The sequence below is a fragment of the Amblyomma maculatum genome, chromosome 6 (genome assembly GCF_055883805.1).
Source record: "Amblyomma maculatum isolate TAMU_Amacu chromosome 6, ASM5588380v1, whole genome shotgun sequence".
Classification (NCBI taxonomy): domain Eukaryota; kingdom Metazoa; phylum Arthropoda; class Arachnida; order Ixodida; family Ixodidae; genus Amblyomma; species Amblyomma maculatum.
In genome coordinates, this window is record NC_139349.1 from 149,039,858 (window position 1) to 149,106,276 (window position 66,419).

The 66,419-nt window shown below is 49.2% G+C and overlaps 1 protein-coding gene across 1 annotated transcript; it reads right to left on the reverse strand.

Annotated features, from left to right (window-relative positions):
* Nucleotides 1–7,320: 7,320 nt before the first annotated feature.
* LOC146186999 (uncharacterized) lies at nucleotides 7,321–33,930 on the reverse strand. The gene is made up of 3 exons (XM_084608159.1): nucleotides 33,834–33,930; nucleotides 22,017–22,450; nucleotides 7,321–7,431 (listed from the first exon to the last, which is right to left on the reverse strand). The coding sequence occupies exons 1-3, from the start codon at nucleotides 33,928–33,930 to the stop codon at nucleotides 7,321–7,323; spliced, it is 642 nt and encodes a 213-aa protein (XP_084464285.1).
* Between the last annotated feature and the right edge of the window lie 32,489 nt (nucleotides 33,931–66,419).

The window sequence follows — 66,419 nt, forward strand, 5'->3', positions numbered from 1 at the left end:
TTCGGTACAGGCATTAGACTCTTTGCTGATGAGTGTGTATTATATCACTAAATTCACTGTTTTCAAGACCATTTAACACTGAATAGCTCCTTGTAGATCGTGTCAATATGGTTGACTGACTGGCATATGATATTTAAAGTTTAAAAAAAATCAGCTGTGCTAATAATGACAAGAAAACGAGAACATTCACAATTACAATATAGCATCAATAACACACTACTGACTAGAGTTAACGAATACAAATATCTCGGTGTGATTCTATCCGAAGACTTCAAGTGGGACTCTCATATAGATAGCATCAAATCTAACGCCCTAAAACGACTATTATTCATTAAACGACGCCTTCGACAGGCACCGTCTGATGCAAAATTACCAGTCTACAAAACGTTCGTCAGATACACACTAGAATATGCTAACATAACTTGGGTCTCGTTTACTAAATAACACATTCACAAACTAGGGCGAGTGCAAAGGAAGGCAGTAAGAATCATCTTCAATAAATACAAATGAACAGATTCTTCGACTGAACTACTCAAGAACGCTAACAATTTGACTCTCGAAAGCAGAGCCAAATTAGCTCGTTCAAAGTTCATGCATCAACTAATTCACAAACAATAAACATAGATACTTCGAGGTACCTTAGCTATGATACAGCAAGGACCACAAAGCATAAGCATTCACAGACACTCACCGAACAGCCATTTCGTGCTGATTGCTTCATATTTTCATAAGGGATTGGAATAGCCTACATCCATCAGTTCTTAACAGTTCATCACTTGATAGCTTTGTTTAAGTGCTTGTGAATCATTTAAAAGAAGCATAATTACAAAATCCAATACCATTGATATTTTTATTTCGTCAGAGTTCTGTCTCTGATCTAGTTAACTTTTTCTGTTTTTCTCAAATCGTATAACTAATACAAATATATGCATCTGTACACTCATTCTCCCTTTTCGCGCTTTATTATACCATTTTTCAAACCGCTGCAAGTTGCTGATATTAGCATGTTGCCAAATCTGGCCCACTACAATGTGCTACATGTTCTTTACAATCTTATATGTGCCCTTCCTGCAATAATCCCGGATGGGATTGGCAGTAACTAAAATAATTTAGGAGAAGTTGTTGCATGGTAAAGAACCAGCCTGAGGCCAAGAAGCCGCCCATTTCATTCCCCATATCTGCATGTTGAGTAGCCTCCTCGATCTTGTAAAATGTTTACAATGGACAGCGAGGCCTCGCTCCTGGAGGCTAAAATTTTCACCATGTTCCCAAACACTGCAGCCGAGCATTTGAACGCCCCAAGGCTTTTCAAGCAAGCGGGGTGAGGAAACTCTGCCTTTTCGCACTGTTCCGTCCTTTGCGCCAATGACTGTTGGCACGAATGGCTTTACGGTGCATTTCACGACGATAGAAGTTTAGAGATTTATTTGGCCAACTCGCTGTCAGATTCAGCATCACCAATTATTAAGTGCTGAAAGCAATGAGGTTCATCTGCCAACCCCTTGAAGCGGGAGCACATATCGGAGGCTTGTTAATTGTGTACCTTACACCACCTAGTACTGGCGGAATCGAGCGTGGTAGAATGATTGATTTTTTTATAGAAGAACAGTCTCGTATTTGATCTTGACACCATTAAGAAAAGTTAGATAAGAAAAAAAGCAAATCAGCTTACGTGGAAGGAAAACCTTGCTCAGCCGCCATGGCTTCTTCTTCTCTTTCTTCTCGCGCGAAACGTTCTTCGCACTGAGCGCGATCACGTGGACGACCAACAGATCTGCTGCCAAATCAAGAAACGCTTTTTTACTGAAGTGATCTGCCTCTTTCCCGGCGGTAAAAATTGCGCATAAAACTAAAGTAGTGGCAGTGTGCTCTACTCGGCCACTGATTTCCAGTGCTACTGTTTAGAAACATTTGAACAAATTTTTTCTATTCACGTTTTAACCAATCCATGCAGCTTGTGGCGGTGAACGCAGATGTCCAACTAACAGAAGCCGTTCGCCAGGTTTAGGGAAAACCATCATAATGACGTTCATGGTATAAACCGTTAGCGTAACGCGAGAGAAATAAATTCTAAAGCATTACGCAGTCGCAGTGCGTGGCAGCACAATGAAACATGGTTTCACGATTTTGTTTCGTGCTAAAACGATTGGCACTGAAGATGTTTTGCATTGCCAATCTCCGCGAATTGTCAGAGAGGGGCACCCTGACGATCTTAGCTGGCGTCGAGGCAGCGACGGCGATGGCTGTCGGCAAAATCTGCGAGCGTGATAACAGGCACAGCAATCAGTTGAGGGGCGCCTGGACGCAGCTTGAAGTCGACGCAATACTAAGTGAGGACTACACGTGCACGTCAGTCTTCCTCCTACAGCCAGGCAGTCACACTACTTACCTGCTAGCCCGAAAGCAAACCCAGGGGAGAGTCCAGGCCAAGCAAGCCAAGAGTGCGAAGATCAACACGCGTTCGACGACCTATCGTGCGTTATAGCATCGATGACTAGCCAAGCAGTTTTGGATTGCGCAACTAATCTTAGGAAAATGCATTGGTGTGTACTGATGGCCCATGTTTTGCTGACACTGCATTTTTCATGTATCGCTTATCAGATGTGCAAGTAGCAGTCAGCAGAGCACATGTTCGTCGGCCTATTAAAAAGGCACTCCATCAATGAACGTCGTTCTGTACCGGCCTGGCAGCCGACTGATATACACTGATGACTTCCGTCAGTTCTGTCTTTTATGTCCGCTACTGTGCAAACCACGATCTGCACGCGTGGATCAGCAGCCCGCAAGACCTCAACTAGCCGCACTAACTACTTAAGTGTGAAAGCACTGCACACGTATGTAATTATCACACTTTTAGGTGGACACCTGAATTGCGCCGTGAGAGCGGAGGAAGATGACGGTGGAAGTAGAAAGAGATAAAGAGGTGACGCAATAAAGGGCTCCGAAATAATTTCTACCACTTGGGGATCTTTAACGTTCGCTGACATCGCACAGCATCGAACGTCTCTTGGTTTCGCCTCCATCGAAACTCAGCCTCCGTGGTCAGGTTCGAATGTGGGAAGCCCGGTTCGGAAGCCGGACCTCTTAACCACCGAGCCACCGTGGCGGATCCTCTTGCTCGTTTTAACCAGGTTTAAGTAGGGTTCAACCTGCACCATTCTTCATTCCAGGAGGAAGGGCTGTTCTCAAGTTTTCCCTTTACATAGCTTAAAATTTAGCTGTTTATTCTAGGACATCTGCAAATGCATCTGTAGGGTGGCGTTCTCCAGTTCTACCCTATCTAGCCATGCACTTACTGCGCAACATCTTCACATTAATTCTGCTGTTTTCCCCTGCTCAACAGAGTTGAACGTTGTTTGCTCCAAGTTCACTACTAACTCGTATTCTTTATATCCAGAGCGTTTTTTCTTTGCAATTTCAGCTCCGCTTGATTATTGGTACGAGAAAAATAATCACAAAGCTCGAAAACTGGCGCAAGCCTACTTACACGTACGCCTTTGAATAAATTATGTCTACAACATATGCAAGTTCCTACCTTGGTAGAAACTGACTTTCAATAACGAAATTTTCTTTGCTGTTCTTCTCAATCCTTCCAGAAGAGTAAATTACAATTTAGAGCCAAGAATAAGAGCTAAATGTTTAGTGTAACGGCTGTACTAACATGGCCGCTAGAGCAATAATTAATTTTTTTTCCTCCGAAGCTGCACCTAACTCTGCCTAGCTATTAAAATTAGACATAGCTGAGCTATTTTAAGCTGAGATGCGGCTCCTACTCAGTCCCCAGAAATGTTGGTTGGTTAGTTGGTTTGTGGGGTTTAACGTCCCAAAGCGACTTAGGCTATGAGAGACGCCGTAGTGGAGGACTCCGGAAATTTCGACCACCTGGGGTTCTTTAACGTGCACTGACATCGCACAGTACACAGACGCCACTCCGTTTCGCCTCCATCGAAACGCAGCCGCCGAGGCCGGGATTCGATCCCGCTTCCTTGGGCACAGTAGTCGAGCGCCGTAACCACTGCGCCACCCCGTGGCGCAACAAACACAATCACATGAGTAGAAAACACTACACAGGCGCTCCCTACCAACTGTAATATGGAACTGAACACACACTTCCTCCTCATCACTGAGCTACGACATCTTCTTCTACACCCAAGTACATCTTCTTCACACACCTTTTCTTTGCCAAGCCAAGTAGCACATCCATCCCAGTAGAACACAAACATCGTCCAAGCATGACAATCACAAATCCCTCCACATAGACACACACTAGCAGGAAACCCCCACGCTTGGACGATGGTTGCATCGTTCTGGGACGATTGTGCTACTAACCGATTGTGCTACTAACTGCTTGGCAAAAAAAAGAGATGTGTGCAGATGTACTTGAGTGTAGAATTTGTAACTGTCATGGTTGGACGATGTTTGTGTTCTACTGAGAGGAGGATAAAACATCTTCATTTATATAGTCAGTGGAGTGGACCTTTAGTCTAGGGTCCCGTTGGCCGTGGCTGCAGTAACAGTGCGGCGAGCCAGCTCCGGGCAAGGGTCCTGCAGGGCGGCATCCCAATCTTCCATGCAGGGGTGGGTGAGTAGGCTTAGAGAAGTTTTGCTACTGTCTGCTTGGCAAATAGTAGGTGTGTGAAGATGTACTTGGGCGTAGAATAGGATGTTTCAGCTGAGTGGTAAAGAGGAAGTGTGTGTTCAGTTCCATATTACAGTTGGTAGTGTGCGCCTGTGTTGTGTTTTCTACTCGTGTGATTGCGTTTGTTGCGCCTACTATGCAGCTCCAACTCGCCCCTCAAGATGTTATTTTGTGGCTCCTACTGTCGTCAGTCCGCGTAGTGCTCGTGTAATGCCCAAAGATGCTAACCGTTTGTGTGCCGAAGAATGCGCCGCGATTGGCGAGTTAGTGCTTTTCGACGACCGCAATATTGCCGCGAACGATTAAAATAATCTGTTTTTTTTTTTTCTCGACAACCGCCGATATACGACCTCATCACTGTGATTCTAAAGCACGGATCAATTCTGTATACTTTGTTTGCTAATGCTGGTTGTCGCGAGACGCAGCTTTGTGAGTTTCTTCGTCGCGCAAGATGCGCCGAAATATGTGTCGAAGATTGCAGCCAGTTGCGCATGTTTTTGCAGTGTTCTAGTTTGTGCTATTCACTTCTTGTGGCGCTATCTACAGGGTTTTGAATATTTGGGGGCTGGGATTTAAAAAATTCCTATGCAAAATCTACTACCCCATTCCAGCTGAAATGACGTTCACAAAGTATCAAAATATCGTCTACGTTATCTAATAAGTGATTCAACATCGTTACTTGCCTAGATTTTCCGAAATCGAGGAAAAACTGCTCTCGGTGGCGTGCACAATTTTCGCAGGAGAGAGTCGAAACGCTGCTTTGACATGGTGCGTCATCTGTCGAGCAGCGAGGCAAGCTCCATCCCGGCCGTTGGCGCGCTTGCCTCGCTGCCCGACAGATGACGCACCATGTCAAAGCAGCGTTTCGATTCTCTTCTGCGAAAATTGTGCACGCCACCGAGAGCAGTTTTTCCTCGATTTGGGAAAATCTAGGCAAGTAACGATGTTAAATCACTTATCAGATAATGTAGACGATATTTTGATACTTTGTGAACGTTATTTCAGCTCGAATGGGGTAGTAGATTTTCCATAGGAATTTTTTAAATCCCAGCCCCCAAATATTCAAGTCCCTGTATCGGGTCTTGAATATTTGGGGGCTGGGATTTAAAGAATTCCTATGCAAAATCTACTACCCCATTCGGGCTGAAATAACGTTCACAAAGTAGCAAAAGATGGTCTACGTTATCTGATAAGTGATTAAACATCGGTACTTGCCTAGATTTCTCGAAATCGAGAAAAAACTGCTCTCGGTGGCGTGCACAATTTTCGCAGAAGACAGTCGAAAAGCTATTTTAACATGATGCGCCATCTGTCGAGCAGTGAGACAAGCTCCATCCCGACCGTTGGCGCGCTTGCCTCGCTGCCCGACAGATGACGCACCATGTTAAAATAGCTTTTCGACTGTCTTCTGCGAAAATTGTGCACGCCACCGAGAGCAGTTTTTTCTCGATTTCGAGAAATCTAGGCAAGTACCGATGTTTAATCACTTATCAGATAACGTAGACCATCTTTTGCTACTTTGTGAACGTTATTTCAGCCCGAATGGGGTAGTAGATTTTGCATAGGAATTCTTTAAATCCCAGCCCCCAAATATTCAAGACCCGATAGATGTTTCCTCGCCGCCTTTAAATTGACATTTGTCGGTGTCACGGCATTTCTGATTCGACAACCAGCGAGCACGTTTGCTGCAGTCGCCGCCGCCGAATCGGTCAGTTATTTTGAGGGCGCAAGTCAGCCCAATAAAGCGTTGATCTCAGTTACGCCTGTCTTCGCTTTTGCTGCATACGGCCTTGTCATCACCACGTGACAATATACATATTCCGTGCGCAGTTTTGCGCAATCGAGCAAGGTGTTGATGGCGGGAGATTTTTAATGAGCAATTTTGTATAGACGCATGCTACTGCGCACACTGGCTGAAATCGCGCCAACAAAGACCATCTTTTACGAAAATTTGCTCGATGAACAGACGGTGCCTTTAAGATTGGCAGTGATTTCTAAGTTTGTTCAAAACTATCTATGTGGTGTCCTGTGACAGACACTAGCAGAACACGAAAGCCGACTTTAAAGTTTTCCACCTCTGCAGGAATATGGCAAAGGTGAGACGGCATATGTGCATGTGTGAGGATGCAGCGCTTCATTTGCCAAATCTTTACACCGGTTGAGGAGGAATGATTTGATTTTGTTTAACGTCCAATAGAGACTTTATCAGGGACGTCCTAGTGAAGGTCTCCGGAAATTTCGACCACAAGCAGGTCTTCAACGTTAAGTAGTGCTTGAGATAGAGCTAGTTAGAATATGCCCTTATGCAAGACGTGCTGCTTAGATTGACGGTGACAAAGGGTTAAAAAGAAAAGTTCGCGTTTGGCCGTTTGGCCATTTGTTCCGTCTTCCAAACTCTGTCTTCGTCAATATAAGCAACACACCTCTTGGATAAAAATTATTTCTGTGCAATTACATCGCACAGCTTTTCGCCTCAATCGAAAAGTGGTCGCCCAGGTCCGGATCGAACCGCCTTCCTTGGCATCCGGGCTGAACGGAGTGGGGGGCTTTCAGCTTTCAGAAGGGGTCGTCTCTCAAATATTGCTCCACGGCTTCCTAGGACAAAAACGAGAGGGGTAGACAGGTTTTGAGAAGCTTTTCGTTCAGCCGGCTCCGTCTAGGCCCTGTCGGCGAGTGATCCTTCAGGCAGATTGGTAGCAGAGCACCGAGTTCTTGCGGTAGATGCACTTGACCCCTTGGCGCGATGCGTCGTCCTTCTTGGGTGCCGCCCCCGCTGGCAGTACCAGCGCCGCCTGCGGCAAAACACAGCAACCCAAGTTTATTTAAATCCGGTTAGAAACCATCGAGACATTACTGAGATCCGGTTATAAACCATCCAAACATGTTAAACCCCACAAAGAAACCATTAGTGAGCGCCAGCATGAGCTGGACATCGCACCCTTGGCAGATAAATGTATTCCTGGCCTCGGTGGGACCCCTGCAAGGGTCGCGTTGTTGACGCGTTCTCAGCGCAGTGCTAACACTCTGCATGTAAATAGTAATCCTGTAGTCGAATGTCTGCCAATGCATCGCTCCAGCTAACAGCCTGCCTACACCGCTAGTCGCAAAAAAAAAAGAACTCATTGCGAAAGTACCCATAGATCGTCGCAGCCGAGCATCGCTCTTCCTTGCGGCTGACTCCTGCTGGGCGTGCTTATCGTGACGTCACATTGCACATGACCTGGCGCGGGTAATGCAAGCACAGCTTTCACTCGGTACCATCGGTATAACCATGGCACAAACGGGAGACATAGCACACATCCTATGCTCATGTAATCGAGAGATGTCACCGGAGAGTCTACTCCTAATCCTATCCTAATCTACCCCTAACCTAATCACAGTGAGAGACCGCGCTGCTCAGCTGAGACCCAGAAGTTTTATTCCAGATAACAGAGCGGGAAGAAGAGGTCGCCGAGCGGCATCTTCGGTCGGCCACCTGGCGTCCGGCTTAGAAGAGGAACCTCCCCAACCCCCGCCTGAAACCACTTTCTCGATAAAGTTTTCCTTCTCCTCTTCGGTCTGAAGTGATTAAACCCTGCACAGAGACCAGCAAATCGCCCAACGTTCTAACTACACTTTCATTGGTTTCACATTATATAAAAAGAACCTTTGGGAGCAGATTTGACCCCAGGAATTTGTCGCGGGAAGCAGATACGGAACTCTGTAGCTATCGCCGCAACCGATCACTCGCCGCCTGGCTGCTTCAACAAACTCTCGCGCCTGCATTGAATTTCGTCCTCTCCATCAGCTTCCATCGGTGGGCAAAGCTTTTTGAACGTCCCTTGGTTCAACTATGCTGGAAATCGGTAAAAATCTAGTGCGGAGAGAGGATAACCGATGGTCGCTTGCTTAGGGTAACTGACGGGAACACCAAGGGAAGGAAAGCGTAGCAGGGGGCGGCAGAAAGTTAGCTGGGCGGATGAGGTTAGGAAGTTCGCAGTGGTCAAGTGGATTCAGTTAGCACAGGACCGGGTTAATGGGAAGAATATGGGAGAGGCATTCGCCCTGCAGTGGGTATAGTCAGGCTGATGATGATGACTGGTTCAGCCAGGTTGCAACGCTACCATATTTTTCTGCTAATCAACAGGGCGCCTTAACACTTTGCCGAGCCAGACGCGACCCTGATCTCTTCAAGGCTAATGAGACCTCGCGCAGCATTTTCTGCCGAATTTTTAGTTGTTGTCAGTATACTTTTCTTATAATATAGGCAAAGCAAACGAGAGCATGCTTATTTGTTTCTGTTAATCGGCATAAGATCACCCAATAAATGTGCATTCGAGTGAGCGATCACGTCGTCGACGAATTGGCGACGTCAAGTGAAATCAAGGGGAACCATTTGCGCTTCGAAATCCGTCACAAAAAAAATAACAGGATGGAAGCCGCCGATGAACGAATGAACGAACGAACGAACGAACGAACGAACGAACGAACGAACGAACGAACGAACGAACGAACGAACGGACGAACGGACGGACGGACGGACGGACGGACGGACGGACGGACGGACGGACGGACGGACGGACGGACGGACGGACAGACGGATGGATGGATGGATGGATGGATGGATGGATGGATGGATGGATGGATGGATGGATGGATGGATGGATGGATGGATGGATGGATGGATGGATGGATGGATGGATGGATGGATGGATGGACGGATGGACGGATGGATGGATGGATGGATGGATGGATGGATGGATGGATGGATGGATGGATGGATGGATGGATGGATGGATGGATGGATGGATGGATGGATGGATGGATGGATGGATGGATGGATGGATGGAATATAGGAGCGTCCCCTTTGAAACGGGGTGGTAGCAGTTGCTATCATGGTCATTGTTCCCCTTATATCTTAATTATTGTTTTAGATTGGTTAACTATACCATCATTCTATTTATCGAATTTTTCTTTCTGCCTTACTACATTATGTCCCTTTTCTTTTAAGCCACCAATCTTCCAATCATTTTTTGCTAGCTTCCACCGCCGGTTTATTCACCCGGCCTCTGGTAACTCTAAACCCCAAAGCTTCCAGAAGAGTGACTGCATGCACCTGCATCAACTTCCGGATGGATGCCATTACATTTGAGTATAATATGATCAATTGCTTCTGTGCATTTACCACATATTGCACATGTATCATCTTTCTTGTTAAATTTATTTTTGTAGCTGCGTGTTCTAAGACATCCTGATCTAGCTTCCAAAAGTATAGGCACTGCCACTTGAGTTATCAAAGAAACCTCCCTTCCTGATTTACTTTTTCCACTTTCGGTATAGTTCCACACTCTGTTTCTTTTCCATCGAATTTATCCAATTTTTACCTTCTGTCTTTTTCACCTGTTGCTTAACGCTCTTTATTTCTCCGTCCTTGTAACTACCATACTTACTAGTTAGTTTCCTAGTTCTTTTCCTCCATTGTAAGTCAACGCTTTTTAAGTACAGGTATTTAAATACTTTAGCTGCCCATCTGTAACTGTCCAATTTCCTCAAGCGTTCCTCATATAATATTTTACTCTGAGCTTCCCGTATTTAGAATGGTGACCAGCCCATATCTCCCTGTACCGCCTCATTTGTGGTTTTGCCGTGAACACCTAGTGCTAATCGTCCAACAGATCTCTAATTTATTTCTAATGTCCACTGTACCTCTGATTTTAGCCACAAAACCACATTTCCGAAAGTAAGTCCGGGCACCATAATTCCTTTCCAAATACCCCTCAACACCTCATACCTGTTGTATCCCCACAATGCCCTATGCTTCATTATCCCGGCATTTCTTCGCCATTTTGCCTTAAGTGATTGCTCATGCTTTTCAATGTATGCCAATCCTTCGTTTACCCACACCCCGAGATATTTATATTCTGCCACTCTGGGTATTCATCGCCTCGTATTTTATGACCCTGATCAGTTGAGCCCTTTAACATGATCAGACCCGACTCGACTGCGCTAAAACTGAAGCCTAGAGCGTCCCCTTCGTCTCCGCAATACTTAACCGGAGTTTGCAATTCTTCCAGACTCTCAGCTAGCAGTACAATATCGTCTACATACATCAAACCGGGGAGGCGCTGCTCTACCGCCGTTCCGCCTAATCTATATGACAGGGTAAAACCTAGGTTACTGTCTTGTATCCTCCGTTCCATATTTATCATATAAAGCATGAACAGCAGCGCTGATAGAGGACAACTTTGTCTTAATCCTTTGCATACTTTGACATCTTCCGTAATTCTTATCCCTTCCCATGCAATTTCTATGTTACCCCAGTATATTTCCTGTAGGAACTCTATTATCTCATAACCGATACCTTCTTCTTTTAATATGTTCCACAGGATTTCCCTGCTTACGTTGTTGTACGTTTATGTCCAGGAAGGCCAAAAACAAAGGTCTATTTTCCACTCTAGATATTTCGATGCATTGGGTAAGCACGAACAGGCTATCATCTAAGCGCCTACCATTTCTAAAGCCGTTGTGAAGTTCTCCGAGTATCTTGTTACTTTCAACCCATGCTTGCACCTTTAATTTCACCGCCTGCATGGCTAACCTGTATAAACAGATTTTATGCTAATCGGCCTGTAGGATTTCATGCGCATTCTTTCACCTTTCCCTTTGTAAATTGAATTCATTTTACTCTGCCGCCAGCTGTCCAGAATTTGCTTATTCGTTGTGACTGTTTCCAAAGCTTTTAACAACGTTTCCTTACTTCTTGGACCAAGTTCATTAATCAACTTGATCGGAATTCCATCTATTCCAGTAGATGTGTTTTTAGGATTTTTTTTTCTGCCTTTTTCCAGTTTAGATTCGTCAGTTCTAAGCTGCTTTGTATTCTGCTACCTTGTGTTGCTTATTGATTTGCGGAGATTACCCTATCGTCGATCTTAAATGTCTCGGCTACAACTGATGCAATGTAGTTCACTGCGTTGTCTCCCTTTAAACAATTTCCCTCGTTATCTTGAACCTGATCCTTCCTTCTTTGATTCTTTTTACCTAGCCAGCTTATATGGTTCCAGAATTTTCTTGCTCCGCCTCTAGTGACATCGCGCATGTCAGCCATCCAGCGATCGGTAGACTGCTTTATTTTACTTTGGACGAGGGCCTGTACATCAAGTTTCTTTTGTCGATATGATTTCCATTTTTTGTCTATCTCCTCCTGAAATACCTGTGCTTTCTTTGCCTCTCGGTGTTCTCTTGAAGCTGCCCGTCGTTGTTCAATAGCCTCTCTGATATCCTTATTCCACCAGCTCCATGGCTTTCTCTTTACATTCCAGCGGATTGCTACTTTAACCTCCTTAATTTTTCTCCTTATGAGTAGTTCTACCTGTTCATAATCCCAGTCTTCCATGGGGCTTTTCTCTATTGCTTTCAATATGTCTGCTCCTATCTGCGCTATTTGATCATCGTTTAGTTTTGCGTTTACTTTTTGTCTAAGTTCCATTTCTCTTTTCATCAAGGGCCCCATCTGCAGACTAATACGTTTATGATCACTTCCCAGACTACACTCCCCTTCTTCGTCTATTTCTATGTATGTGACCTTGCTATAAATTCCCCGCGACATTAGACAGTAGTCAATGGTCGTCTGCCTGTTGCGGAATTCCCGCGTAATTTGTCCGTCACATTTTGTTTCTCTATTTACAATAACTAGGTCGTGTCGCTCACAGAAATCTAGCATTAGCTTCCCGTTACCCATCCAGATCGTCGATATGGCCGTTCATGTCCCCCAGAAGAATAATATTGTCCCCGTCTCCAAACTGGCTTATATTGTCACTGAGACATTCCAAGAGATCGTTGTTTTCTTGCCTGCATTGGTGTCCTGCTCCTAAATAAACTACCCCTAGCCATGTCCTTATGCCGGCAATTGTTCTCGATACCCAGGTATGTTCTTTGCAAGATGATATTATCCTTTGCCAATTTGTTCCTTGGTGTATCAACGTACCTACCCCTCCCCAATTTTTTTTCTCGTTCTCGTTCTGTTGCACCCTTCCCAGACGTAGCCTTATCCCTGAGATGAGTCTCGCATACAGCGTACACACCTATTTTGTCATCCTTCAACTGCTGTTCTATCTCTAGCCATTTCGATCTTTTTCTACCTCCTTGCAGCTGATCTTAGCGTTTAATTTCTTTTTTGTACTTTTCTTTCTCGACCTCTTCCTTGCCACTTTTTTGGGGCACAGCCTCTGTTATTACGCTTTTTTCTGCTTCACTTCACACGGAGCCCTCGCGGACCCCCAAAAAGCTGCAGCCCTGTCTGCCAGGCGCCAGCCGATCTGTGCTCCCATCGTTCTGTTAAAATTAATGCCATCTCGCTAAAAAGCCCTGCCAAAACCTGCTTTATGCACCTCCCTGTTTACCTCAACCACTTCGAAACGCTTCTCCAGGCTTAACTTTCTTAGGTCCTGATTAACTGTCACCACGTCCTTCTCAAGCTTTTCGTTTGTTCCCAGCACCTCCGGTACTGTGCATACAACTATCTGCGCTTACTGTGTTATCGCCTTGATATCGTCAGCTCCCTCAGCTAAACGTTCCACCACTCCTGCAGCGTCACCATTTAGGACATCGTTCTGCCCCGCGGCTGCTATCACCATATTGCGCTCTGCGGAATATTTCAACAGCCGATATTTACTCTCTTTCATCACTGCGCTCATTGTCATTCCTGGGAAGGTTCCAACTAAAACTCGCTTATCACCTTTTACACGTTCCATGATCAGCAGAATAGAAAGTTGGGCTAGTTGAAAGCTGTCCATGATAGATAAGAGGGCGCAGACGGAACGTGGATGCAGAGAAGAATACAAGACAAGCTCCGTTTTCACAACGGGTTTATTGGGAAAAAAATACGAAATCTTAATTATGAACAAGTATCTAATCGACAAAGGATACAGTCAGTAACAAATTCAGGAGAAGAAGAAAACAATGTCAAAATCTTCGCACATATCCTATTTCCCTCTTAGATAGTGAAACCGAAGGCTTTCTACTAGTCAATGTGTGAGTACCTTCCAAATTCGCTCCATCTCAATCTTATTCTCCTAGTTATTTCCCTTTCCTAGTCCAGATCTGCGGCTACTAATTGTCCTAAGTAAAAATATTTGCCTATCACTTCCAGCGCTTCGCTACCTATATTAAATTGCTATTCCTTTCCTAGGCTGTACAACATTACCTTGAGCTTCTGTATATTAATCTTCAGGCCTACCTTTCTGCTTGTCCTGTCTAGATCATTATTCATTAATTGCAATTAGTAGTCTGTGTTACTTAACAAAGAATTGTCATCAGCAAATCGTACATTACTTAGATATTCCCCATCGACTCTGATGCCTAACAGCTCCCATTCCATATCTTTGAATACACCCTCTAAGCAAGCTGTAAATAGCACTGGGGAGATCATGTCTCCTTGCCTAGCACCTTTCTTAATTGGAATTTTAACACTTTCTTTATGCAGAACTATGGTTGCTGTGCAGCCGCTATAGATATCTTCCAGCACTTTCACGTACGGCTCGTCTACCCCCTGATTTCGCAATGCCTGCATCACCGCCGACTTTTCAACTGAGTCAAATGCTTTTTCGTAATCAATGAATGCTATGTATAAGGGCTGGTTATATTCCGAGCATTTTTCTATCACCTGGTTGATAGTATGGACATGATCGATAGTAGAGTACCGTTACCGAAAACCTGCTTGATCCTTTGATTGATTGCAGTCTAAGGTTGTCTTGATTCTATTAGCGATTACCTTAGTAAATACCTTATACGTAACTGACAGTAAGCTGATTGGTCTGTAATTGTTAAGTTCCTTAGAGTCCCCTTTCTTATGAATGAGGATAATGTTTGCATTCTTCCATGGTTCCGGTAGCGTCGATGACACCATGGCACTGCGTATACAGGATGCCCAGTTTTTTTTAGCACGATATCCTCTCCAACCTTCAACAAATCTGTAGATAGCTGACCCTCCCCAGCTGCTTTCCCTGTTTTCGTAGCTTAAGGCTTTTTTATCCTCGTCCTTCGCTACTGGCGGAACGTCTGATTGCTCTTCATTACAGCCAATCTCATTTTTGTCCTGACTGCTTTGGTTCCGTATAGAACTCCTCGACTACCCCAATGATGACGTTGCCCGCCTTATCCCTTATTGCATGCATCTGATTTTAGCCTATGCCTAATTTTTCCTTTACCATTTTCAGGCTTAGACCATTCTTTAGAACATGCTCAATTTTCCCTATTTATACTTCCTTATATCTGCCACCTTGCCCTTATTGATTAGCCTTGATATCTCTGCCAGTTCTATCCGGTCTGTAGGGTTGGAGGCTTTCATATTTTGACGTTTCTTAACCAAATCTTTCGTCTCCTTAGACAGTTTACCGGTGTTTTCTCTAACAATTCTCCTCTACCGCGCACTCAGCAATAATATCTCTGAGATTATTGTTCATTGCTTTTAGGCTAAGGTCGGCTTCCTCGGTCAGCACTGAATATCTATTCAGCAGCGAGAGCCGAAATTCTATTTTTTTCTCTCACCGCTCACTGAAGGTACTCAAGTTTCGTAAGTTATTGCATTCGGAAAACCCAACTAATACCTACCCCTGTTATTCCCTAATCCAATGCCATAGCTGCCCGCTGCCTTTCTCCAGCTTGCTTTCTGCATACCTTAACATTGAAGTCGCCTATCAGTATAGTATAATGTGTTTTTACTTCCCCATTGCCGATTCCACATCTTCGTAGAAGTTTTCGACTGCCTGGTCAATATGACATGTAGGCGCGATGTAAACGTATAAACTTATTATTTGTTAAATATGGCAGTTATAGCAATGATGCGCAGTTCGTTCTGGAGGAATGCTGTTTTGGTCCGCCTGGTGAATACAACTTAAACAGCTTGAGTTTAAATACTAGTATTTTGTCTGCTCTTCATGGGGTCTGCCTCCGTGATGTCAACCGAGCAATTAGACATGGGGCAGAAGATCTGATGTTAAGTTGAAATGCTCCGCAATTCGGAACCGGCCACTCAGTCTTCGCCTCTGGGTTTTCTGAAGCACATAGAGCCCACTTCATTTCAATGACCGTCTAAATCTGGTGCGTAACAATGGCCAGACGTACTCGACCACTTCATGTTCAATGCTTTTCAGGCTTCTTTTAGTGGTCCGTAGCATTTGCGATGTTGTCAACAAATAGAATTATGGCGTATTTTGGCAAAAATGGGGCTTGACGTGACATCTGCAAGCAAAGATGACTGCCAGAATGTTTGACTGCGGATGAATCATGGTCATCTTCAGCAGCCGCTGCTGCTGCCTGACTACGGCCACTCACTCCAATGACCTCTTCCATACATCTCCGCTTAGCCGCTCGTGCGCTGGGTGCAATTATTTAACCCCCGCCAAATCCCTAATCACCTCCACTCACGTTAAGGTATACACAGGGGGGATTCCAGCGAGGATGAAGGTGAAAAGGAGGTGCACAACGCCACCGGCCAGGCAAACTCGCCCCCTCCCCCCCCCCTAACTCATGTTCACACTGGTGGCTGAATGTCGCCGAAAGCGATGTCGCTGTTTCCAGCCTCACGCAGCACGATCAGAAAGGCGCAGTACACAGGACAGCCATTCATCAAAAAGAAGCGCGCAAAATAAGATAAACACTTCCAAAAGAGACGGAACACGCAGATTAAAAGCTGAATACAAAATGCCGGGATGAAAAGGATTTTATTTGCTCGGACCCTGCCATGCGTTTCCTTCTTCCTCTCGGGGACATTGGAATCATCCATGCAGGTCGCCCGAGATGTCTCCGGCCCCGAGACGAATTTCCACCGGCACAAAAGCGGAAGCTGCGAAGCCGCGCGGCCTCTTGAATGCGTGACGGGAACACAGCTGTCCTCGATTAAAGAGGGATTCAATCGCCCGTGTGGATATATCTGACTCCCCAGGAGCCCTCCTGTACTACATTGGGGAGTTCTGCAATATCAGGGTTCTAATGCAGCTAAAATGATTCCGGCATCCGAAAGCTTTTCCGCCCAGCTGGAAGTTGATAGCGACCACAACATGCAGTGTACCCATGGAATCCTTGACCAATGCGGGGACAAGCCAAACACCGGCAATGGCGAACACTCCTCCATGGGAGTTCACGACTATTACGACGAACAAAACGACTAAGCTACGTCTTAAAGATAAGCCGGCGTCTTGCCCTCTGGTTGATGTACTCCCAGGAACCTGTATAGCATATACAGATGCGTCGATTACAGAAAATGGCAGCAGAATAGTAGCTACCAGCCCGACTGACGAAGAGTTAAACGTACATAATCAATACGACACAAAGCATCTGGACCCGCTAGTGATGGAACTTTATACAATCCACAATGCAATGACAGCCATAAATAAAATAGAGACCACATCAGAAACCCAAATCTATACCGACTTCTTAGCTTCCAGAAAACTTAAAAGATTGACAAAGGCACTTCCATGCACTTAATAAAGAAACAAAGATACGCTTCCAGATACAATGGACACAAGATAATGCTGAGAGCGCTAAGCACAGAAAAGTTGACAACCTCACACATCAAATTCCAAACACTAATACACTATCCATAAAGATAACTTTTGATGCCCGTTCTGTAGTCCCCATCCTAGCATCTTCTCTGCGGAAAAGTACACGCACCCTCATCCCGCCGTGCACTTACCCTCTCTAATAACTTCACTAGAAAGGAGGAGGTATTCCTTAGAAGGCTACCTCCTCCGGGACGTACACAATAAATACGAAGCAGAACATCCGGACCAGCTTGTGATAGAACTTTGTGCAATCCACGATGCAATGAAGGCCATAGATAACATAAGAGTCCATAACAGAAGCCCACATCTATACAGACTACTTTGTTGCCACAAAACAACTCAAAAGAGTGACAAAGACACTTCGTGTAACCCAGGAGATCCATGCACCTAATAAGGAAACAAAGGTGCGCTGGACACAAGATAATGCTGAGAACGCTGAGCAGAGAAATGTTGACAACCTCACACAGAAAATTCCAAGCACTAATGGACCCCCCACCAAGCTACCTTTTGATGCCCGCTCTGTTTTCCCCATACTAGCATCCTCTTTGCGGAAAAGCACACGTGGCCTCAACCCGTCGGGGGGCCCCTCATAACTAGACTGCAGGAGATATCCCTACAAGGATAAGAGCTGGGGCGGCCCTTATCCCGCCGGTCACGAGCCGGTGGGACTCTCAAGACATATAGAACCGACCACCTGCCCGAAACCTTCTACACCGTCTGCAGAGGAGGGTGTTCGCCACCTGCTGTGGACTTGTGCAGGGTCGAGGGCGTCAAGTATACAGATTCTCAGGAAGTGGGACTGTCGGGAACGAGGGAGGAGGATTTCTTCAAGTGGCAAACAAGAACACTAAAAGCAAAAGCCTGCTACAGTTTCTGACAGAAAATGAGTTACATCACTTTCTATAGTATGCCTTGTGGCAAGTTAGCGAAATAAAAAAATTGACAGCAATAAAGTTGCAGTCCGCACGTGGGCCGATCCGCTGCGGCTGCAACGACAACTATGCGACGCTCCGCACTCGCTTCCTACGAGAAATTCCTGCCTCCGGATTCACACCACTTCTACGGTTCCTTTTTTTTTTTTTCTGAGCTCGGCATGCGCAAGCCACAACATTCTTGTTCGGCCTTACTGAATGAAACAGCCTTTTCGCTTTATAATTAGCCGAGCAATCACCTGCTGAGACCGATGACACGGTTTGAAAGTAGTTTGAATTACCCGCTTACCCGCAGCAGTACGCGTAAACTGTGATATCATGATCTGACGAGCCAATCAGCAGTCAAACACTATTATGACAACACTCCTTCTCGGCCCTGGTGTCACTATGAGCGCTTTAGTTTTAATAGTAGTCTCGCCGAAAGGTTTAAACAGACAGCAAATCACACGTACCGCCTGAGGCCCTCGAATTTAGGTTCTCTTCTGCCCTGCTCCTCCTAAGCCTTCACTGCCGATGCCCTTTCGGAAATCATCTGTACCTTAGTTGCAGTATTTGTTACTGCGTTGCTCCTCACTTTGTATCAAAATTGGGCCCTTTTTATGAAAAGCGCTGGCCAGGTGCGAAAGTCCCTTCCGCTGTGGCCTAAATGTGAAACACGTGAGCGGCTCGCTACATTGTGGGCGGCGTATAAGGTTGCAGGGAGGCATGTCACTACAGTGAACACACCTGATCCTCTGTCTTCCCAAGCAGCTAGTCTTATCATTCCTTGCGTGAACGCCTCGTACACACCAGGAGCCGACCACAGCTGATGCTTTACTGCGCAGTCGCTAAGAGTGTGATAACGGTCTTAGGAAAAGTCTGAACTAAGCAGCGGGCGCACCACTTGCCTGCCGCAGATAGTTACCGCCGTTCATTCTCCCTGGGACGCGAGAATAAATTTACCGATGAGCGAAATGGATTCGTTATTTGCCGACTTCAACCTCTTCCCGATTATCGTTTTTCATGTTGCTGAATACGCTTTTACACAAACGTCCACGGTATACAGTTGCTCCAATGATCGTTAAATGGAGATCCGAAAAGTAAATATTGCCGAAATGAGTCAGGCAATGTTCTCGTGTTAAATTTCAGTTCCATTGACACCTTAATAAAGATATAGTGGTGGAGCCTCCTCAAACTTTTTTTTCTATCTGACGGGTCATGAACCACGGAATTAGCGAAGTTCTGAGCCCACTTTCAAAATTATATATCCATCCACGCCCCTGCAGAGAATGAAGCCAGAACGAAGTTGGCATGACATTACTATGACTGATTTTATGTTTAAATACAACAGGCAACCACTTGCAAGCACCGAATTGTGGTCAAATAGTAGATATGGCTATATGCACCAGCTCTTACCGATTGCCGATGTAGGAACATGAGGTAATGCGAATAAATTGCAACGACCTCCCGTAATCATCAAAAGCAACTCAGGGCGCGACATGTTTTCCTTTCAGCGAATACCTTTAAGACACACTTTTTTGTGTCGCCAGTTAAGGTTACACTGGTAGCAAAGTAACGCACGTCATCGTCTCGTCTCAGCGGTGCTAGGTCGCCATGATAATAGGAGCGCGTTCCGAAGCGCCCTCGCAGTTTTGAGCGGTATATGAGAGGGACAGACTAGTGCAGTGATTCAACGATGCAGAAATGAGGATCGCTGGACAAGGCGTCCTCGAAGATTGAGTGAAACGCCGCGTAGTCACGTGTTTCACATGTTACACTACCGCAGTATCGATTTGTAGATTAGTAGCTAGCGAGACAGAATGCCCGCGGTGTCCTTGTGTCATAACAAGGACATTTCGAGAGAGCTTGAAACAATGATGACAAAGGAATATGTATACAAGGACCAGCGCCCCTCCCACCTGATTTTTAATGGTGATATTGATATAAAAAATCAGTAAATCATCAGTAGTGTGTGTTTTGTCCTCGCCCGTTCAGAGTGACTTTGTGCTCCTGGTCCACGGTCATAGTCTCTTTAATTTCTATGGCAATACATGCAGCGAAACGTTTAGAAAAGGAAATATGTCCGAATGTTTTTCATTGATGAGTACGTTGTTCTCTACACTGTAATAGAACTGCGATTTTGAATACATTTTCTTCGGCGCTCTGTGAATAGGAGCATGAATTGTGGATATTTCCGTCCTTTTCTGTGAGTATGTTTTTGTTTTATTGCGTTAGCAATACTGCGCCAGATTTCGAGACGTCGCGTAGCTCACGGCCGGTCGCCACGGTTTATCTTGAACAGCCGCGAAGAAAGGAAGAGGTAGAAGAAGAAGACGAAGAAGAAGAATAAAAAGAAGAAGAACGCTCGGTCACCGGAAGCTAATGCTTTCGCTCCACATTCGGTTCAGCAGCATTGAACCCTTCTCATTTAAATGTGGGCTGGTAGTTTACGCTCTCGCGTCATACTCTTAAAGGATGAGCTTAAGTGTCCCCAATATTGTAGCATCTTAGAATGATAGGGCGTGATAGGGGAATAATGTAGTAGGCAAAATAAACACCCGCCGTTACCATCGCAATTCAACTAGGGTTAACCAGACTTAAACCTGGATTAAAGCTGGACTTTTGCAATTCAGTGTATTCGAGGCATATATATAATGTTCAGCCTCGTAGAAAGATTTTCGGTGGCTCCATTTGTTTTTTTTTGTTGTTGTTGTTTTTTTTTTGCGTTTGACGGTGCCCCTGCACTCGCGACTTCCACTATTAGGATTGACAAGACTAATTTGAGCCAAACGCGGAAACTTCCCCTGTCGCCGGCGTCGCTGTCGCTTGTGCCACCGTCGCGCCTCCGTTTCGCTCGCTTCCGGGCGAGACCTGTTTTTTTGGCGGCGAGCACGACAGAGGTAAAACGCGCTACGATGTCCTTGGCTCTAACGCCAGCGGCGTAGTCGACAACCTTCAACTATCTGGAGTGCTTTCTCGGACGAAGTTCGTGGTCGGAGGTGCGCGCTACGGCGAGATCTAGTATAGGAAGCGTCAGCGATAAGTGATTGCCGCCAGGCCATCGACCCATGCCATTGCAACTGTTCAACTAGGCCGTTGCCGAGCTTAGCCTTTAGAGCTTAAGGTCTACTTCTCGGGGTGCAACTTCGGATTTCGCCTCGTTGCGTTCGAATGACCTTATGCGAAGGCAGATTCCGGGCGTTCCTTTCCCAAAAAGCATAATTAAACAAAATGTGTAAAAATACACGGAATGAAAAGGTGGTGTGCTCCTTAGCTAACGAGGTTTAGGTATACATTGAAAAATGTGATAGCTACTACACCTTTCTTTCTCCAGCAACCAACACAAACAATTTTATAACGTTGCCTGGGGTTTAACCCTGCTAAACCAAGTTAGCTAAAGCGAAAACGTTTGCCCAGACTATGGAGTCGAGGACGCGGTCAACTACAAGAGAGAACACGTGATGCTGCATCTGCCGTCAAAGATCAAGGTCAAGGTTTAAGTGGTGGGACACCGTATGTAGTTCCATGGTTAAGCCATATGGCAACACCGGGACATCTGGCTCGTTGTTGAAGATCATACGGCCTGCAGGTTGACCTCAGTGGATATATGGCGTAGTGAAGTTTTCGCTTCAAACCTTACGCAGTAAAATGGCGATGTTAAAGATATCGCGTCTACTTAAGACGAGGCTTGAGCGTGAATCGTGTACAACCTTACTAAACCATGCAAAACCACGCTTAACATCTTTTATAGCTAGGTTCAAGCTACGCTTAACCCACCACCAGTTTCTTTCGTTACCACCTTTAACAACGTTTTAATTTTGACCAAGCTTAATACCAGGAAATTCACAAAATATAACCAAGCAGCAAGCTCTTGTTTCCCGAAGGTGCAGCCGACTGCCCAGTGTGTGCAGGAGGCGTTCTTACCTGCGCCAGCGGCAGTGGCGGCTTCGGGTTTTTGGCGGTCGCGTTGGCCACGTAGTTGAACAGCTGCCCCGAGTATTGGCCGGACGGCTCATGGCGGTGGCGCTCTGGCGGCGGGGGCCGCCGACCCATCAGGTCCTGCAGTACGGCTTCCGAGACCCGGGCGAAAACAGTGTAGTAGTCCGATGCGTTCGCCGGACGCGGGTTGATGGCGAACGCATTGAGCGCGTAGCGACCCGGCGCGCTGCTGTGTTTCGCCCGCCGCTTAACTCTGCGTAGCGGCTGTGCGAAGCCGCCTTTGGCAGTATCGTGCAGGTACTGGTCCAGGATGCGCAGGCTGTCGCGAATAACGGGCTCCAGCTCTTCACGCGAACGACCGCGCGGCAGCAGCAGCCCGTGGCGCACGTCCACGATGATGGCGCCCGGAACCACGCCCGCTGCGCCAAATGGACAATGCGTGGAGAGTGGTTTGAGCGAATGCTCTACATGTTATTAGAGTAATGTTGGGGATGCTTACGCAAAACATTCACGGGGACACCTCTATTGACAGTGCGGTAGTGTAGTGTTTTTCGTTGTTCCATTTGCGGACCCCATAGACGCACATCTCCCCACCGCCAGACAAACCTTTGGATCAACTAGGACTGATTGGACTGACTGGGGAAACTTTATTGATCGGGAAGACGAATTCGGTGGAATTAGTGGCCCCTCACAGAGGACGACCTCCCACCTAGTCCGCAAGCTTGGCCTGTGTTCTTATCCGCGGCTCCCACAGGAGCCAAGACAGGTGCCCTGTGAGGGTGCTGGTAGGAACATTTTTGGCCACGCATTTTCCTTACAGTCCGATCACCTAGCTTGCTAGTGGTTGCGAGACGGTTGCGACAAAGATATATCTGCGAATTCTTAGCTAAACACGTTAAGGAGTTACTTGCTACCGGTTAATAGGGAAAATGCACAGCAAAGTATTTATATAGGCTGCATTGCGGCGGCACCGACTGACATGCGTGCATGCTAGCGGGAATGGAAGGAATCACGTTCTCTGTCGGAGAGATAGTGTACTCACGCAAGCCCCTCCTAATCCGGCTACTGTAAAGAGACGCATCTGAGGAGTTTTATTACAACCTGAAGCCCGTGAGAAAATGCGCCAATAGAACATGGTGAGTATTTACACAAATAAGGCGCATATGACCACGCGGTCATATGCGACCTGCCTGGCCGCGATTCGTTCGTGCGATGGGCCGAACCAAGTGCTCCAGGCTGGAATGGTTGACCCTTTCAATCTCACGATAACATCGGATCGCAAGAGGATGAACACGAGTGGCATGGTAGTTCACCCCGGCATTTTTCTGCCATGTACCAAAATATAAAGCCGCTGGAACTTGTCGCGGAGACCATGAGAGTATAAAGATGCCCAAAGTAACACTTTCTCGCCGAGGTAGAACGAGACAACGCGGTTGCAAGTCTAGCTTGTTTGAGAGTTGTAACCAGCAAGGCGAAGTCATGTGGCGTCTAGGCCGACCAAATGATCCGGAACAGAGGAGCTGAGAATGCAGAGGAAGCGTCGAGAAGAATGGTACGAGAAAGTGTGGCTGTAAACGGGAAAAACGAGGCGTAACCGGTTGTTTACCACTGTATTAAAGGCAGAATAGGCAAACGGAAGGTCTGCGTACCAATGAATGGTAAAAATTGACGTTCAGTCGTGGAAAGATAATATAGACGACGGTTTCGCGTCCAGTTCCTTCTGTATCGTTAAGTAAAAAGAAATAATACGTTTGCTGCCTTTTAATGGAAATGTAAAACTAAAAAGAACTTGCATAATGTTGCGGTATACGCAGTCTCAGAGACGACGAAGATGTACAACGGTAGTGTAGAACGACGACGCTGAAGTTAGGCTCTGTTTGTCCTCCGAGTGTGTCGCTGACGGCGAACTGTGTCGACTACGTCGGAGTGCACCTCGTAACAATATCCTTCAAATGTTTTTTCTAGGTCACGCGCCAGAAGACTAACTCGAGAAGCGCTTTCTACATTCACCTGTATGCGAATGTATATACCTGGTAATATGGTCAATGGAAACACCCAGTCAGGCCTCTGGTCTCGGGGGCTAATAACAGGCGATTATCTTCTGATTGTAGAGAAGGTCAGCAAAATCTGAGGACAAGAACATCTGGCAGCAGTCACTCAGCAGCGCTCCAGGAACGCCATTACGGGATAGGATGGATGTCGAAATGAATGTTGCATTTCAGGCACCAAGCTGTCAAAGAGGTAAGGCCAGTAAGGCTAGCACCAAAAGTCAGCTGTCTATGGTAGCGGATATCCAAAGATCAACGAGTGTATACGAACTGTATACGTCGATTCCGACGGCCACCAATGGCGTAGCAGAAATGAAAAACAATTCCAACGTGAGCTCAAGTCACCCGTTTACGACGCTGTCAAAGCACCAGCCGTAAACAGCACCAGCCGCTGTCCGCCGCGCTCGCGGGCAGCACCGTTGCGGTAAGCTTATGGCAAACGGTGCTGTACGCTTTGTGAGGTTATCTTCTGCTTTCATCTTGCGGCCAGAAAGGGATCGAGCAGCGCAAACGATGCTCCTAAGGTGCATCGATGTGGCGCGCCGCACGTGTCGTCGGGTGGTACTAGCTGCTTGTATGAAATAGCCTTAGAACGACAGTTCATGGAATGCATTTTTGTGTGTTGCTTTTCATTGCTTCCGAGATGTGTTTCAGTGTACAATGTGTACGTTGCTGGAGCGGGCCAGCGCGTGCGCCTTTCGTACTCTGGCCCCAAAATGCATTTGAATCCCACCCACAGACGCCGCTACTTCCTAGAGATCGAAAAGCTCAGTTCGCGATAAACGCAGTTAGCGGCATGACTGCTGTTTCGTCCACCACATCGGCTTACCGCGGCTTCGCGTAACGCCCGCGTCGCGGTTGACGGTACTTGTGCACAGAGCATGCGGCAGACGGCGCGCGGCGTCGGTCTATGTCGTCGCCGACTACGCCAGTTGTCAAATCAGCAAGCTGTTCACGAAGAAACGAACAAAATATATTAAAAAATATCTGCGGCGTTGATGGAACTGAAACTTTGAGGTTTAGTTGCTTGACACATTAGGAATCAGATGCAGTAAATAATTTATATTCCAAAATTCATGTCATGACCCCCTGACGTAGTTTCACTCCAGGGGTGTCACGTGCGACCGCAGAACGCACTTCCTCGCTAGCATCACGGTGCAGACTGCCGTCTGTTAGCATCGGTACGTCGAATGATGGGAGCGGCACCATCGATGACCGGGTGCCAAACCGTGTGTGCGCTTGAGGTTTCAGGTGGAACTATTACATTAACAGGACCAAATGAAGGCACTGCCAGTGCTATGAGCGCTTGTGCCGTGGGGACGTAAGAAAAGCACTATTTCTAACAAGACAAAGAAAGCACGAGGACAGCACTACAAAACTGCGCCTTACTTTAGACCGCTGGGGAACAAAAAAATTTAGAATTGCGACAGTCTAGCCATCGTGTCTATCAAGGTTGCCCGGGATCATAGTATAGTTTATGGAGTTTAGCGTCCCAAGGTGGCTCAGGCTGAGAGAGATGCCGCAACGGAGGGCTCCGGGGTAATTTCGACCACCTGGGGTTCTTTAACGTACACTGGAACCGTACAACACACGGGTGCCTTGCTTTTTGCCGCCATCGAATAGCCACCACCACGGTCTGAATTTACTTAGGATCTTCATTCACGTCTCGGAAAAATAACTTTTTGGATTGAATTGGAGGCCGCAGTAGGCGAGGCAGGTGAGTCATGCATCGAGGCAGCACAAAGGGCCAAAAAAGGCTGGAACAATATAGCCAAGTAGCGTAAGCAGATTTTCCATTTCGGTCCGCGAAGGACTGTATTAATCATGAGTTCAAAGCCATCAGGAGCGACACAGAATCCAGAAGCTATAAAACTGAACTCGCAACGCACTTCAGGTTGCGCAAGTGCTCTTATGTCTGCTCCGCACTTGAGAATCCCCCAGTAACCTGGATGCAAATGTAGCTGTGTCTAGCTCCCCAGAGAGTCCTCAATCTACGCCTAGCATGGGGAAAACGTCGCTGCGACTGATTTTGTTGAGTGCATGGTAATCAACACAAACATACTTTGCCAAGCAGAGTGGGGAACGGCAGAGATGGCTGAGGGGCGGATTTATACGTATAATGTATCGGCGAAGCATATCGCTGACACTGTCCAATATAAATTTTCTCTCAGGAAAAAACACGGTAAGGGTGGCAACAAACTATGGAGCTGTAAGAAAAAAAAAAAAAAGGTCTTTTCTAGGGTCGGTGAAGTCTCATCGAAAGAAGCTTGGTCGTTGTTTAGAAACCCCAGCAGTAGTTAGCATTGCGAAGGAGCCAGGTTCAAAGTAACGATGGTGGAAACGACGCAAACGTCCGTAGAATATGTAGTTCGGAGTACATGCAATATGCTCAACGAGGCAGACCGGTTGAATGTAACCAACGCACCAGAAAAAGAGATGCCTTCAGTCAGCACAACGGCCTCACGAGAAGTGTTAAAGGCAGCGACGACAGCTAACACTTCGAACCAAACAGGACTTAGCTTGCAGTGGTTCTCAGCCATGGATGTGTCAGGACCCCTTCTGAACCAGTTGAACCAGTGGAAGTGGTGGGGGACTTCTTGAGCCCGGGGGGCGGGGGGGGGGGAAGGAGGAGGAGGACGACTTCTTGCGATGATCTTGTGCACACTACTACCGCAACTCCAGGAGCTGGTCGCGGAATTAAGGCTAAACTAGCCTTTAAAAATGCGCACTTGATAAGCCAGCGTGCAACGGCCTACAGAGGACAGGGATAAGAGACGAAGCTTCGGCGTTGCTATGCAGAGGAAATTCGACTCCTCCAAACACCACACGCCCGTCGGACACCTGAGAAGCTTTTTATTGCAGTCCCGTCCAGCAGTGCAGCCAAAGATCGAGTTTAACCAATGCCGAAATCAACAGACGCTGAAGCCACTCTCTCCTTCTTGCGCGCTCTCTACATTTCCGCATTCCTCCCGTGTTTCTTTCCCTTAGCGAAACTAAAGTAGGCTTTGAACCTCCATGTTTTAAACCCTACAAAATAGTGTCTAGACAGGCAAGATCTATCGCTCGACCTTTCCTTTTTTGTGAGCGTGGGTTTCGTGGACTCTTTGGGATCGGCGGACCTTTATTTCAGGAACACCAAGTCTATAAGGCAATATCCTTAGTTACGTGCTGATCGAAAGAGGCGGTGACCATACTTCTAATAACAATTGCATAAGAAGTAAGCGTGACAACGGTCGACTTTCGGAGAGCAGCAATGAGTCAATGGGGTGACTTGAGAACGCCAGAGAAAGCGTCATTCTCGTTCATGGGAATGTATACTGTCACAGCAGGAAAAACAAAGTAGATGCGAACAAAAACTTCCTGCGAGAAATGTGGAAGCGTAAGCAAGCAGACAGCGCCGGATATTGCGGATAATATAGTGGAGGACACTGGTAATAGCAACACAGATGGGATTCATCATACAGTGTTTCCACTTTGCGTAGATGGGAGCACAAGTCGGATGAATTGCAGAGCGGCCGCCCTGTCAAACCGCTGAAATCGTAAGCCGTCAACCAACACTATAAGCATGGCTGCATGACTGGGCGTTTCGACGAATTTTGCGCTTGTTCAAAGAATGTGGCTTTCCCTCCTTAAACTACATTATATAGTTTTCCCAACACAAGTTAGACGCTTTAGGAGCCGGCCGGAGTGGATATGAAGATCGGTGGTAAGGCAAAGGGGATCAACATCTGACGGGCTGGTAGTCACCCGACAGAGCCAAACTCCTGGAAGGTGGAGAACTTCACCAAGAAAGACGGAAGGATCAGCGTTGATAGATGGAGGAACTAGAATGATAGTGACTGTAGCAGGCTTCATAGTCGCAACGTCCATCTTGGAGATGCCGACAAGAGGATGGAGAAATATAGACCCGGAAACAGCCCTAATAACACAAACCGGCTAGCTAGGCGCCGGAGCGTCTTGCACGTTGGTGTAGCGGCAGGTGAAATAAGGTTATATAGTCGCGAGAAAGCAACTGCATTGGAGGCGATGCAATAGCAAGTAGCAAGCCAGACATAGGTGTACGTGAGTATGGGGCGAGGGGCGAGGAGTAGGAAGGCCCAATGTCACGGAGAGTGTCACCGACCAGCCCTTCTTTGATGACGATGCGCACGTGACCGGTACAAGACGATGTAGAAGTGTCAGTCCCATGTTGACCAAGGACTCGTGAGCGGGAAGCTCCTCACGTATGACTGAATGGGTCGACGCGCCCTGGTCAGAGTCGGAAGGGAAAGGATAGGCGGCCGGGTGAGGTTACAAAAGGATTTATTACTATCATAAATTTGTGTTTTTGGCATCGACAGCGGCAGAATTCTGGGCGAGAAGGAAGGGCGTCGAAAGCGAGAAAGCCAGTGGTCTTGAGAACGTAACGAATACAGTCGACTTCTATTCATTTTGGCAAATACAGCACATGTGGGGCGCCCGATAGCCGTTGATGTATGGTGGAGGGGGAGGGGGGGGGGGTATGGGGTAAGGACGCAGCAATTTATTACCAAAAAAGCTTATTTGCGGTCTGAACTACGTAGTTGAAAGAAAAAATGTAAACAATTATAAACAAGGCCAGCTTCGGAGAAACATTGATTTTATTGTTCGACAAAGAAGCAAAATGCGAGAAGTTACTACCACTTCAGCAGTCAGACTCGCACGTGCGATTTCTTGACTCACGTGAGCTGACGACCGGCACATTACTACATATGCTCACCACTATGTGAATGCAGTCAGTCAGCCATCCGAATAGCAGCAGCAGGAGTTTGGAGCTTTTATGAGCAAATTGTGTGGTGACTCGGGTGATATAGTCAGTCGTGCTTTTTATGGCACGTTCTCTGTGTACACTCATACTAAGACAGTCCAGCCTGTCGTTTGTCATTGTTGAGTGTAGCCAGGTTTTACTCTCCTCGTGTGCTGATGAAGCGTTCTGCAGTGGTAAATGGCAAGGCCAGAGCCACCTCAATGGTTTTCGCCGCCGCGCGGAAGAAAGTCTTGTCCTGAAGAAGAAATTCAGTGCAAGTTGTAAGTCCCTAGTTTTGTTACGCAACACCTCGTGCCGTAATATACCATCTTCCTTGAAGTTTTTCATGCCGTAAGCCTTGGAGTTCTTCAAAGAAGGCAACAAACTGACGAAAGCGCGCAAAATAACACTACCTTAAGTACCCCGGAGAACGTTCGGTGAAAAAGAAACGCAGACACGACAAAGGGCGTATTTCGCTTTAGCTGAGTACGCAAGCCAAGGGGCGTCATCCCCCAGCCATTGGCAGCGATAAGTCACCTTATCAGATGTTACATCATTCTTAAAGTCGTATGCAACATTTGGCGACCACGGGCTAGTAAGAAGGCGTAACTTCAGAGAGTCCGGGATGCCAGTGTGCTTAGCTTTACGTAGTAACTCTCTGAAGTCATCTTCAGGAGACAAGCTTCCTTCTGTCTTAGTGTTGTCACGGCAGTCTAATCCCATGCAAGGATAATTATCGTGGCTTACTACATCACGAAAGCTCACTGCTGGTTGAGTCACTTCCATGGAGTTGATTACCTCAGCTACTGTCTGCTGATGACAGCTTGCATCATTCCGGTCAAATGCTTCATCGTTGTCACGTGTCACACTATAATAATCGGCCAGGCAGCTGGCTGCCCCCCATCAGACACCTGCTGACGCTTGAAGAAGCGTCGCACATCATCTGGGACCGCGCAAGGCAAAGCTGCAGAGGAGGTCCTCAGGGTTGATAGGATATAAAATATCCACGCTTGGATTGGAAGAAAAATTAAACGCTCACGTAAAACACAAAGAGGCTACATCTGTAAGAGAAGCTTATTTACAAAGCTAAAATATGAGCTCATCTCGCTCGACCCCGGTCGCGCAGTCACGCAGTCGAGTAACAGCACATACATTGCTTACCGCCAGCACCAAATCCTCAGTTACATTCCAAGCACACGGCAGCGGAGCTAATGAGAGATTCATGCAGCCGAGAAGGAGGATGTCCGTATTGTCGCGCAACCAGTTTTGGAGACTTCGCTCGCGCCAACTTTTCTAACGACGCCAGATGCGCGGGTAGGTTTCGTGTCTAGCCCTCTGCCTTTCACTGTCCCCTCCAAAATTTGTTTCTGTGCCGTTTGACTACACTGAAAGTGGTCGGAGGGCTCATAAACCGATGCTGTGGACAGGGATGTTTTTCACTAGTCTTGTAAGGTATCTTCGACAATTCGCCCCAGGCAATTGGAGAGAGAGCTAACAGAGCAAATGACACTTGCAGGCGGCAGCAGGCGCCTTAAGTTAAAAAATTACAAGGGTTCAACGCTGCTCAACCAAATATTGAGCGAAAGCGTTAGCTGCGGGTTACCGAGCGTTCTTCTTCTTCTCTTTTTCTTCTTCCTCAGCCCAAGCCGTATGAACGTGCCTGACCGCTTAAGTTGTGAGCCCATCTCTCGCTTCTGTGCCACGTGGGGTCTGACGTCACGCGTTACGCCGACCGCTTGATTTGGTAGCCCAGCACTCACATAGTATCACGTGGGGTGTGACGTTACAGCGTCACGTGGGTGAGACGTGGCTACCGGCCGCGCTACGCTGAAGGCTCGAAACCTATAGTAGTATTGCTTTCGCAATGAAAGCCGAATTAAGCGCCGAACCAGCAGCGAAGGGCGCCGCCGACAGACTCCTCTTTCCGAACAGAGACCGCGCACCGTGCGTTCTTGCCCACTTTAAAGCGTTGCAGGCCTTAATCGAAACCGTGGGGGCTGGTTTAGCTAAAGCGCTCCTCGGCCGAGAACACGTGAAAACGGCCGCGTTTATAGGATTCGGTCAGCGAGCTTTCTAGGCATATGTGGGACTTGAATGTGCTAATCAAGCAGCGTAGTATTTTATACCAGTGCATATCATATCTCAAATTCGAGAGGGCTTGCATCCCCTTCCTCTTGCCCCCCTTCCGGACACCAATGCATATGTGTCAAACTTGGATATTTAAATTATTGCTTTTATCGAACACCAAGATAATCTCTTCATCATCATCATCATCAGCCTGACTATACCCACTGCAGGGCAAAGGCCTCTCCCATATTTCTCCAGTTAACCCGGTTCTGTGCTAGCTGCATCCACTTGACCCCTGCGAACTTCTTAACCTCATCCGCCCACCTAACTTTCTGCTTCCCCCTGCTACACTTTCCTTCCCTTGGAATCTAGTTTGTTACCCTAAGCGACCATCGGTTATCCTCTCTTCGCACTACATGTCCTGCCCATGTCCATTTCTTGGGCAGGACATGTAGTGCGAAGAGAGGATAGCCGAGAGAGGATAATCTCTTAAATTCTATTAAATGTCTAGGAAAGTTGCACAATGTGTCGAACTTCCCTTCCACCTGTGCTTCAAGATATCTAACTGTCCGACGCGCCCTTGTATTTCACCATTCTCGTGACGACAATCAGCTTTCGCGCGGAGATAATTTTATGTGGCAAGAGCTGCCAACCCGAGCTTCGCTATTGAGAAGGGTGGCTGAGGTATGCAAGTCGAACCTTTCGGTACCCTTGGGGGGTGCTACTCTGTAGGCCACGCAGACGCTGGGGGGTGCTACTCTGTAGGCCACGCAGACGCGTCCGTGCGGCTTGGTTATACAGAGAAACATTAGTTGAATGAACTTTGAGGAACCTTCAGAGAAACTGTGCTGAAGTGGCAGTTCGCTTAACAAATATAAGTGCATGCAAGCTTGTTTCCATTAGCTCCAAGAAGCATCAGTTCAATTCATATCTTAACCCATTCATTTGTCACTGTGCTAATTTCCAAGTGAAGATTGTAGTAGCCTTATTGCAGCACTTTGGAACTTAGGACTGCAGTGGTATTTAACTTGGTTACTGTGTGCAAGCTACCGTAACCTTGTCCGGTACAAGTTTGCTGGACAGCTAACCCTTTATATTCCCTAGGCAGATCATCGCTTCAGAATATCACGGTCAACCAGTACGCCTTTCTTGAAGCTAAAAGGTCTATAGTAAGGCTGAGGCTCGCTACGCATGGCTACGACTGTAGAACCAATTAAGCGCTCAAAGACAGCTATGGATTCGGCTGGCCACAAGTTTCTTTATATAGCCAATTCAGCTTAAAGTAAAATTACGGCCACTTTTCGTCACGCGGTAATGAAATATGGTTCTGAACGTAAAAACATGCAACAAAAAGTGGAAGGTTATTGTGCTTGTTGAAGTGCTCTCTATGACGTAGTAGACACAGGATGACGGCCCGGAAGAAGTTCGTAGAACTGAAATGGGGAATGACTGCATTTCGTCAAAAGCACGGGCGTTTGCATAGTATTCAATCGATCTTCGGCGGGGAGATTTAAGGAACTTCGTACAACTGTCACGAAATCGGCGCACATTTTTATTAAGTCAGCGCGGCACGAAGGAAGCCCGCGCTGCGCCGCATAGAAAGTTCCAGCACATTGGAGAAACGCCTCCTTCTTCGCGCAAGGAAAGCGCGTGTCCTTGCACGCATCCGCGTCACCCTCCTCATCACCCGGCAGCGACGGTGACTCAACCGAACGGAATGTGCTCGTCTTATCTCGATTTCTCGGCCACGCCTAACCAGTAACAATGCGCGGCTCGGTCGGAGGAAAAGGGAACGCTTCAAGGAGCGAAGCTGCGCCTCAGCTTTGGCGCGCTGAAACAGACAAGGGAGCCTACATTTTGCGGCGCCGGGCGCCGACCCGCAACATGTAGGCCTCCTGGAACAGACAGACCCGGCGCGCCCTATTTCTTGAGGTCACGTCGCTTTTGCGAGTCAGTCAGTGTGTGAGCTAGTATTGCGGCGCGTTCGCAAGTGCTACGGCTCGACTCCCGGGGATCACCCGCTGCTGCCAAGCCCACAAATCTGCGAGGGAGCCGGGCTCGTCTTAAATGGCGGCCATATCGTGACTCTCTAGGCGTCGGTCTGCAACAGTGCCCGGTGAACAAATTGGTGTTTGTTTTTGTGACTCTCTCGTGTATTGTTCAGTCATATAAAGCCTCTGTGTTATTGAACGCCTCTTTAGTTGCATGCTTAGTTTCTGTGACCATTTTTAGTGTTCGTGTGTATTCCTCTGTATAATCTCTTGCTGTATATAAAGTTTTTTGTTTGTCACTTCTGACTCCGACCCTTGGCTTGAACCGGCGAAGCTAGGCACCAAACGGCCACCCCTTTCTGTCACTGCAAGATAGTTGAATTCCGGCTGAGCTCGCCACGCAAGTCGAGGGCATCTACTTTGCGACCGGAACAGCTACCCCCACTAACTCTAAGGGTGCCTGGGAGTGTGCGCACCGTTAGTGGCGCATCGTAATAACTCATAATTATTAACGCGTAACAACTGACTACTTCGTTCAAATGACGTTCGTTTAAGTAGTATTCTACTGTAGCGAGGCTTTATAGATAACCACGTCGGCTGCTCTTTCACATAATTGGGTAGCTGAGTATTGTGCTGTGATGAGTACACGCGAATTAATAGGGGCACAAATTAAGGGATTAGTAAGTATAAGCGAGTGCAAAAGCTGATTTACGCGAACTTGAAGTTTAATTATCCCACAAAATGTTCTTTTTTTTAGCAGCGGTTCGTGGATTAGTGCACACCGCATTCCTTGAACAAAGAAACGGCTGACATTCGGGAGGCGTTACCAAATGCTGCTACCTGAGCTGGCAACAATGCATAGTATGGCATGCATGGCAGTTTCGTTTTTTCTCTGACGTCAGTGTGTTTAAGAATAGTGCGATGCTCTTACCTGCATTTTGGCGCCCATCGGCGCCCTCCGCCAGCATCGACCCGGGTGCGAGCAGCATCAACGCCAGGGGCGCCAACGCCAGCAGGAGGCGCGGCATCCTGCACTACGAAAAGGGCGCCACACATGAGGCCGGGGGGCAGTAGGGAAAGCAAGACCCGTCTGCCGCCATCATTGGCTGGGACTGGTAATGATGCTTTGTAAATACAGGGTGTCCAAGATAGTTTCAGCCAAGGGCTAAAAATAAAACATTCGAGCACAATCGTGGCGCGCGAATGCGCCAGTAAAGTGATATTTTACTTTTTTGAATTTGCGGGCTCTCTTTAAAGGTTGCAAAATTAATACTCATGAGGCTTTCTTTATCGGAAATAGTTAGAATGGGGGTTTCGGGAGGTGCTGTCCAACTTTGCAAATCCCATTTGTTGTCTAAAGGCAATAGTTTCTAAATTATAAAAATATCATGATTACTTATTAGTCAATTGCAAAATAAAATTTACCTGTGGTGTGACAGATGGTTTGCAGCAGTATACAAGTGGTTTCTCTAGCCTACCTCAATATTTTTAACCCTTGGCTAAACTTAACTTTGTAGGGCTCGTGGCGCGCCGCGCATTCGAAGGCCGCGCCACTTCCCAATGCTCCCTGCGCGGTGCCCGTTTCCCTCTCCCCGCTCGCCCGGGGATAACCGGTCCCGCGCGGGGGGGCTATAAAAGAAGGCACGCGCCGCCGTCTCGCCCTCTCTTGGTCCACCAACCAACCCTGCCTCCTCGTTCCTGCTTCGCTCCTGGCGCTCTCCACGGAAACGACCCGCAGCCACCCGGACGACGACCTAGCACCGACTTCGACGATCCCTGTGAGATTAAAGATGTTTGTCATACGGCTCACTGTGTGTTTGTCGTGCGCATCCCTCGGGCAGAGAAATCGCCCACAACTGGCGCCCAACGTGCGGCTGAATTAGCACCCATGTGGACGATTTTTCTGCCAACGTGGCAGCGCACGGCAACACGACGGGCCGGTCCTTTGTATGTTAGGCGCGACGCCATTTTGAGTTAGGGCTATCGTGTGTGCAGATGACACGGAGTGTAGTATAGTAGTGTCTGTACAGTGTTTTATTTTGTTTTGGGTTATGTGTGTGTTTGTTAGTGTCGGGTGGTTTGTGTTTTAATTTTTTTGTGCATATGTTAGTTTTATGAAGTGTTTAGCTTTTGTGACTAGCCTCTTGATGCGGGCTAGGTGGTAGTCGTGCGCGTTTAGGCTCCCGGCCGGCCTTAGTTGTTGAGTGCAATGCCTCCGAGAAAAGACGTGCCAGATAGAGCCGCCGCTTCGGACGCCAGTGCGTCCGGAAGTGAGGTAAAGGACGCGGTAGAGTCTGCGCAGGTTACCAATGCGGCCGCCCTGATGAGGCAGATGAACGAAGTGTTGTCGGTGTTCACCCTTCAGCTCGGTTCGGTGGCTAGCGCCAACCAAGCCACAGCTGCGGCGGCAGTCTCGCGTCCGCGGATAAATGTAGAGGTTCTCTCCTTTTCCGGTTACACGGACGTGAAGTCAGTCCACGAGTTCTTGCAAGAACTCGAGGATTATCAGACGGCACTGGGTTCCCCAGACGACGTGGTGCTAGCGCAGGTAATCCCCGTGGCACTTGTTGAGAGCACGGCGCGGTGGAGACGCTGCCAGCCGGCCTTCCAGTCGATGGTAAACTTCACAGATCGCTTCCGCGCCGAGTTCTTGCCGGCCGATTACGAACGACGGATGCTTGAGGAGCTAGCGTTGCGCACACAGCACCCAGAGGAGAGCCTCCTCGAGTATGTACGCGCAATGCAGGAGCTCTACAAGAGGGCAGATCCCACGGCAACCGATCTAGAACAGGTCACGCGCGTGATGAGGCAATGCCATCCGCGCTTCAAGCCGTATTTGCGGGGACGTGGTTTTGCAAACCTCGAGGCCCTAGCACAGGAAGCGAAGGTAGTACAGGCGGATTTACTCGCTGAATTGCGCTACCAGCCACCCCCCAGGCCAGCCGAATCGCTAGAGCCGCAATGCGCCTGGGCCGGAGGCCAAGACTCCGTGCCGCGCGCCAGAGGCGCAGAGGTAATGACGGTAGGGCAGGAAAGGCCAGCGGAAGGCTCCGCGATTCCTCGCGCTCTTGACCCGTACGCGTTCGAGCAGCGGCGTCGAGCTGGGCTCGCCAGCGACGTCCGCACAGGCGCGGAGAGAGGGGAAAGACGTCCCCAGCCGCTTCGTGGAACGCGGCATCCCCCGACCGCGCGGCAGGTGAACGATCGGCTTTGCTGGAATTGCAACCAGCCGGGCCACGTGGCACGAGAGTGTCAAGCAAGGCGTATGCAGGGAAACGCGGACCGCCGGCGGCCATAATTGGTAACACCAGCCTGTCGCCGTCGGCGGGAGAATTTCGTGGTAGCCACGGCGGAAAATGGGAAATGTACTACCACGCCGCGTCACCGGGCGACCGCCCCGGAGGCGCAGAGGCTTTTGTCCCCCTAGCCTGTAGAGCGCAAGGAATGTTGTCGCGCTCGAGCCCTTTTATGCTAGTGCGGTTAGTTGGTCAAAGCTACTCGGCACTCGTTGACACGGGCTCAACTCTGTCACTGGTCGGTGATGATGTTTTCGAGGCCTGCCGTGGATGTAACATCCGTGTCAGGCCAGCCGAAACCCCTTTGAGCTTAGCAGCAGGGAAGACAAAAGCGGCGGGAGCGGTACGTCTGGTCCTGCGTTTTGACGGCAGGAAGCGAAGGCATCGCTTCGTCTATCTGCCCGACTTAGCCATACCAGTTATTCTGGGAAGAGATTTTCTTTCGAGCGAAGGCATTGTGCTTGACATGGGGGAGAACGGCTATCGCTACAGCCCCTTCACCACCCTCATTCCCTTTGTAAGCGCACCCCAACAGGAATGCGTCGCTGAGCGAGTGAGCGTCCACGCTTTTGTGGCAGACAGCTCCCCCGCGACACTGAATGGTAGCCCATTAGAAGCAATTATCGCGTCCTTCTCGGGAACCGGTAGTCAGCGCCGAAGGCTCGTAGAAACTTTACTCCCGTTTTCGGATTGTTTCACAGAGAAACCAGGCAGGACCGACTTGCTTCAGCGCGAGATCGAAACGGGTGATGCGCGCCCTTTCAGATGTAACCAGCGGCCGTTAAGCGCGCATAAGAGACAGCTTCTCGACAGCGCCCTTGACGAGATGATAGATACCGGCGCGGTGAGACCCTCACAAAGTCCCTGGGCGTCCCCAGTGGTTCTAGCGCCAAAGAAAGATGGTTCGGTCAGGCTGTGTGTTGATTATCGCAAGCTCAACTCACTGACGTCTACGGTTGCGTACCCTTTCCAGTCGATCGAGGCTGTAATGTACGCGTTGGGGAACGCAAGGTTCTTAACAGTCCTGGATGTAAGCAGAGGGTACCTGCAGATTGAGGTGGCGGAAGGTGACATTCAGAAAACCGCATTCACCTGTCACCGCGGGCTCTTCGAATTTACTCGACTCCCGTTTGGTTTGTCTAATGCACCGAGCACGTTCATGTGATTGATGGACATCGTGCTGGGCGATGCAAGGTTCAACTACGCGATGGCGTACCTCGACGACGTCGTGATATTCTCACAGTCGTTCGAAGAGCATCTCATTCACCTGAATTCCGTTCTTGAAAGAATGAGACGTGCGGGTATAACGATCAACCCAAAGAAAGTGCAGTTGGCATCAAAGAGAGTGAACCTCTTGGGATTTGTGGTTGATGATGGCACTTTGAGACCGAACGATGACAAACTGCAGGCAATTCTGAACTACCCCTGCCCGACGGACGTGAAAAGCTTGCAGAGGTTTTTGGGAATGGTTGCCTTCTACAGACAATTCATCCCTAGTTGTTCAGAGCTCGCTAGGCCGTTGAACCAGCTGTTGCGGAAAGGCTCGAAGTGGGTCTGGGGCAAGGAACAGAACGATGCTTTTGTTGCCTTGGCTCGCGCGATAGCGAACACCGCTAGCTTTCGCCTCCCCGACCTGAACAAGCCGTTTGTCTTGCAGACAGATGCTAGTGATGCCGGTGTAGGAGCTGTTTTGTTGCAAGAACACGAGGGCAAGCTGCGCCCTGTCGCGTTCGCTAGCCGCACGCTCACATCGGCGGAGCGGAATTACTCCGTGACCGAAAAGGAATGCCTGGCGATAATGTTCGAATTGTCAAAGTTCGACATGTACCTAGACGGAGCGGTTTTCACCGTGCAGACAGATCACCAGGCACTTTCGTGGTTAAAGAGGCTGAAAAACCCCGCAGGCAGACTCGCGAGCTGGCGCTGACGTTGCAACGTTACGCGTACGCCATTGAGTACCGCCGGGGCAGCATGAATAAGGTGACCGATGCTTTATCGCGCGCACCGTTGAAGGCTGGCAGAAGCGCAGAAGAGGCGCAGACCAGCATTGCTGAAAGCGGCGTCGCCGCAAGTGGAGGGGAGGAGAGGGCGGACGCGAGTGTCGCGCCCTGCGTAGTTAAAAAGAGAAAGGAGGCGGACAGAGTTGCCGCGTGGTGCTGCGAGAGAGAGAAGGCGCAGCAGCTAGTGGCGGCGACTACTCGCCGTCCAAGAAGCGAGGCAGAGAGAAATCTGTCCTGGGGAGTAAAGGTCAGTAGGGAAGAGCTAATTGAGGCCCAGAAAGCAGACGGTCTATGCCAGCGGGTGCTGACAGAGCTTGCGAATAGTGCAGCTTGCACCGGGAACGCTGAGGGCAAGTACGACGCGTATCTGCTGGGCGATGACGGCTTACTGCTCCGCTACATCCCCCAACTTGACGAGGAAGAGGCGATTGCATCCCCCTTCCGAGTCGTGGTTCCGAGGAAGTTGCGGAAACGATTCCTCCAGTACTTCCATGACTCAGCGCTGGCAGGCCATGGCAGCGGCAGTAAGACTTACGACAAGTTATGCCGTGTCGGGACCTGGCCAGGTATGAGAAAGGATGTGCTGGGTTACGCCCGTACATGTCCTGTTTGCCAGGTAGCCAAGCCTCGGGCGGGGAAACCCGCTGGCATGATGAATCCGGTAGTTAGCAACTATCCGTGGCAAGTGGTCGCGTGCGATATCATGGGACCCCTCCCTCGCTCCGCGCGCGGACACCAATATATCCTGGTAATAACGGACCACTATTCCAAGTGGGTTGAGGTTTTCCCCATTAGGAAGCTTGTGTCAGAACGGATTTGGGAGAAACTGTTGGAGACATTCCCTCGTTTCGGTTTCCCTTCCGACCTGATTACAGACAATGCCTCGTATTTCACAAGCAAAGTCTTTGTTGATTCCTGTCGGGCGCTTCAAATCCGCCACAGGAAAACGAGTCTCTACCACGTTCAGAGCAACATAACCGAGAGAGTGAATCGGAATGTTAAGAGTATGCCGGTCGCGACGACCGAGCAGCACAGAGATTGGGACGCACGGCTGTCCGAACTGGCTTTCGCCACTAGAACAACCGTGAACAGGTCGGTGGGTATGACACCTGCTTACTTGAATTTTGGGAAAGAGATCGCTTTTCCGCTAGAGAACGCCCTACTTGACGCGGCAGGACCCGCGCCCCCTCCGCTTACACAGTACGCGGCAAAGTTCCGCGAGCGCCTTGAGGCAGCGCAGCGCGCGGCTCGTGAAAACCTCGATGTCGCGCGCATGGAGCAAGCGGATCAGTACAACAAAGGTCGTCGTCACGTCGTTTTCAACACGGGTGACTTGGTACTGAAAAGAACGCACCCGCTTAGTAACGCAGCGCGTGGTTTCGCCGCGTCGCTAGCGCACAAGTGGGTTGGACCGTTCGAAGTTACGGCACGGACTACGCCACTCACCTACCAGCTGCTGTTATTGGCGAGCGGTGAAACCGCTGGTCCGGTGCACGTCGCAGACTTGAAAGCTTACCACCTTCGCAAGGACGATAACTGCGAAGCGGGGGAAGCTCAAAGCGATGCAGCGATCTCCCTTAAAGTAAGGCGTACAGGTAGCAACCCGGTTCGCAACCGACGCTATAACCTAAGGCCAAGGTAGTGCACTACTTTGTCTAACGTCTTTGCTTCTTTCAGAATGCATTCTGATAAGATTTTGCAGCAGCCAGATGAACCACCGTCGCTGGGGCGGGAAACCGCACCCAGCGCATGGTTCAAGGAGGGGCCACTTAAACAGGGGGTACCCCCTAGTTTGTAGTGGCTTGTGGCCCATCATCGTGACCAGCGCGGCCATGCTGGCCGTCTTCAACGAATCTGGATTGGAGCCCGCTGCCCAGGCCGGGAGTACGGGCCTCAGGAAGCCAGGTGTGCCCGGGGCGGAAACGCCTGCTGCAATGTGCATCCAGCACGGCGCCACGTGGAAAGGGGTCACCGATGTAGAGCACCAGCTCAGGGCCGCTGCCAGGCGTATCCGTGGCCGAGCCCAGCTGCGCTGTGACCCCGAGGATGTGGCCGCTGCCGGAGAAGGACCAGCCGGAACAGTCCCGCCATGCCTGCTGCTTCTCCCGTCCCACGGACCAGCTGAGATGGCATCCCGCCAGAGCCAGGCGACAAGCCTTCATATTTTACGCCGACCCGGGCTCGGACATGGACATGGTCCGGCTGTTGGCGGAGCCCGGGTCGGACGCTGAGGGGGGGGGGGGAGATGTAGGGCTCGTGGCGCGCCGCGCATTCGAAGGCCGCGCCACTTCCCAATGCTCCCTGCGCGGTGCCCGTTTCCCTCTCCCCGCTCGCCCGGGGATAACCGGTCCCGCGCGGGGGGGCTATAAAAGAAGGCACGCGCCGCCGTCTCGCCCTCTCTTGGTCCACCAACCAACCCTGCCTCCTCGTTCCTGCTTCGCTCCTGGCGCTCTCCACGGAAACGCCCGCAGCTACCCGGACGACGACCTAGCACCGACTTCGACGATCCCTGTGAGATAAAAGATGTTTGTCATACGGCTCACTGTGTGATTTGTCGTGCGCATCCCTCGGGCAGAGAAATCGCCCACAACTTGGACACCATGTATAACAATGTACCTAGTTGCATATTGATCATCTACTGCCGTCTGCGCTATTCAGTGTGCGGACGACACGGGATGAAAAAAGCTTCCAGAATATGTGTGTGTGCGTGCGTGCGTGCGTGCGTGCGTGCGTGTGTGTGTGTGTGTGTGTGTGTGTGTGTGTGTGTGTGTGTGTGTGTGTGTGTATGTGTGTGTGTGTGTGTGTGTGTGTGTGTGTGTGTGTGTGTGTGTGTGTGTGTGTGTGTGTGTGTGTGTGTGTGTGTGTGTGTGTGTGTGTGTGTGTGTGTGTGTGTGTGTGTGTGTGTGTGTGTGTGTGTGTGTGTGTGTGTGTGTGTGTGTGTGTGTGTGTGTGTGTGTGTGTGTGTGTGTGTGTGTGTGTGTGTGTGTGTGTGTGTGTGTGTGTGTGTGTGTGTGTGTGTGTGTGTGTGTGTGTGTGTGTAAACACACCCAAATACTCATTATACCCTCAAGAACATTTGATGCCTTTGGCATGCTCGGCACAGTCAAATATCGAAAACTAATTTATTTCGCTTGCTGTTCAGCGGTGTAATAATCTTATCGTGACCCGATTTACCAAATGCTATTCTTTGAAGTTGTATCCTTCCATGGAATTTGAAGGTGATGGAATGGTGTGTATGGTATGCGGAGTTTAACGCTCCACAGCAGCGCAGACCACGAAAGATGCTATTGCGGAAGACTCTGGAATGTATCCAACCCATATTAGGTTTTCCGTTACCTCTGCGTAATAACGCTGCTGCTGCGTCCGGGTGTGAACGCTGGTACTCTGGATAGCTGAGCGCCCCATTCTTTCAACCAACGCAGCGGCGAGAATGGTAATGAGGGAGCCAAGATGACGAACAGCCTTGGGGTCAGAATGACTTCTCCGGCCACACAGCGCCAAGCCCATGGTTAATACTTGACATGGGTCCATGATATACTTTCAGGGGCCAGTCTTCAATATATGTTATAAAAACAATGGATCTGCACAGGGCTTAAACTGTAATGTCATTGTGTTTATACGCCATGAATTGTGGTAAGCCCAAAGGCCCTGTACGGCAACAATGAGTGCCGTACAGGGACTGAGAATACCGTTAACTGTCATTAAAAATCTCGACGAAGCTTAAGCTTCACCTTAAGACTAGACGCGGCAGCACCTTTAGCATCTCCTTTTCATTCAACAAATTTTCAGAATTTAGAGACTGGGACTGGTTTTGACAATGTGTTAAACATCTTTAGTTGGTTTAGTTTTCAATGAAAGAGAGAGGCAGTGACTCACATATCTCGGTGGTCACCACAATTAACGGCATACTATTAGAGGTACATACGACGTTGGTACGATTTCTTATCGCTAGCTAGCCTCCAACTTGACTAGCACATGTATGCTAAATAGGAGGCGAAATGCGACGACACCACCTGAACGCTGCAGAAAGAACGGTTGCGTAATATTATTAATATGTAATAAAGTCTGTTTTTTTACGCGTTATTCTCGATTCTCGGTTACGGCGACGCGAAGCCTTTTCGACCAAACGGGCTACATACGGTAGCACACAAGATTTTATATTAAATCAGTTCACCCCAGTTACGAACCCTGCTTGACCCCTGACAGCTAAGGTAAACAACTCAGGCATGTGCTCAGCAAAAAAAGACTAAATTGTTGCGCCTTCTGGCAACTAGGTTATGCAAAACCCAAAATCATTGTTCTGGGCTACTTGCCTTGTCGTCGCTGCAGGACCACCGGCAGCAGTGAGACTTCTTCGTCTTCTTATGGCCTTCCCGACTTCTTTTCTTTCTTTTTAGTCATTTCCGCACGAAACCTCATTTTGTAATTTTTCTTCTCGCTTTTTTCAAATTTTATTCCCACCCTACACTTCATTGTGCCACACGGCAATATGTCATCCATTGTCCCAAACAATATGCAATTACATATGCCTTCAAATTATACTCAGTAATTAACTCATGTCAATTACTGAGTTGGGTGTGCATTTCATTTATCTGTATTATGCAACGTGTGCGCTGCATGGACCGTCGTACTGTGTGTGTGTGTGTGTGTGTGTGTGTGTGTGTGTGTGTGTGTGTGTGTGTGTGTGTGTGTGTGTGTGTGTGTGTGTGTGTGTGTGTGTGTGTGTGTGTGTGTGTGTGTGTGTGTGTGTGTGTGTGTGTGTGTGTGTGTGTGTGTGTGTGTGTGTGTGTGTGTGTGTGTGTGTGTGTGTGTGTGTGTGTGTGTGTGTGTGTGTGTGTGTGTGTGTGTGTGTGTGTGTGTGTGTGTGTGTGTGTGTGTGTGTGTGTGTGTGTGTGTGTGTGTGTGTGTGTGTGTGTGTGTGTGTGTGTGTGTGTGTGTGTGTGTGTGTGTGTGTGTGTGTGTGTGTGTGTGTGTGTGTGTGTGTGTGTGTGTGTGTGTGTGTGTGTGTGTGTGTGTGTGTGTGTGTGTGTGTGTGTGTGTGTGTGTGTGTGTGTGTGTGTGTGTGTGTGTGTGTGTGTGTGTGTGTGTGTGTGTGTGTGTGTGTGTGTGTGTGTGTGTGTGTGTGTGTGTGTGTGTGTGTGTGTGTGTGTGTGTGTGTGTGTGTGTGTGTGTGTGTGTGTGTGTGTGTGTGTGTGTGTGTGTGTGTGTGTGTGTGTGTGTGTGTGTGTGTGTGTGTGTGTGTGTGTGTGTGTGTGTGTGTGTGTGTGTGTGTGTGTGTGTGTGTGTGTGTGTGTGTGTGTGTGTGTGTGTGTGTGTGTGTGTGTGTGTGTGTGTGTGTGTGTGTGTGTGTGTGTGTGGCGGGGGTGGGGGAGCACATCTGACCGGCTCGAAGTGCAACACCTGCACAAGCTTCGGGTAACTGGACTCCAATGCCTCAGTATTATTATGCTCCTGTCGACCAACCGCCAAGTTGTCCTCATGATCGTTCAGCCCTCTGCAGCCTTCGTTTCCCCTTCGGCACGATGCCACTCCAACTCCCCTATGCGACGTCGCCCATATTTTCCTCAAAAGGCAAACTAGATGCCTGAGGCAAGGACTGCGTTTCAAACTCCTCATCAATCATCATTTGTCATTTATCGCCGTACGCAAGCACCCCTCATAAAGTAACATATCGGGGCCCTTGAGGTGTCAATAAATAAATGAATCACCTACGAACCTTGATGTTTTGTCAACGGCGTTTCTGTGATGGCTCTAATTGACACCGGTACCGCGATTTCGGTAATAGACGCCAAGTTTTGCAGCTCTTTAAAGAAAGTCGAGACGCCAGTTTCCGGACTCGCGCTGCGCACGGCCAGCACTGAGCCGATCACGCTGTTAGCATAATGCACCGCTCGAGGCAGATCCAGCACTCACTGTATATAATCGGTTTTGTCACGCGTCACGCAGCTGTCATTGCTTGTGCTCGCGCTGATGTTGGGTTATCCGCTTTGTCCGATACCTTGAAGTCCCTGATCCTTATATTCACTTCACTAAATGCCTTGTCGCCGAAGACATCGACCTTCCGCCTTGCTCCACTCTACATATGAACATATCTTGTGATTCTTGATGACGTTGTCGTCACGACGGCATATACTTTTCTGCGCCGCCAGTGCTTTCCTCTGCCCCACGTTATGCGCATTATTTCTTCTGGCCTTTCCGCTCCATGGGTCGCTAATCCGTTCCTGGCTTACTGCTTTGCGCCATGACGAATGTCTGGGCCTATCACCTCTCTTATCACCTGTGATGAACTTGCTGGTTCACCTAATCTAGCCACAGTGACTGCGCTCAGCCCTCAATATTCTACGCCTGCTTCCTCCGCTACAGACCTGTTCCTTGGCTATATCGACGCCGATCTTCCTTCCCCGCTACAGAAGCAGTTTCGTAACCTCCTTCACCAGTTTCGCTCCTCCTTCGATTGTAGGCGCTGTTCCTTGGGGCGAACTAGTGCACTCATCCACCGTGTCGACACAGGCCACCACACACTACTGCGACAGCGCCCTGTCGTGTATCTACAACCGAACGCAAAGCTATTGAAAAAGTCGACAAAATGCATCAAGAGGTTGCCGATTCAGCGTATCAGTAGCCCATCGGCTTCGCCCGTTGCGCTCGTCAAAAGATGTCTCCATCCGCTTTTGTGTATATTACCGCCGCCTTAAAATGATAACGCGCAAGGACGTCTATCCTCTTCTGCGCATCGGTGACGCTCTGGACTACTTGCAAGGGGCAGAACTATTTCCTTCCTTCCGGATATTTCCGGTCCCCGTTCCGGGTATTGGCAGGACCCCATCGAAGCGGTCGATCACCCCAAATCCGCACTTGTACCGACGACGGCTTATACGAATTTACAGTTATGCCTTCCAGCCTTTATAATGCGCATGTAATATTTCAGAGAATGATGGACGCTATGTTTTCAGGGTCAAAAATGAAAGCAATGTTGTTGCTACTTCGACGAAGTCGTCTTTTCTCCATATTTCGACACTCACCTCTACCGCTTGAAACAAGTCTTGACCTGCTTTCCTGACGCCGGCTCGCAACCAAACAAAGAGATGTCGTTTTGCCGCTTGTCAACTAACCATGTTAGGGCCCGTACTGTCTCCGGGGAAGGCGTCTCTCCACACCCAGTCAAACTTTGTTCTGTCTTAGCTTTTCCCAAGCCTACTCCTGTCAAAGACCTGCGCAGCTTTCTAGGTCTGTGCGCCCACTTTCGTAGGTTTATTCAAAATCTTGCTTTGATTGCTGTCCCATTAAACAACCTCTATCCGGCAGTTCTGACTTTTCGCAGTAATCACTCGCATACGACTATGCGTTTTATACGTTGCGCCGCATCCTCACTGCACTGCCAATCCGAGTCATTTCGACCCGGCGGCCCTTACTGAGGTCCACATCGACGCCAGTCTCGGCGCTGTACTCGTGCAGCGCAAACTTGATTTTGCTGAATATATCATCGTTTATGCAAGCGACACCTTCACGAAGGCCTTAACAGTAACAGAAAAATGGTGTTTAGCTATTTGTGCTCTTACCGAATTTCATCCTTATCTCTATGGCCGTCCTTTTCACGTCGTGACGGACCACCATGGACTTTTCTGGCTGTCCTCCATGACAGACCCCTCCGGCCGCCTCACAAGATGGGCTCTTCGTATGCAGGAATATGACGTCCGCGTCGCATCGGACGCAATCACCAAGATGCCCTTTCCCGCCTCCCCCTTCTGGTTGTAGTCACCAGGCTTTCAACATTTGACGACTGCCCTGGATTGCATCTCTGCTTGATTTAATCTCCGAGCCTACTGCGGCTTCTCTATCAAGTGTTCTCCGCCGCCATCCTTCCATCTTCGCCATTACAATCTCCTTTCACCTACGCTTCTTTCCCCTCCTCATTTCACCTAACCACCTAGGTTCGCAAGTATGATTACTACCACGATGACCCACAATGCGATCACGCAGGAGTATTCAAGACGTACAATCAGATCCGGCTGCGTTACTACTGACGTGAAATGTAAAAATTCGCCCTCAAGTGCATACATCAGCTCATGCCTGGCCTGTCAACGTCGCAAGTCCCCTGCTGACTGTTCTGCTGGACAGTTGCAGCCGCTACCTTGCCCACAGCGCCCCTTGACCGTGTAGCATTGATTTATACGGGCCGCTTCCGTAAACTGCCGCCGGTAACCGTTGGGCCATCGTCTCAGTTCATCAGTTGACGAGGTATGCATGAAACCACCGCCCTTCCATTCGCCTCAGCGTCGGACGTAGCCTTCTTCATTTTGCAGATTCATCCTTCGCCACGGCGCACCTCGCAATTTCTCAGTGACAGGGGACGCGTTTTCTTATCCGATGTTTTCAAAGTTCTTCTAAACAAGTGCAACAAAATTCATCAACAAGCACCGCCTATCATCCGCTGACTAACGGCCTCACAAAACTATTTAACCGTACCCTTGGCGAATCCTCTCTACGTCTCATCCGACTACTCAAATTGGGACCTCGTCCTTCCATACGTAACGTATACAATAGCGCAACGCAGTCCACTACCGGCTTCTCTCCGTTATATAGTCTTTGCGGCCATCACCCTTCTGCTCCAATCAGTACCATTGCCCCTTACCAACCTGACGCATCTGTCTATACTCCTGCTTTGCAAGATGACCACGCAGAAGAGTGTTGCCAAATTGCCCGCTTCCTCACAGTTGACGCCCAGACTGCCAGAAATTTTACCATGGCAGCCATCAAACGACCGCGCATTTTTCTTCTGGGGGTCTCGTGTGGCTCTGGATTCCATCCAGTTTTCCAAGTCTCTCCTCGAAACGTCGTCCCAGGTTTCATGGCCTCTACCAAGCCCTGGAACGCACCTAGCCTGTTCATTACGTGGTGATACCTCTGACGCCGTCTCCTGGTCTCCGCCGGCGAGGACACGACACTGTTCACGTCGTATTATTAACCTGTCATCTTGCCTACGCCATAACTCGCCAGGGTGGCTCCTCTGCTCCCCGGGGGCAATTTTAATGATGAAATGCATTCTTGTGAAGATGAACTTCTGAACGTTCTATTCAGCGGCATTGCTATCGCTTTGTGCGTGTTATCCGGGCTCGAGCAGTCTGACCAGTGACCACAGACAGCTGTCGTCCCGGTTCCTTGGGTCCCAGTGCCTTCCAATAAACCCCATCTTGTAGTTTGTACGTTGCAAGTATATACCGGGAAATTACATTTTCTTTCATCACCCACGATTTTAGGGAGGCCTTGGAGGTGGCGTTGTCAGCTGCCATGACCTACAGCCTCAACGGACCGTAGTAGCCAGTACGCGAGCGGCTAGAAACACCATTGGGGTTACGGAATAGGAGCTCCGCCAAGATTCGTGAGGACTTGAGCCAACATAGCCATGGCCCAAACACCTCCTTCTACGAAATAGCTAATAAATTTCTACCCCCACCACCGAAACGCCGCAGACTACGGGAGGATTCGAAACCGGCTGCTCTGGGTCTAAAGCCAGGCAACTTAACCACCTAAGTACTCTGGCAAGGTTATGCCATCATGCTAAGCAGGCGTCAGCGCCTTCAACGAATAGTTTTTATTGACCTATCCCCCGACATTCATCCCCACATCGGCACTGTGTTTTTTTTTATTCTTCGATTGCTGAGCTCACTGATTCTGGTTGGGAACTTTTTTATTTGTGTTTTATAAAGCCAGATGTAGTAATTATTCTACAATATTTAAACACTAAGCGCGATTCGAGGTTTTCAAAAACGAGCTGCGAACACTGTTTCCAAAGTTCGCGTTCGGTGCTCCAAACTGTTGTGACCGGAGTTCCGGCCGAGGTATGCGCAGACTCCAGCAGCTGACAATGGAGGCGTACTGTTGTGACCGGAGTTCCGGCCAAGGTATGCGCCGACTCCAGCAGCTGACAATGGAGGCGTACTTAGCGGACGCCGGCGAGCGACCGCCGCACAAAAGCAGCGAAGCGGCGGCGACGGCAGGTGTTTCCGGCTGCGACGACCAACCCTTCCCGCCCCCCCCCCCTCCTTCAGGAAAGAGACCAGCTGCCCTTGCAGCCGTAATCCCCGTGGCGCCACGACGACGACAACAGGGCACCTATTCTTGTGCTTAATGGGCACGAGGCGCGTCGCCGAGCAGCATTGACCCCGCTCGCCGAATTCTCGAGGCAAGCAGGTGACCCTTTTGGAATTTCGCGGGGTGAATGACCACCGTCAAACGGCGACTTCTCGGACCATTTTGCACTGGTACCGAAACTCCATCGCCCCCCGCACAAAATCGTCATCGACATCAGAAGATTTGCCCTCGCCACCGGAAGATGTGCAAGGAGGTTCATCCTCGGCGGTGGGCGGCACCTCGAGTGATCCCTTGCCCCCACTGATGGGATAGTATCGAGGAACTTTGTTTCCCCAGCTAGGGAACTAGGGATAACAAACCATATTTAGCTGACGGATTTTGTTTGGACAGAGAGCTCCGTTTTCCTCTCATGACTTTTACCTTCTTCAGTATGTATAAAGTGTATATAAACTTTACTTTTTGTCTCTCCTCCCTGGCTGTCTTCCGCCTCGATGCATCGTCGCCTCCTGAGCCCGCTGCGGTGAAGCTCGCCCCCTGAACCCGACTCACTTCAACTGGTTGGCTGCGGTGGAATCGTTCACGCTTGGTCCTGGCATCGGAAATGGTGAGCGCTTGACGTTCTCTGAGAATTTGCCAGGTTATAACTCATGGACTTTATCAAAACTAGTAGATTTCATTTTGTGCTCTTGAAGCAGCAGTGTTTTACGAAAGTCATCGTTCAAAAGTGGCCATAGACATCAGCAAGTTAAAGAAATAGGAGTTGATTTTGCTTTGCGAAGAGTTTGGTATTGAAGTGGGGAAAAGCCAGAGTAGGCCACAGCTTATTGAGGCTATTCAGGAGTGTGGGGCGGATGGCAATGAAATTTCGGAGACTTGGGATTTCATTCAGGAGAAGTCCAGGGAGGCTAAAGAAGAGGCCATCAGACTTGAGAAAGCAGAGGAGAAGAAAATTGCACTCAGGCAGTTAGATCTTCAAATTGCTGAGGCAACGCGCGCCGGAAATAATTCTAACAATCAGGCTATTCCGACGGGCGGAACAATAAAAATGAAAGATCTCCTGCAGCCCTACAAGACAAACGAGGACATTGGGCTGTTCCTCGTAAATTTTGTAAGGGTCTGTAAAAAGGAGGGAATTCAGCGGGACATCTGGCCCCAGAAAATATTAAACGTACTCCCTTGTGAAGCGGCTGAAGCAATTGCCAGATTGTCGGAAAAGGATGCCGAAGGGTACGATAAACTTTAGGCAGCTCTCCTTAAAAGTACCGGCTATCAGCTGATGCATTCCTGCGCCGCTTTCGAGAGGCAGTACGGAAGCAAGGCGAGACGTTTCAAGACTTTTCGTACAAATTGAAAGCAGATCTGATCGAATGGCTGAAAGGTGAAGTTGCTTATGAGAGTTGCGATAGAGTCATTGAGGTAATCTGCCTTGAACAGTTTTACGGTAGCCTGGGAGATTAAATGCGCCAATGGGTGCAGGACAGACCCTGCAAAAAGACCTTGGAACGCATGGCAGAATGAGCTGACGAGTTCACGACCTGTCGAGAATCGGAGCAAGCACGCATCAGATCCAGTGCGAAAGTCGGTAGGGATACTCGGGCTCACTCACACACAGGGAAAAGTGGGAACTGCGTCGTCTAATATCCCTGTTGCACAACAAAAAGGTGCAGAAAGTAGCTCGAAGGAAGACGCGAGGAAAGAAATGTTTTCTAATCTAAGAAGCCGGTCGTCTGCTTCCGCTGCCAGCAGCCTGGGCACGTAGCGGCCGGCTGCCGTAATCCAAAAGTGGTGTTTTCGCTTCTGGATAACGAGGACGACAACTTGCGATTGTTGCAGCCTTATCTTAGGAATCTGACCGTAAATGGCAAACCATGCAAAGTTCTCCGCGACTCCGCTGCTACAATGGACGTCATCCACCCTGAATATGTTAGGGCTGGAGAATTCACGGGTGAATGCGCCTGGATACGACAGGTGGTTGAAGAGAATAGCGTACTATGTCTGCTGATTTCCCGTGTCGAGATCGAGGGACCGTTCGGGGGGCTTCACACTGAGACAGCCGTCTCTCAAAGCCTACCCAAGCAGTATCCCTACATATTTTCCAATCGCTCGGACAAAAGGGGAAAAGGGAAAAGGGGCTGAGTTTTGGCGACCATGCTGTCCAGGCTCTCAGACGTGCGAAGGAGCGAGAAATCGCAGCGCAGACGAAGCTAGAGGAAAAGGGTAAGCATGAAACTGTAAGCCAAGTGCAGGATCACAGGGGCGAGCCGCAACAGGATTTACTCACTAACAGCGCTGATCTAGAAAGCACCGATAGCGGTGCTGGCTGCACTGACTGTCCCGAATACGTGCAACTGCTCAATCTGAGCCAGGAGAGGAAGTCAGTACGAATCTGGTGCTGCCGCATTCAGAGGGTCTACTCGAGCTCCTTCGTGTGGACCGAGAAATATGTTTGCCGCTGAGCAAGAGAGAGATCAGTCTCTGCAAAACTTGAGCGACCAAAGAGAAACGGGTGTGTCACGCAAAAACATCGCTTTCCAGCGCCGGTCTGGCCTATGGTATCGCCAGTATAAGGACTGGAAAGGAGTAGAACACGACCAGCTTGTTGTCCCGTCTAAGTACAGAGCTCAAGTTCTCGCCCTCTCGCATGGAAAAGGTTGGGCCTGTCACTTGGGTATAAAAAAAAAACTAAAGACAGGCTGCTGAGAGAATTCTACTGGCCCGGATGTTTTAAAGACGTCGAAAAATTTGTTCAGACATGCGACACTTGCCAGAGAATTGGCAAACCACACCAGACCAGAAAGGCACCTGTAATATTAGTGCCCATAATCACAGAGCCCTTTCGGCGTGTTGTTGTAGACGTAATGAGACCGTTGCCTGTAACTACGTCAGATTACAGATATATTTTGACTATAATATGTCCGGCCACCAAATTCCCCGAAGCCGTCCCACTTAAGAAAGTAAGCTCGGTAGAGGTGGTTGAAGCGCTGCTTTCTGTGTTTTCTCGAGTGGGTTTTCCGGCCGAAATGCAGAGTCATCAGGGCAGCGTCTTTACCAACGCTCTGACAACTACCTTCCTTGAGAGATGCGGTATTCGCATTATACACAGTTTCGTGCGGCACCCACAGAGCAACAGTGTAGAGGCCTGGCACTCCGTGTTGAAAAGAGTGCTAAGGGCTTTGTGATATGAAAACAAAACAGATTGGGAGGCTTCCTTGCCAGCCACCATGTTTGCGTTGAGGCCCGTGCCACATGAGGCCACCGGCTGCAGCCCAGCAGAACTAGTGTACGGCCGTTCTATGAGGTCCCCGCTTCAGATGCTCCGCGAGGCATGGGAAGGGCGCGGAGAGGACCCCACAGTGGTTGAGTATGTGTTGCAGCTACTAGAACGTCTTCAGTCATGTCGCGAGCTAGTGGAGGCTAACATGAAATCAGCTCAGGGCAAGGCGAAACTATATTACGACCGGAACGCCCGAAAACGAACTTTTGCTGTTTGAGACAAAGTGCTCTTACTGACTGCGTCGCGGAAGAACAAACTAGATATTTTATGGCAGGGTCCCACAGATGTTGTACAGCAGATTTCGGACACTATGTTATTAGAATGCCGGGAAGACGCAAAGAGGTGAGGATCTACCACACCAATTTAATGAAACCGTACAGACCGAGGGAAGCCGTTGTGCAGCTCGCTCTAAATGTTCCTGAAGAGATGGAAAAAGATTTTTTCCCCAGAAGTACAACTAGATTCCGCACTCGAAAAACTTTGCCAGAAAATTGAATGCGACGCCAAACTGGAAGATAAACAGAAAGAAGAGCTAGAAACGCTTCTGCGAGAGTTCAGAGATTGCTTCGTTAACCGTCCCGGCAGGATGAACTTGATCGAACATGATATAGAGCGAATTAATTTGCGACAAGCCCATCCGGTGCAGGCCTTACCGGGTTTCACCCCGGCAGAAGGAAATATTGGAAACTGAGATTCAGCGGATGTTAGACATGGGGCTGATTGTACCATCCGAGAGTGAATACACGTCCCCCATCATAATAGTTGAAGCGCCAGGTAAAGACCTTCGTCCATGTATCGACTACCGCCGTCTGAGTGAGATCACACGTGATCAGAGCTACCCGATTCCGAATCTTGAGGAAAGGGTTGAGGCCATAAGTGGTGCTCATTATATATCCACGCTGGACCTCACTAGGGGGTATTGGCAGGTGCCTCTGACCGAGAAAGCGAGCCGAATCGCCACTTTTATTTCCCCTCTAGGAACGTTTCGTCCTCTCGTCCTTACTTTTTGCCTCAAAAGCACGCCCTTTTGTTTCTTCCGTCTCATGGACCGTGTGCTGCAGGGTCTGGGGAACTATGCTCTTCCCTATTTAGATGACATAGCTGTCTTTTCTAAGAGCTGGGAGGAACACCTCTGTCATTCGAGGGATGTACTGACACGGTTATGTGAGGCAGGCTTGACTGTGAGAGCGGAGAAATGCCAGTTGGGAACAGCTCAAGTCACCTAATTGGGTCACATTGTCGGACGCGGTTATCGGCACCCGCTAGAACTAAAAGTAGCGGCAATATTCGAATTCCCCAGGCCAGTCACCAATACAGATATTCGTTCATTCCTCGGACTAACCGGATACTATCAACATTATATCCGCAATTTTTCCGAAATCGCCAGCCCCCTTACCGACAGTTTGCGAAAGAATGAACCTGTCAAAGTAGAATGGAATTCGGACAAAGAACGCTCTTTTCTGGCCCTGAAAGCGGCCCTGGCCAGTCAGCCTGTTTTGAGAACTCCAGACTACACGCGTCTGTTTGTGCTAGAATGCGACGCGAGTGACCGCGGTATGGGGGCCGTCCTCAGCCAGCAAGATGACAATGGGGAGGAGCACCCTGTTGTATTTGTAAGTAGGAAGCTCACCCTACGCGAGCAGGCCTATAGTGCATCCGAAAAGGAATGCGCCTGTCTCGTGTGGGCGATTCAGAAGCTGCAGTGTTATTTGTCAGGGTCTCCGTTTCTTGTAGAGACTGACCATTGTCCTTTGACTTGGCTTCGTAACATGTCGGCCAAAATTGGCAGGCTGCTTCGTTGGAGTCTAACCTTGCAGGAGCACGCATCTGACGTGCGTTATAGAAAGGGGCGCGATAATGCTAACGCTGATGGCCTCAGCCGAAGTTTCCCTGGGTAACGCTCTCTGGTGGGGCTCCCAGACGTTAACTGGCAACGCATATTATATATTTTTCTTTTTTTCCTTGCGTAGTTGTTTTTTTTTGTTGTTGTTGTGGTTGCTGCTGCTGTTCTTACTATCGTTTACCTACCGCTCCACCTTAGGATATGTTCTCACAGGAAGTGGCCTTCTATGGTATCTTTCATGTTACGACATGGATCAAAATTTTAGCTAGCATATTTGCTAAAAAATTTTGTTTTTTTTTCCTTGTTCCTCGGACATGGTCTCTTTTGCAAGGGAACTTAAAATCCTCTGGACGAGTTTTATTTTGTTTTCTTTACTTTGAAATGGCAATCATTGTTATGAAGGCAGCCTGGCACTTCTCAGAGTTTGTTTTGCGCTCGCTGCTTGCTGTGTTTTGAGCTTTGAGTGGCTGAGTCTGCTAGCGCTGTTCAACAAGGAAGCAGGAACCAGATGGCCAGGTTTGTCGTGGCCAGACCGACCAGGCTGAACCGACTCCAGGCCTCTACGGGGGGCAGCGTTGGCTGCTAACACTATGAGACCTCTTCGGGCGGCGGACGGGCTGTTGTGACCGGAGTTCCTACCGAGGTATGCGCAGACTCCAGCAGTTGACAATGGAGGCGTACTGTTGTGACCGGAGTTCCGGCCGAGGTATGCGCCGACTCCAGCAGCTGACAATGGAGCCGTACTTAGCGGACGCCGGCGAGCGACCGCAGCACAAAAGCAGCGAAGCGGCGGCGACGGCAGGTGTTTCCGGCTGCGACGACCAACCCTTCCCCCCCCTCCTTCAGGATAGAGACCAGCTGCCCTTCCAGCCTTAATCCCCGTGGCGCCACGACGGCGACAACAGGGCACATATTGTTGTGCTTAATGGGCACGAGGCGCGTCGCCGAGCAGCATTGACCCCGCTCGCCGAATTCGCGAGGCAAGCAGGTGACCCCCTTGGAATTTCGCGGGGTGAATGACCACCGTGAAACGGCGACTTCTCGGACCATTTTGCCCTGGTACCGAAACTCGATCGCCCGCACAAAATCGTCATCGACATCAGACGATTTGCCCTCGCCACCGGAAGATGTGCAAGGAGGTTCACCCTCGGCAGTGGGCGGCACCTCGAGTGATCCCTTGCCCCCACTGATGGGATAGCATCGATGAACTTTGTTTCCCCAGCTAGGGAACTGGGGATAACAAACCATATTTAACTGACGGATTTTGTTTGGACAGAGAGCTCCGTTTTCCTCTCATGACTTGTACCTTCTTCAGTATGTTGAAAGTGTATATAAACTTTACTTTTTGCCTCTCCTCCCTGGCTGTCTTCCGCCTCGATGCATCGTCGCCTCCTGAGCCCGCTGCGGTGAAGCTCGCCCCCTGAACCCGACTCACTTCAACAGATAGCCTGATTGTCGTGCTGGACCTCGTTTGAAAGGCTGTTTCCCGCTCTTTAGAATGTACATGTCCTCAAGCCGCGAGCCGCCATATGGTGCGCACTCAAAGCCTTTATGTAGCTGAAGTCCGTCCAAGGCCAGCGATCAAAGCGGCGAAGAAGCGCCTTAGCTGATACGTGTCCGCTTTGAGCTCTGTGTTTTCATAATGTTTCGCCATTTCCTGTCGTTTTGTGTGGGTAGGACTGTGCCCCTCGTGAGAACGAATTGCGAAGACGCCTCCGCGATTTCCGCCTCGGTGGGCCCTTTCTCAATTAAGGAATTCCAACCGAATTCCTCAGGTGCAGGCGCTTAGCTCGGCGTTACCGAGCGAGGCTGGGCTACGCGCCTGCATGGATTCTGCTCCGCTGACGACAGCGCTGCGGGCTTCGGCTGTGTTACAACCTGACGCAGCATCCACGTCCACGCAATCTTCGATGCCTACGTGCCTCCAGTCTGCATTGTCTTCGCATGTAACGACTTCGGCTTGTCCCATGGAGTGCTCCGCCGTCTCTGTGCCTGTGACCCTCCCTCAAGGAACTGTGCCCGTCGCACCGGTTCAGTCTTCCCTTCCAAGGCCGACCACAGCGTCACAGGCCCTACACCACCACAGATGCCGCCCATGAATCGAGCCTCGCTTCCACCTGCTGCTAACTCGTTCCGCGTCACCATCAAGCCTACATTGCGCTTTGATATAACGATTATACCTCCCCGGAGTGTTCAAGTCACAAATGGCCAAGTTCTAGGTTCTACTAACTACTGTGGATTTGTTGTCTACCGCCCATCGAGCACCATTACGGTGAACTTGCCATCTTTGGCTGACGCCCACGCAGAAAATGTGTGCAGTTACTCAAATTCCCCTGGATGCGAATGAGCATGTCCCAGTGCAAATTTATTTTGCCTCTGGCCCTGACACCCTCCGCTGCGTGGTTTACAATGTGGAGAGCAGAAGTCCTTCTGAGGAGCGGCGCGCAAACATTCGCTGTTCAACTCACGCAGTGCTGCAAGCGCGGCCTATGGGGCGCCGGGGTTCATACCTACTCACCCTACAAGGCCCGTTGCCTGTGCCGGAGTACCTAACCTACTATGGTGCGATTATCAAACCACAGCCCTTGCGACCTCGTCGTATTTTCGTTATCACTGCCATAAAGAAGGGCACATGCAAAATGTCTGCCCTAATCAGGCAACTGTGGCCGACATGAATGAACCAACAGCGCTTGTGCCCTATGCAAATCGGCGGACCATGACATGCGCTCCCCCGCTTGTACAAAGAAGAAGCGAATGAAGCCGTTGCGCAAGCCACCTGGAAAAATAGATATTCCCACAAGTAATCGCTTCGCTGCTCTTACAAGTGACGAAACCGACTTCCTTGCACTTCCTTTCTTGACCACCTGCTCACCATACGAGTTCTCAGCAGCGTTCATACGCACAAGCGACTCACCCTCGTGGATCAAATGGTACACCAAAACAGCCAGTGCACCAATCACATGTGGATCCCACAGATGAAGACGCTGTTTTAGACAATGCCATTGCAGAGGCTCGCCAGCATCTAGAAGAACTCACCCAGCTCCGAGAGCACCGTCGCTCTCACCCCTCTCAAAGAACTCTAATACCTCGTGAGTAGATTTCAGAGGAATCACCTCCAATATGCATTAAACCCCAATCACGTGCCGACAACCCGTTAACCGTGACTACCCCGAAAGTGATAAAATATTAGCCCTTATGGAGCGGTGACCTCCCTCATTGTGGAAGCTCTTCGGCCTCGCAATGGATAATGCACTATCTCTGGTGGCGCAGTGGAACTGTCGAGGCTTTGCGAATAAGGCTTCTGAGGTGAACATCCGTCTTCGCGACAAAAAGCTAAAGGCGTGGGCCTTCCTACTTCAAGAGCCTAATTCACTTCCTCGCCTTTCAGGATTCTGTGTTTACCATTCCTTCCATTCCTGATCGCCGTTGTATCGCCTCTTCCCTCAACCCAGGTAAATCTGCAATTTATATTCACAGTCCAGTTCCCTACACACCGATCGACCTTTCACGGTGCTGTAACACACGCCAAGAAGTTGTAGCACTCCTAGTAAAGCCTGTACGCACCCCACTTATTCTAGTTTCCTTTTATGACCGTCCTGGTTCCGCATCTCCTAATCTTGGATGGGTTCGTTTTCTGCATTCTATCTACTCGGGTATCCCTATTCTAGTCGGTGGATACTTCAACGGCGCACACACTTCGTGGGGTTACCCATCGGATTCTCCAAGGGGTGCACACATCCAGGGTAGCTTTCCAGACAATTCTTTTCATCTTTTAAACCACCCGCATACATGTACCCGTCCACGCGGTGGGCCTTATTCACCTGATTTGACTTGGTAGTTAGGCTCTGGTAGCCCTCGTTGGGCTGTTGAACCAGATACCTGGGGTAGTGATCACAGTCCTATCTTTATCTCTCTCACTCTTACGCGCATACGTAAAATACGCCGTAGCGTTCGAATAACATCATGGGAATCTGTACGCGCAGACAATCGCTTATCTGGATTCAACCCATCATCAGCATTGTCTACTCTCTGCTGTTCTTGCGTCCGATACGATTACCACCACCGTAAATAACGACGAGCCAAACCCGGACATACACCTCCTGAATTTTTGTGCTCTGCGTCGCCAGGCGGATCATTATGCTACTCGTTACCCCAATGACCCATCGGCTACCCCCGCTCTTCACCGGGCTACCGCACGTGCGCGGCGCTATGCAAAGCGTCTAGGAAGGCAACGGTGGACTGCGTGGTGTGAGCGCCTGTCCTCCAAGCAGGGTAATCAACAACTTTAGCGAGTGTTTCACGCCATGGAGCGCTCTACTGAAGTTTCTGATTACACAGAGAGCATTCGCCTTGCGATGAATGTGGATGAGGACACATTTACGAAACAGGCGGCCAGACAGTTTTTTCCACACTATGATTCCACCTCGACTTCTCCACCTTGCTTACCGGTTACCGAACCCTTCGATGAGATTACTTTTGGCCTAACTATGGCAGAGCTGCTGGCCTCCATTGAACGCCTCAAATCTAACTCTGCTTCCAGGCACAACGACATACCTAACTCCTTATTCCGCAACTTGGAAGGGATTTCTTCGCAGGCCCTGCTTGATGCATTCAATGGCGTGTTGTATTCTGGTGTCATGCCGGACAAGTGGAAGCATTCTATTGTTGTTCCAATACCGAAGTCAGGTCATCCTCCAGAATCTCTCTCAGCCCTTCGTCCAATTTCCCTGACGCCAACAATCTGCAAGCTTTACGAAAATATTCTCGCCGCTCGCTTATCGTGGTGGTTGGAATCCCATGATTGTTATCCAGTATCCCAAATCGGCTTCCGCCCACAAATAGGAACGGAGGACGGCCTTGCTACTTTAGCTGCTGACGTGCTTCACCACTCTCCGCAGTCTTGTTAGAACGGTCTACAGACATAATAAAGGCATATGATAACATCCTTCATTAAGCCATTCTTGCCTCCCTACAAACTCCTGGTCTCCCTTACAGGTTTCTCCTCTCCATATAAGCCTTTCTAACAAATAGAACGTTCAGTGTGCGTGTCCATGGAAAGCCCTTTGGTCACTTTCCCTCAAACAGAGGAGTGCCCCGGGGCTCCGTTCTCGCCCCTACGTTATTTAATGTGGCTTTTATTCCACTTATTCGAGCCCTAGAGTCCATCCCTTCCATAACCGTGCTTGCGTACGCCGATGATATAACCTTATGGTGCTGTCACCCAGATACATCTGTCCATCAGGCGGCCCTCCAGCATGCGCTGGATGTCTTGACATTTCGCCTCCCTCCTTTAGGTCTAACTCTCTCGCATACAGAATCCTGTTTCATTCGCAGTAGAAATAAAGCTGACCTACGTAAAGCTCCCATTATAAATTTTATGATAGATAATACCCCGATTCCTCAGGCACAAACCGCTCGCATTCTTGGTCGTCTCCTTCATTCCTCTGGGACTGGCACCCCGTGGCTGAAAGCCATCCGTAAGTCCGCTCACGCTACTCTAGGTATGATTCGTCCCATTTCTATGCGCTCTGGCGACGAGCGTGCTCACACGGCCCGCCAGCTTGTTCGCTCCGTCCTCCAGCCGCGTATAATCTACCAGGAACAGTTTCAACGTCTCACCCGCAGACAGTTGGACTCCCTTGAGGCTATCAATCGTGAGGCTATGCGTACCATAACATGTCTCCCCCGTCTAACACTCATACCAGTACTTCAGGAGTATGCATAGCTAAATACGCTCAGTGAACTCATTGATCAGCGGATGACAAACCGAGCTCGCAAACAGTCTTTACAACTCCATCGTTTAAAGACACTACCTCCATGGTCGTACCGCCAGCTCACGGACAATCGCCCCACTGCTTCCCCGTAGGTATCATCCGCGCATCTGCCTGAAGGGTGCATATTATATACCGATGCATCACATACTGCAGAGCAATGAGCTACTTCTGTGTATAGTCCCTCTCATCCGCATCTGAACTGTCACGTGACATATACCGCGGGTACGTGCACCCCTCTGGCACTGGAACTTCAAGCCATTTACAATGCCATTTATTCCCTTCCGCCCGTTCCTACATTCAATGCAGTTCATCTTTACACCGACTCTCTCACTGCCCTCAAACAACTAAGGCCCTTCGACGCACATTCCAAATAACACAGTCCATTGCTCTGTTCAAAGTACCCATGTCCTGTGCGCATACACTGAATTCGCGGCCATTCTCGCGATCCACATAATATTCAAGCGCATGCTATGACGCACATAAACACATCAGGCGACCTACCCCCTTCCCCTCTTCCCCCAGACCTGTTCCTGTCCCACATCTCCGAATCCCAAGTTTTGCACCCGCGAACACGAGCTCTCATTCCTCCGTGTTCGCACCCTCTCCCCCGTAGTCACTCGGCAGGAGGAGGAACATGAGGAGGAAGTATCAGTGCACCGGATTCGGGCAGGGGGGGCTCTGACCCCATCTGTGCGTAAAGATCTGCCAGTGACACTGCACCTGAGATCTGTGATGTGCGTCACTTGTTGTGGACGTGTCCAGCAACGGCTCCAGTTAGACAACGGCTACTCGAGGTGGGCCTGCGGTGGAACCACGATTGTGATTATGAGAAGTGGACAAGGGACAACCACTACACCGCCAACCTCTGCGGATACCTTAGTGTAACTGGACTTCACTCCTTCTTTTAACTTTCTATCTCCTGCATCTCATTCCCCCTTTCTCAGCTTATGCCTCGTGGCAAACCTTTCGATTAAAAAAAAGGAAGAAACAAAGATACAACACAGATGGACAGACAATAACAGGAAGAGGAGAGTTAAGAGGAAGGTTGGAGAGACGCTATATGGACAGAGGGATAGAAAGAAAAAAAACGAAAAGAAATTAGAGGGACGCGATGTTTCGCACACACACACGATGTTTTTCCCTTTTTTTTAAGCGGAAGCTTTTACTGCTTTTCGTATTATTGTCACGTGGTGGTGACCAGGGTCGATGGCAGAAATGAAGAGTCGGTGATTGCACTTACTTTATTGGGCTGACTTGCGCCCGCAAAAGAACTAAGCAACTCGGCGGCGGCGATAGCAACAAACGTGCTCGTCGATCGTCGAACAAAGAAATGCCCGTCACAGTCGTCAACGCTCAATTTAAAGGCTGCTCAGAACAATCTAGATAACGTCGCAAACAGCTACCAGCACAGGCTGGAACATTGTAGAAAGGCACATGAGTGGCCGGAATCTTCGGGATAGATCTCGGTGCATCTTGCGCTACAACGAAAACTGATAAAGGTGTGACTCGCGACATCGAGCATTAACAAACAAAGATTACGGAACTGATACGCGATCCAGAATCAGAGTGATAAGGCCGTATGCCGGCGGCTGTTAACAACAAATACAGTTTTGAAGGTTTCGCGGCAATATATAGCTTCTTCCAGTGTGCGCGTTTGATCTTAAACCGAGGAGAAGCCAAGCGACAGCTCTTGAAAAAAAAAAGATGAAGTGCCTCTTTGGCCCGAAATAGCGCGCTCGAGCACATGTTTCCATAAGTGACATAGGCCAGATGCCTATTGCGTTGATTCCACACAGCAGCTATGAAGTCACTCAGCCGCAGCCGAAACCGAGGTAACCGCGAACTCGCCTCTGCATAATAAGTCAGTCAACTTTATTTAGTCTGAGCCTCAGCCTAAACCGAGGTCCCGGTGGTTGGGCTACCGGACCGGGGACGGTGCCGTTGGTTGTTCACAACCTCGGCCGCTAAACTGCTTCATTGGTGAACTCCGCAGCCACTGGGAAGCTTCCACACTCTACAGTTATGTGTGCCAAAGTACATTTAGCTCCACACTATGCATAACCTGTCTTCTACCTTGTGCTGACTGTATATACCTAGGATTTCTGGCAAAAAGTATGTGTTCGCTTTTATCTTCCTCTAAGCCATTGCTTCCTTTAGTGAAAGCGGTACGACAGGCCGAATCCGATCATCCAGCTGACGTAGCTCGCCGAGAAGCTAACCCTGCTGCGAAGCGACGTCCGCGCTGACCAGCAAAAAGCCGTCCGCCTGGCGGCTGAGTCCGCGAATAACCAATGTATATTCGCCTGTCCTTAGTCGCGGAGGTTCCAGCCCCCGTTCCTCAGGCCTGCGTGCCAGGAGCGGGGAGTAGGGGGGCCTCCTAAACTGGTGGAAATTGAAGTTTTAATAAATCAATCAGTCAGCTGCCGCACAAAGAAGAGAGACGCTGCGAGAGAAACGTGCCGCTACTTTTTCTTTGCTTACTTAGGTTTAACAGGGTTAACCCTTTGCCTAATTTTATTTTGTATTTTGTATTTCTCTTTCTTTTCATTTTTTATTTTATATACCGATATTGAGCATCACCAAAACTTGGCTTTCTGTTCTGAGCAGCTTGACACATTTGCATTATTTTTTTTTATTCCAAATAATTGATTAATGGCAGATTTTAATTTTTAATTAGCATCATCAAGCAATGCCTTTTCATTGTTTAGCATTTTGACGCCTTTAAAACATTTTTTCTAATTTTTATTTTTTATTACTTAAGGTTATTGATCAATTACACTACATTTCCATAATTAGCGTCATCAAGCATTGACTTTTCTTAGTGAGCATTTTAACACCTTTGAAACAGCCTTTTTCATTTTTTATTTGAATTATTTCACTGATCAAGTACACATTCTAAATTTTCTTAATTAGCATCATCAATCATTGGCTTTTCAGGAAATGGCGTTCAAAGGTGCTTAAACCTTTGAACGCCATTTCCAATTCTCTTTTTTAATTTTTTCATCTCTAATTCATCCATTAATCAATACTTTAGTGATTTCATTAATTCGCTATCGCCTATCACACACCAGCTTACAATTACAAGAAGTACAAATTACTATAATGGCATTTTTACGCACCACCCGATTATTTCCGACACGCGATGCCGACAGCCAGTGACGCCGACGGCTTTTCGGCTGAACGAGCTGTATCAGCTATCGCTTAAAATGGCCGCAGAGGATTTCCTCTTATCCTTCCTGCCATCGGCGATGTGTGAAGCACTCCAGTGATCGCGTCGCGGACTCGACTGGCGCAAGGAATTCATTGAAGCGAAAGCTTTTCTAACTCCATTACGCGAAAACCCGGCGTGTGGACTCGATGGTACCACAGCAAGGCTTCAGGTAGCCACAGAATTATGAGTGTGGCAGGTACCGGAACTTTCCCTTCTTGCCTTTCTAGGCTCATGGTAGGGTGGCTACTCATGGTGAAAATCTAGCTTCGGTGAGAATTGTCCGCGAGATAAGTAAGTAAGCAAGTAATAAGTAAGTAATTAAAGTACGCAAGTTTATTATAAGCAAACAGCGTTTCCCATTCATTGCCTATCTGCGTAAGCATGCATGCTTGTATGCGGACAGGGCAGTCCAGTTCATATGCCACTTATATACGCGAAAATGCAGGGCAGATCTCCGCTTTACTAAACACGCCGTGTATCGTCCTAGGAAACACGGGTGGGAGGGAAGGGAGCATGGGGAGCTGGAGCCTTCCTTCTCTGGAATGAAAAGCATTAAACGTCCACAGTGCAGCCTCTGCCTAGCGGTCGTGCAGTCGTCAGGGGACGCGCGGGTGGGATCTGACGTCTTCACTCACTCTGGAGCGCAAAGCAGTCAACGTCCTCCAGTGCAGCCTCTGCCTACGCTTTGTATTGTGATGGGAAGCACGGGTGGAAGGGGGCGGTGGGGAGCTGCGCCTTCTCTGACTGGAGTGAAAACTGCCTAGCAGTCGTGAAGTCGTCAGGGGACGAGCAGGTGAAAGGGGGAGATCTGACGCCTTCACTCAATCTGGAGTGCCAAGAAGCTAACGCCTCAAGTGAAGCATCTGCCTAGCGCCGTGTATCGTGATGGCAACATGGGTGGAAGGAAGGGGGGGGGAGCATGGGGGAGCTGGGGACATGCCTCTCTGCAGTGAAAAGCAGTAAACGTCCTAAGTGCAGCCTCATGCCTTGTGGTAGTGCAGTCGTCAAGGGACGCGCGTATGGAAGGGGGACAGCTAACGCATTCTCTCACTCTGGAGCGCAAAGCAGTCAACGTCCGCAATGCAGCCTCGGTCTCGCGGTGATGCAGTTGTCATTGGAAGCGCGGGAAAGGCAGGGCATGGGGAGCCTTCCCTCTGTGGAGTGAAAAGCAGTCAGCGTTTCCAGTGCAGCCTCTGCCTAGCGCCGTGTATCATGGGAAGCACGGTAAGAGGAGGGCGTGGGAGAGCATGGCGTCTTCGCTTTCTGGAGTGAAGAGCAGTAAACTTCCGCAGTGCAGCCTCTGACTAGCGATCGTGCAGTAGTCATGGGGCGCGCGGGTGCAAGGGGGAGAGCTGGCGCCTTTCCTCACTCTGGAGCACAAAGTATTAAACGTCCGCAATACAGCCTCGGTCTCGCGGTCGTGCAGTTGTCATGGGAAACGTTCGGTGGAAAGGAAGAGCATGGGGAGCTGGAGTCTTCCCTCTCTGGAATGAATAACAGTAAACGTCCGCAATGCAGCCTCTGCTTGGAAGACATGAGGTCGTCAGGGGGAGAGCTGACGCTTTCCCTCACTCTGGAGCACAAGCAGTCAACTTCCGCAACGCAGCATCGGTCTCGCGATCGTACAGTTAATTGTCATGGGAAGCGCGGACGTGGAAGGATTGCGCGTGGGGAGTTGGAGCGCCTCCCCTCTCTTGGAATAGCAGTAAACGTTTGCAGTGCAGCCTCTGCCCAGCGGACATGCAGTCGTCAGGGTAAGAGCTCACACCTTCCCTCACATCTGGAGCTCGAAGCAGTCAACGTCCGCAATGCAGCTTCGGTCTCGCGGTCATGCAGTTGAAATGGGAATTAAGCGTGGGTGGAAGGGGACCCTGGCAAAAAAGACCAATAGGGAGCGTTATTGGTTCTATAAAAATCGGTATTGGTTCTGTAGGTATTCTATGTGTTGTATCTGCATTTCTATGGGACTTATGTAGAAACTCATAAATCTTATAGGCTGATACATATTTGTCCTATAGGCAATAGCATTGGTTTCATAGGTTTATCTGTGGGTTGTATAAGAAAAGTATCACACCAGTACAGAAGCCCATACATCTCATAGGCTGATACATGCTTGTCTTGTAGACCAGTACATATTGGTTCATGTGTCTGATACATCCGTATGTCTTTGTTTATGGGTCTTACATGCAGGATCAGTCAGTTGGAGATTTTAGGATATTGCTTACTTTTCCATCTCGGACACATCCCCAAAACTCACGCATTCATCCCGTTTATTGAACGTTGCCGTAACTTACAGTGTTAAACGCAATAACAATTGAGAACGCCGCGACACAGAAAATATTCTCACTTAATTCTGCGCGCGGTCTCAACAAACTAAGTACGGTTGGCGCCACAAGACGCGCGACGCTGCTGCTGTTGCGACTGAATCACTGAATGAAGAGGGGAAATCACGGTTATAGCACGGTTCTGTCGGGGCCCAGCTGAGTCACAATCAACTACATGTGCAGAGCAGGGCGTTGAAATGGATTGAGAGGCGCGAGTCCAAGCAACTGCACCCGCTACCGAAGCGAGAGGAGTCGAAGAGTACGGCTCGAGCTGCCGAGCGCGATGCCGGCGGTGCTTCGCAGCCGAGAGGTAGGTTTTCTTCTCCCTCACTCTTACTCCCGCGCAAGCGTTTTGCTCCTATCCGTTTCGGAGCCGTGGCTCAGCCTATCGGCTGAATGCCGACGTCCCACGGCGGGAAGGCCGCTCCTGGCGAGCATGGTAAACGCCAACCAGCAACGCGGCTACGACCCGGAAGGCATCACATGGACAACCTTGCCACAGACCAGCCGAGAGCAAGCCTGCAGTGAAAATGTGATCCGGGCTTTTGAAAAGCGAGCCCAGAAACTCCAAGCCAGCGCGCAAAGGAAGGCCACGTCAGCACACGGAGGCCGCCACGCGCACCCGACTCAGAACCCGGTGAGCGCGCAACCGGAGACCGAACGCAAGTCAGAGCTGCATGGAAGCCCAAGTTTCTGTGCAGATTCAGACCAGACGACGTGGTGCTAATCATCAAACCACTCACGGCCACAAACTTGAAGAACTTGCAACACGGCGAGTTGGGCATAGCTCTACGACAGCGAGTCGGGGAGGCCGAAGCAGACAATTTTTACTTCACAGTGTCCCCGGACCAAAACCTGATCATTGTGGGCACATCAAGCATCCATGCGGCAGACAGACTGGTCGGCGACTTTGCAATCCGAACGCAAGGGCAAGACCTCTATGCGTGGACACGTAAAGCAAAGTGAGGACAACGTGGTACACGGAGTCATCACTGTGGCCAATCTGGAGACCGCCGAATCCCTGCGAGGGAAGGTGAGAAGCTCTCGCGGAGAGAGCAAAATCCTGGAGATCCGAAAGTTCGGCACTTCGAACAAAGCAAGGGTCACCTTCGAAGGGAAGTACAAGCCCAGAGCTGTTCTGTATAACGCGGAAGTTATACCGGTAGCCACTTACCGTCGCACCATACCAGCGTGTAACCTGTGTGGCACGGTGGGACATAGGGCAGACGCCTGCCCGACACCGAGGCAAGAAAACTGCTGACTCTGCGGAATGCAAGCTCCGTTTGTGGAGGGGGTGCGGGCCCCTCACGAGCGCAATCCAAAATGTGCGGTATGTGGCGGCGAACACGCCACGAACTCTAAAGACTGCACTGCGAAATTCCGAAGGAACGAGCACCAACAATACAGTAACAAAAACAAGAAAAACAAGAAAAAGACAAGAAGGAGCGAGAATCCCCCGCCTCCTTCGATTAACATGGAGCCAAATTCTAAACAAAACAATCAAGAGAGGAACTGGGCCAGCATGGTGAAGAACGGGAAGCAGCCGGTGAGTGGGATCGCCCCTCCTCCTCCCAATACTACCTCTCCACTTACACCAAATTTGGTAGAAATTGAATTAAGAAAATAGATAGCAGCCCTAAAAGCTCAAATAGAGCTACTAACCAGCAAACTAGAAACTGCACTAGCTAAATCTCAGCCGCCTC

Coding starts and splice junctions, on each gene's coding strand:
- LOC146186999 (XM_084608159.1), bottom strand. CDS start 33,930: ATGCCGCGCCTCCTGCTGGCGTTGGCGCCCCTGGCGTTGATGCTGCTC. Junction 22,451..33,833: donor CGATGGGCGCCAAAATGCAG/GTAAGAGCATCG, acceptor CATTTGGCGCAG/CGGGCGTGGTTCCGGGCGCC. Junction 7,432..22,016: donor CGCCACTGCCGCTGGCGCAG/GTAAGAACGCCT, acceptor GTTTTGCCGCAG/GCGGCGCTGGTACTGCCAGC.